This window comes from Thalia democratica, chromosome 4, assembly GCF_965202585.1.
Source record: "Thalia democratica chromosome 4, ktThaDemo2.hap1.1, whole genome shotgun sequence".
Classification (NCBI taxonomy): Eukaryota; Metazoa; Chordata; class Thaliacea; order Salpida; family Salpidae; genus Thalia; species Thalia democratica.
In genome coordinates this window covers 72308860-72375905 of record NC_139168.1, presented here as the reverse complement: position 1 = coordinate 72375905, position 67046 = coordinate 72308860, and the positions used below count along the sequence as shown (strand labels likewise).

At 24.6% G+C, this 67046-nt stretch overlaps 1 protein-coding gene across 1 annotated transcript; it reads right to left on the bottom strand.

Annotated features, from left to right (window-relative positions):
- Positions 1–6622: 6622 nt before the first annotated feature.
- LOC145833631 (agrin-like) lies at positions 6623–47373 on the bottom strand. The gene is made up of 43 exons (XM_082940778.1): positions 47109–47373; positions 46575–46703; positions 46101–46221; positions 39089–39124; positions 38300–38518; positions 37707–37787; positions 35938–36102; positions 34288–34468; positions 33860–33924; positions 33512–33600; positions 32831–32916; positions 30745–30923; positions 30141–30380; positions 29746–29818; positions 28812–28885; positions 28235–28305; positions 27760–27895; positions 26883–27030; positions 25415–25548; positions 23823–23996; positions 23380–23532; positions 22949–23082; positions 22516–22642; positions 22146–22243; positions 21190–21214; positions 20928–21052; positions 20426–20645; positions 18753–18776; positions 18250–18442; positions 16407–16515; positions 15205–15311; positions 12120–12236; positions 10577–10749; positions 10117–10269; positions 9729–9848; positions 9435–9540; positions 8729–8840; positions 8409–8504; positions 7991–8171; positions 7851–7920; positions 7332–7565; positions 7085–7191; positions 6623–6780 (listed from the first exon to the last, which is right to left on the bottom strand). The coding sequence occupies exons 1-43, from the start codon at positions 47340–47342 to the stop codon at positions 6623–6625; spliced, it is 5577 nt and encodes a 1858-aa protein (XP_082796904.1). The 5' UTR covers positions 47343–47373.
- Between the last annotated feature and the right edge of the window lie 19673 nt (positions 47374–67046).

The window sequence follows — 67046 nt, the reverse complement described above, 5'->3', positions numbered from 1 at the left end:
ATATACTAAGTTAATGTTTCTGTAAACTTTTTTTTAAATAAGGATTAAAACAAGTTTTGTTTTTAGACATGACGACAAAGGTTAGTGTAAAAAGTAATATTTGTTAATATAAATTTTCCACATTGTGCAAAACTAATATCTTAAGTCTACTTATGAAAAAGTATAAGTACTTTAAATAAGGTTTTCAGATAAATACTCCTCAACAAAGAATGCCAGTAGTATACTTTATAAATAAAACTATAAATACTTATTTAATTTATCTTAATCATTCAGCTCAGTTGACCATATAAACCCCTTGGATACAAATCAGAAATTTAATGGGTCTTAAACTCCAAAGGGGCCTAAGGAGGGGTCGTGAAAGATTCAAACGGGAGCCACAAGGTCATACTTTGTAACCTACACTAAATATTCCAGAGTTGATGATGAAGAGCAATCAAAAAGTCCTAAGCGTATTTAAGTTTTTTTTTTTTTTGAAATATTTTTAGAGGGTGACATAGCTCTTTTTAGTTTGTTCAAAGTGGACTTTATGAAAAAATTTTGGGAACCATGACAGGTCAGCAATTGCTACAATGCGTCATATAATAAGGAAAACTAAATTTTAAAGATACGCTTTTTGTTTGTAAAGTTAAAAGAATAGTTGCTACTTACAAAGTATCATTTTAACTAGCTTAATCATATAAATCACTTATTTGGCTGTAGTTTGAAAGCAATTATGGTTCAGAACTATGTAAGAGGTAGCAACACAAAGAACAAAAACTTAAAAATATCAAAGTTACAAAGTTTAAAACAAACAATCGTCAGTTAGATCTACTTGTAGCTAGAATTCAGTAGAGAGTGTGTTAATAATTGTCATAATTAAATAAAAGCCTTGTTGTAATTCCTAGAATTAAGTAAAAAATATAATCTTTTGTTACAAAAAATTTACTACATTATTAATTTATTTTCAATTTTTATGACAGATTGTAGTAATATAAGACTAATCAAACTAGGATAAAGCTTATAATAGTTTATAATTAGTTAAGTTTTAAAATGTTCATATTAATAAAAACCTACAGTTTAAGATTTATTTGAACTAATACTTGTATATATATATATGGTTATTGGTAGTAAAAAGATACAGAAAGATTAAAAGACCCTTTAAAAAAGCGATAAGTGAATTTTGCTAACAAGTAATGGTTTAAATTTTACAATTTTAAAATAAACTTATAGTACCTTGGCGGACTTAATAAACTGTTAATTATACTTTGTATTCAATTATTGTTTTTTAAAACAGTCGAAGTTTTTGTTTGACCAAATTAGTTATTTTAGTTTAAAAAAAAATGTTTTAATCATATGCTTCTAGTATAAGTATTTATAAAGCTTTCATTTATAAAAGCTAATAAAAAGCTTGGTAATAGTTTCAATAAACCAATACGAAGATAGTATTTTTAGTAAATAGTGATACGTTATTCAATAGAAAACTAACTAAAACACTGCATATACATTAAAAGTTTGAAACTACTTGAATAATTTTTTTTTATAATTTGGTGAAAACTAAAATAAATTTTTGATTAAAACATTTTAATTTAAAGAAATATAAACTATTGGCTTGAAAACTTTGCATTGTCTTATTAAATACTATAAAACTTTTTTAAATTTAAAACACAACACATTTTTTTACGAATAAACTTTATGTACTTAGATACTACTTGAATTAATTAACTGTTGAGTAGAAAAATGCATTTTAAAGTAGGTAATAAAAACGTTCTTTTTGCAAGTAACTTAGTTTTACTTCTGTAAACTCTATAAATAAACTAGTATGAATTTTTTTTTTAAACTGCAATAGATATCATAATCCTAGCTTTGAAATATTTAGAACAATAAATAAATTAACAAAGAAAAGTATATTTTTGTTTTATTTTTAAAGTGGTTTAGATGTTTTTAGTATCATTTTGTGTAAAATTAGTTGTATCAATTTTGATTCTAATTAAGATGATGCTTGAAAGTGCTATGTTATATTGTAAACTTTAACATTTTATATTTTAATATCCCAAACTTAACTATATATAGGAACACTCGATAAATAAAACAATACATACATCCGTTAACGTTATAGTTTTAATACAGTACCACAATTAGCACACTAATTTCTAAATATACATTTTTCATTATAGTTTGGTTTAGTCATGACATTAAGTTTTTTAATGATTTACTAAATAAAAGAGCTTTTTTCTAAAGTTCATGCAATATGCTGATACTTGACTATTTTCTATCAAAAAACAAAATAAATAGGTTTGCTAAAAAATGATGTTATTTTTTCTCACAGTCTAGAGCAAATGAACGAATTATTTAATGTTCTGTAAAGTTTTATTAAGAACTATAAAATTACGAGAGATTTTACTAATGTAATAAATTCTTAGTTTCATTTGACATATGAATTGTATTTTAAATTATGAGTTTTTCTAATAAACAACAGTTTTTAAGACATAGTGAGTGTAATTTTATAAACAAACTTTATATCTTTACTTAAATAAATTAAAATACAAACTAGATTTCAACCAAGGTTTTGCTTTTTTTCTTAAAATTAGTATAGAATGAAAAAACAAATCTAATCTAAACATTAAAAAGTCTACTATACTTTTTACCATATTAATTTATATTTTATTTCTATTTTAGATCAACATTTTTAATATGTTAATACCCTTTTTTTAATCAGCATATTTTATTCAAAACAGTTTAATGTTTTCTGTAATGATTAGTACTAAAATACATATCAATACGTGAGACTATCTTAAATGAAAACCTTTTTTACTTTTCTTGTTTGCTATGTTTTTATAATCTTCTACTTTACAATCAGACTCTTTCTTATGTAATACATTTCAAAAATTTTAAAACAATACGAATGACTTCCTAAAATCTTTCCTAAACAGTTATTTTATTTTGGTAAATAAATAATACTTGATTACCTAGATTGGTATGAAAATCGTAAACATCATATCTCTTCTGTATAAGACCAAGGATATTACTTAATAACCGAAATTTAGGTATTTGTATTCTAATGTGACAAAAAAATTGACAAATTTTATTTTGATACAAGATGATTTGTCATATCAAAAAAACTTTAATTTAGCAAAAAAAAAATATATAATCTAGAAACGCATAACGAAACAGTTACGCAAATATAAACAATCAATGCAAAAAAAAAAATATAAACTCTATATTGAAAAATAGGTATTCTTATATAACATGCAATTTTTAAAACAATTTGTGATAGTAAAATAAATATTTAAGTTAAGTAAAGGACTTTAGTTCAACTAGTTTTCTATGCCTACTAATTAGCATCATTTTTTTAACATTGTAAAAAGTTTTGTTTGTCAAACTGACTTTAAGTTTCCCAAGATAGATACTAATTGAGTAACTTTGATTAAAATTAAAGTTTAATTGAATTTAAAGAATTTATTTGTAAAAAAAAAATTCTATCTAACTTATTTGAATATATATTTTTTTTGTTTGGATTACAAACTTTAAAATCATACTTAAAGTTAATAATAGATTTTATAATAATGACTTTTCAGTTTTTTTGATTAACTCGATGAGTGAGAGTATTTATCGCACAGCCAGGTCCTTAAGCCAACTTAAATAATTACTTTTGCTTTCAGTTTTATGTTCAATAAACTTACTCTTTATACCTAAACTTTAACCAGTAATCACTTAACTATAGCTACAATATAATAAAAAACAACGACAAATACATCGCATTTTTATTAGTAGAAAATTTTTAAAACACACATATCAACTACTGTTGTTTTTAGCGAAGCTATAAAATATAATACTAACATGTATTAAAGCTAGAAAATGAGTAAGTAATATTGAGTTTAAATAAAAAATGTAAACTAAATACTGTTTAGATAAGAGTTTGGTAAAATTTTGATAAAACAAGACTTTTAAGCATAAATAAGTAAAAAGAAAACTTAAGATGGTAAAAGGATCATCTTTTACCATCTTAAGTTTTCAAATTTTTTACTTACGTTGATTTACTTTAGTTTTAACATACTTTATAAAATTATTAAAATTCAAGTTAAACTTTTCTGTAATATTAAACACCTTAAACAATTAAAGAACAACAAAAGTTTGAACAGTTTTGTCAATGCGTAAATTTTTAATTAAATGAACTAACATTTTCTAATTTTAAGGCTTTTCAAGTTGATGACGTTAAATAATGTATAGTAGACTACCGCTTAAGTACGCACTTTTTTTGGTACGCACCCCACCTTAAGTGCGCACTTATCCAGAATAACAAAAAAAGTTTCTAAATTTTTTATATATTTTTTCATACATTTATACTAAATTTAAATAAACAAATAACCTAAATAATTGCTTATGAAACTAAATACTTATGTAGTGGTTGCAGAAAAGTGAAAAGAGTAATGATATTTGAGCTGTAACTCTATAATCTAAATAATTCTTGATGACAAAGTTAAAAAACCTACAAATACAACATATTTAAGTCATAATCTAATTTAAATGTACACACATTGATGTTTTGAAAATGTTTGGTAAACACAATGTAATTTGGTACTTTCCCTCTAACAAAACAAAATATGGAAAATATGGCTTAATATTCTTTTTTATATCATTGACTGACATTGACTTTCTATATTAAATTTATGTATTAATTATAAGGAAACTTTTTATAGAAAAAATAAATCGTTTTAAAACCTATTTGAAAGTTTTGCAGATTAGAATTGTGTATTAAATGTTATTTAAAATTAAAAAAAAACGGGTTTACTTGGCTTATTTATTTGGTGGCTAGTTGTAAGAAGATAACAAACAACTAAATTTCATATCATACTATGTCGTCAAAAAGTACGCACTACCCGTGCTAAGTACGCACTTTTTGGTCGGGTTCAATTTGCGTACTTAAGCGGTAGAATACTGTAGTTAGGTAGTTTAGCTTTATTTAATTTTAATGTAATGTTATAATTCATTCAAAAATGAAGAAATTATATAAAGTTTTTTTTTAACTAGGTCATAACAAAAAAAAAAAAAACGAATTAAGCTTTAATTTTTTAGTGTATGTAAAAATTTTGGTATTATTAAAACAAAAAAAAATAAATATATTTGGCTTAAATTAGAATAACGAAATATGTTGCAAGGTGTCTATTGCGAAGTTTTAAGAAATACAATGCAGTGTCAGAAACTTACTGAATTAACGTTTGAAATATAAAATTAAGAGTGGCAATTTGATGTTTTTAGTTGTAATTTTCCGTATTAGTCGTTAATAGTTCTGTGTGAGTTGTCAAAACAACAATTCTTTTCTTCAAAATTTTATGCGACTGAAAAGACTGTTTGTTTAAAACTTGTTTTAGTTTTGAATAACATGAGAATTACAAACAAAATCACAGATATTTTTATTATTATGTTTTAAATTCCTGTTTGTCTCTTGTCAACTATGTTATTTATAAAAATAACTTAAATATTTTAAGCTGACGTTAAAGGTTTTATATCTGTTGTAAAGTTTTATTTTTGATATCTTTAAAATAAGTGTTTAACGTAAGAAAATTTAAAGAACGAGTAACGTTGAGTTGTTTTAATAAAAAATAAGTCTAGCTTTTTTAATGATTTTTTAAATAAATCTTTTTTATTGTATAAGAATGTTATATCATTTCAAAATTTTTATTTTTTATTTTTTGAAAATGGATAATTTTTTTAACAAAATGATAACTACATTAATTTGCATATCACTTATATAAAAGAAACACATTATAAAACTTTTTGTCGTTTAAGTTGCTTTTATTTAATTTGTATTAAATGTCATAATATGATTCACAATATAAATTTAGTTTTTATTACAAAATTATCATTGTTGAAAATTTCATTAAGTTTTAATAAAAGTGTAGAAAAAAAATGTTAACGATATCACTAAATGTCTTTAATTGAAAAAATAAACTTTGTATGAGCACTTTTTTGAAATTTTATGATGGTATGAAACACAAGATGTTCAAAATAATCATTTTTCATTATAAGTTATGTAATGTACAAAATATCATATTATTACTAAATTGGGTAGAAACTATTACAAAAAAACATCTCAAAAACATATAGCAAATCTTAAAAACAGTATGGTGAATAACTAAATTTAAAAAAGTAGACTCTAAACACAAAAATATTTAATGTCAAATATTAAAAAAAAATAAATAATTTTACAAAATATAGGCAACTGGGACTTAAATGTTTGTATAGTTGAAATAATATACAATAAAAAAAAAAAAAATCAGGCAAAAAGGCTTTGGTAACTTGTAAAAATTTAAAAATTTTTATGCTGTATCGTTATTACAGTGAAGTATCTTCAGTCGTAAACACAAACAAAATTAGGTAGCATTTAATTGAGGTACAATTTAAATTGAAAATTTAAAAAAGTAAAGTTTTCTGTTTTGAAATATAAAAAACGTAGGTTTTTGTTTTAAAATTGTATAAAAAGGTTATGAAGTACGGTCAAAGTGTAAAAATAAAACAAGATTAATAAATAATAAAATATGGCATAATATAAATTGGCAGTTTCAAAAGCTTTTTTTTTGTGAAAAACTGTTCAAACATTATTATTTAAAAGTGGAGCTTCATTATAAAATATTTAGTTTTATTTTCAGGAGTTGAAGTCATTGTTTTTGCAGAGATCATAACTGTTATTATTCTGAATGTCTTTCAATTCATTGAGTTTGACTTTTGTCAGACCAAGGACAAACTCACAGATGCATCCAACAAAGTTATTTGATATTGTAACCTGGTTTGAGTTCTCGCCACCTAAGTTAAAATTATATTTGTTTATGTTATATATAGAGTAATGACAGAGTATTTATTCTATTTACATTTTGTAACAAATTTTAGATTATGATGGGTAGAAGTTTCAACTTTTTTTTCATTTAACGTTTTTAATTTTTGTAACAAAAAACATTTTAAGTTTCTACTAAACAACTGAAAAGATAAAATTACTTAAAATTTACTATACCTAAATATACAGTAGTAAAAACTTTGTGAAGAATTAATTAAAAAATATTCGAAACGTTGTTTATCAGTTGTTTACTCAATATAACTAAATAAAACTTACCAATTATCAATTGGTTGTTAAACTTGATTTTTGAGTATTTTCCATTAAAATTTGACAAGTAAGTGGGTTGGTCGTCATTCAAACTTAATACAACAAGGTTATCCCATCTAAAAATAAGTTACTAATAATACAATTATTTTACTTTAACACTAAACAAAAATTCAATACACCAAAGCTTATAAGTTTATTTAAAAAAATCATTTTAATCAAACTTATTAAGTAGTGTTATTGTTTCACTTCTACTTACACTTTTATGTTTAAGTTGTTCCATTTTTCATTCAGTTTGACTGTGTTCCTTGATTTTATCAACTTGGTTTGGTTTTTATTTGTCATCTTAACATAAACTTGAATTTCTTCATTAACACCAATTGCAAGAGATGAATTGTGATCATTATCTAACGACATTTTTATTTTTGCCAAAACTCCTTGAAGCTCTTTTATTTTGAATTTTATTTTCAGTTGCTTGAATGCAAATGGTGAACTGTTGTTGTTGTTTTAGTTTTTTTGAAGTTTGTATACAATCAAGTTTTTGTTGTGTTTAAAATACTTTATGTTTTTAATAATAAAACTGAATGGTTAAAATTGAAATATAGTAACAAACATTGTATTTAGTTTTATTGACACTTACTTAAAAGCTTCACATTACAATTTTAATCAAAAGTCTGTAATACAGAATTGATAATAACACTCATTTTAGTATCTGAATCTACTTAGTTTTAGAAATTTTCATATATTTACAGTTTAAAAATTAAATTTAAACAAAAACCTTTCATCAAAATTAATGTTTTGCAATGCTGGTGAACTTCCGTCAAAATAAAATGCAGAACTGTTCATTTCTATAAAAGTTTTTAATTTATAAATCATGTTTCGTTTAAATTTACTATCAGTAAAAACTGTTTGATTTACCTTGATCGCAATTGACACCAGTGAAACCTTCTGGACACTCGCAATAAAACTCTTCGTGGTAACTGAAACACTTTGCTTGGTTCCTGCAGGTTCCTTGTTTGCACGGGGAGTTTTCATCAGACTTTATATTTGTCATCTTCATCAAGTTTGGTTGGAACATATTCATGTTGTTGATTGTCAACTGCGTTAAATATGATTATAATTAAAAGAAGATAACAGACCAAAAATTGTTAAATATAGTTTGCTTTGTTGTTGTTTGATCTATCATAAATATATGACATAAATAAGTTTATCAGACGTATAAAAAAGTAGAAACAGATTATTCAGTTATAGCTCTTATGATAACCTTAGTTTCAACTTTAAAGCTCGTTTAATATTGAACTTTTAATGAATACTAATTTACTACGATCAAACTAACTTTTTGAAAAGTTCCAATAAAGTTTGGAACGTTGCCTTGTGACGTAATATTTTTTACACTTCCGGCGTACAACGGAAAGTTTTTGTTCAGTTTTATCTGAAATATCAAAAGATAAGTTAGTAATTATAGATTAGTAGAACAACTTGAGGTTTCTAAACTTTAAAACTGTTTTGTCTTAAATACGTTGTTATTTTCGTTCGAAAATTGTTATACAAAAAGCTTTTACTTACACGTTGTTAGAATTTTTATTTGGTTATTGAATAAGTTTGATTACATAGCCAAGCTTAAACTAAATAAGTTATCACATGATAGTTAATAACCTTCTTATTAAATTTGTCAATCTGTTCATTGTTTAATAAAACAAAAGTTTCAGTTTGGCTTGTTACTATCTCTAAATCGTTCCAATAGTCAGTTTTTATTTTGTTTTGCGATCTGTTTTAAATAACTAATTTAAAAGTTAGAACATTCTTTTGCTAACAAGTATTTTTTAAGCTATTATTTAAGTGACGTTATTAAACATTAAACTTCAACATACATATCGTAACTTATGATTTATTTTTAATTTGTTCAGACTGCATTAAGTACACAATTTGTTAATTACAACAATTTTTTTTGTATAGATATAGGACATAATATTTATGATTAAAAATCGGAAATTAAAAACCTTTTTTAGTGATACAAAACAGGTTTTGTCTGTTTTTTGCTTACGTAACTTACTTCAATTAAACTTTGTACAAAAGGAATTTAAAAGACTTTAAGCGGTATGTGTGGTCAAGTAAATTACTGTAGAAAGCATTAATTCAAACTTTACTCATACAAAAATTCGAATATAATCACCAGTTTGTCTATATCTAAATGTTTGTAAAGCCTCTATGAAATGTTAATACTGAAGTTTATTGTTTTGTAGTAAAGTTTAACTAAACATATACGTACGTAGATCTCAAAAGATATACTTAAATATCGTTTCAAATAAATACGCGTTACTGTTAAATCAGATAAGCTCAAACTGTATACAAATTTTCTCACTTGTAAGTATAAATGTCTGTATTATCGCCAGTTTCTATATTTAAAGTTCCGTTTTCAATAAATATTTTTGTGGAAGAATCGTTGTTTCCGTTGAACAATATTAAACCTAAAAAATAAAGATAATCTTAATTATAACCTATATAAGTAGCTTTATAAATAAAAGGGTATGATGTAATATTATGGAAAAAAATTGCAATGCTCTTTTTTTAAGTTTTTCATATAACTGGTTAAAACTACTTGTATGTTATAATCAAAGTTCATGTATAAACAAAATGTTTTCGTGAATAGACTTACCATCACTTTTTAATGTTTTGAAGACGAAGCTTATAGTTGTAATCTCGTACAAATTTAATGTTTTAAGATTTATTTCAATAGACGATGTACCATTGAGCTTTGGCATAGTTCTTTGAGACTCTGTTCGAATGTTATCAGTTACTTTACAGATTAAAGTTTTATCTTTTTAAACTTAAAGTAAAACATATCTAAACTTATAACAAATTTACTTAATTACAAAGGTTTTGAGTAAAATACAGTTTTGTCTTTAAAAAATAGCTTAAGTAAAAACATATTCTTAAGCACCGTCTCAACTTTCAAAAAGAATATATTAATTACATTCATACATACCAAACTTTTACTAAATAAAACATATCAAGCCTGATATAAAGTGAATAAAAATTCAAACCTAATTTAAAACAGTCAATTTCGTCACCGTGGTCGTCCAAGCATAAACATTCAAACGTGGAGTTGTGTCTTTTGGATCTGCAAATTTTATCTGAAGAACAGGGACTCGACAGACATGGATTTGGAAGATTAGTAGATTCTTCACAATATTCACCTGGTATAACGATTTTGTTATTTCATACTTGGTTTAATTTTTAAATAAATATATTTTGATACTCACTGCTTGAAATGTATTTAAAGATTCTTAGTTGATGAGTATTAAGTTATTTTACTACTTTATATACAACTAAACAAGTCTAAGGTTTTAATTTAAAAAAAAAAAAGTTTTTAAATCCTTAATTAAATGTGTTTAAAAGATAAATTACAAAGCAATATGAATTTATCAAAACATTTTTTAAAAGTTTAAATATACCATCATTTTTTATGTAAATGTGTTAGCCACGAAAACTATTAAATCAAACCTGTATGACACTTGTCGCATTTGCAGTAACTACTGAACTTTTCACCGGTCAGATCTGAATCATTATTATCTTCACCGATCAGATCTGTGCCACTGTTTTCTTTCACATAACAGTCCGCTTCTTGATGGCATGGATTTGGATTGCATGGATGTTTCGAGCGGCAATCGCTTATTCTGTAATATGTGTCATATACTTAAGAAAAAATTCATCTACATTTTACTAATTTAAAGACAACTTTTTTTAAAAATAATTATGACGAGCTGGAACTAAAGTAGTTAGAGAAGTGTTTTAGCTTAAAAAATAAACTGATTACTAAAATGCAACGTTTCTAATTTATCAAAGTTTGTTGACAATTAAAGTTAAAAAGCAAAAACAATAGGTTGAACTTTAGATGCGACAAGAGTTAACATATTTTAAATGTTAAGGTGTTAAAATCAAAAAATAAAAACTTTAAATCAAAAAATTTTCAACAAATTAAAGTTTTCAACTATGATATTTTAGAAATTTTAATTTACGAGCAAAACAGTTTATAAACTTAAGTCTCTAGAGTTTAGCATTTGAGCAGTTTCTTAAGAAGTATTTTTAGTGTATAAAATTCTGTGAGAAGACACCATTTTTTGTTGTTTTGCTTGAAACATAAGTTATGTGTTTTGTACAATTACAGCTTTCAACTGTAAAAACGTGATGCAATTTTGTACTAAGTTGAGCTTAAACGTATTTAAAGATTGTTACTCTGAAAAATAACAACGTTGAACTTTTAAATCTATTTGAGTTAAGTATCTTTTCGTAAAACAAACACGTAATAGATTGAAAAATTTAGTGTTTAGAAAACAAAAATTTTTTCGTATGTTACCTCTATATTTTTAATTAACGATAAATCTAATAGATAACTAAAAAAGTAAATTTAACAAATAACAAAATTCAAATAAATGTTTTAAATATTGCTTTTATTAATAAAAAAAATGATTGGTTTTAATTTAGAATTTACTATACAAGGCATTTAAAGTGTTTGTTGAAAATTTTAAGAAAAATAAAAACAAAACAAATAAAAATTTTACTTACAAAAGATCTTTTAACATTTAAATACTTTAAGAACTTTAAGCATTAAAATCACTCTCGTACATAGTATTACAAAAGTTTGTAGAATCAACCTGCTCATTTTTGAGCTTGTGCTATGTTGAATTGTTGTTAAAAAAAGCATTTTAAATGTGTATATTAAAAAAACAAAACAAATAGTCTTTGCTTAATATTCTGTATTGTAATAACTTGATTTCACTCACACGAGCAGTAAAATTTTTATAATAGTTTGTAGACGCTAATTAAACAAAACAATCTGTGAACAACATCTGCATTTTATTATTTATTGTATCGACTTTCACTTACACTCAAAAATTATAAACTGTATATTGCGCTGATGAAATGCAAATATTCTCATAAAAAACTGTAAAAAATGTCTGCATTTTCGTAACTGGTATTAACTTGCATTTATGTTTAAACATTTTACAACAAAATATGGTGCTAATTTTAAATATTTCGAACCGACCTGTGGATAACATCTGCATTTTCGAAATTCGTCTTAACTTGCATCCTTCCTTTGTATATTGTGACGTCATCAATGCATCCCGTCAGCCCTTTGCAAACTCCCGTTATACTGGATAGTCTGGAAAAAAATATTAGTAAAGTACAAATATTGATTGATAAAAATTAGTTATGCTAGAAGGCCACAAAAAATATTGTGTAGCAAAACTATGTTTTAAAGTAATTTAAAATACTTGTAAGATATCAAAAACTGTTTTTTGACTTTTAAATAATTTTTGTTTAGTGAAACTTACTACAATTACAACTGCTATAAGTAAATAAATAGTTAGTTTTGTAAAACATGGATTAATTTAGTATTGAGAAACATAAACAGTATTTTAGAAACTTTAGTTTATTGTTATCATTTGGGTAATTCAAATCCCAAATAACGTATTAGAAAATATAATAGTCTAAAAGTAATTAAAATTTTAGTTTTATTAAACCCTTAAACTGAGCAATGCTTTAAATTTAAGTATAAAAAAATATATACAATTGTAAAAATATATAAAACGTTGTAAATCTCAATTCGTAGCTGAACTTTGCATAATATTTAAGTTACAGTGGTTTAAGTATACGGCCTAAAACTTCAAAATAAAATATTAAAGAATATTAAGATTATCTTTAAAGCATACTTCTTGGGTGGGCACTGGGTAAATGCAATTGAACAATCATTTAATTAAGATATAAAGCTTTTAATATAATACAGTAAAGCTTTCAGTCTTTTAAATGTATTGAAGTAAAAAACCAAATAAAATAAATTTTATGATAAACTACACGTACTAGATAGATTATGTAGATTTTTTATAACAAAAATGCAATTTGTTAAGCTTTTCATTTAACTTCAAACCGCATATGAAACCAAGTATAAAAAGAACACACGTAAAAGGTAGATGAAAGCAAAACATTCACTTTTAAAACGTTTGTGTGGCCTAAACAATAAACACTCAGTAAAGATTAGCTTTTATCAAATTTTTGCTTACACATCAAAGTAATACATACTTTATTATAACATTATTTAGTTTTACATATCTAAACAAGCTAAATCCTTTACAAAATCGGTGATTAATATTACAACGTCATGATACTAGGTTTTTAACAAATAAAAAAAACATTTATATAAAGTTTAAATATTAATTAGACACTTTTAGATTGAGAGTTTTATTCAACACGGTGTTTCATGCAAACGCAATGATCACGATTAAAAACTCTACAAAGTAAGATAGACAAAGCTATATATACTAAACAACACGAATCAACACTAACTATATTCTCATTACAACTGAGTAATTTTATTTAAATGAGCTTGCCAAATTGACAAAAAAATTCCAAAATGCTTAATGGCCAATTAAGAAAAAAACCTATTGGAAACGTACAAAATAGATGAATAAATAAATAAGTAACTAGAGAACACAAATACAACAACAATACAATAAAAATAAAATAAAAATAAAATAAAAATGCAGGCACGAATGTAATATACTTATAAACTTCCTTTTACTTAGTTGGCCATTAAGCATTTTGGAATCTTTTTGTCAGTTTTGCAAGCTCATTTAAATTAATTTACTCAGTTGTAATAAGAATATAATTAGTGTTGATTAGTATTGTTTAGTATATATAGCTTTGTCTATTTTACTTTATAGAGTTTTTAATCGTGATCATTGCGTTTGCATGAAACACCTTGTTGAATAAAACTCTTAGTCTAAAATTGTTTAATTAATGATTACTTGCTCGTTTTCAGTTGAGCTCTTTATTGGAACTATAACTCACTATAAAGTTAATACAATTATTTAGTTTAAAATCATGTTTATTACACTAAATAAACAATGGAAACTATTATGCTAGTTATAGCAAAAACATTTTTTGTATAATATAGAAAAACTAATTATTTTATTTTACTTATTATAGGTGGCCTAAACATTAAACAGTGAGTCAAGACTAATTACTACAATTGAAATTGATAAAAATTAACATCAAAGTTTTAATTTTTATGATTTAAATTTTTAAACTTAAACCAAAAATATCAAAAAAACTTTGTCATTTTTTAAATTTATAGGTTATAAAACAAACACTGCGAAAAGTATTGAAATCAGTCAATATTAGTTATTACAAAATAATATATACTCTGTAATGCTAAAGTTGCCTTTTTTCGTGATTGATAGTTCAAAACTTGCAGTAAAATTATCGAAGTAATTTGATGATTCATAGCTTGTAAAATAAAAACCGCCAAAATATCAAAAACATCTAAATGATGGATAACAATTACGTCATGATTTCAGATGAGCGAACAATAACCCTCCATTCAAGACAAAGTGAGAAAATGTCTTTTTTCTTTTTTTTATTTTCGTGTTCGTAAACTTATTTTCATGTCAGTTTCTATGTAGCAATTTTAAAAGCGCATGTTTTTTTTTGTGTTATATCTAGTTTTGTGTTATATCGGTTTTAATGAAAAATAGACATACAATAATTATATTTTGTTTTAGAATTAGGTATAAACGTGTTTGGGTGTTTTTAAGTACTTGACAGTTTTTTTGATAGTTAAAAAATGTGTATAGTAAGTTTACTTTTGTTTGTAAATATAAAGTTTATTACTGAATTTTTAAATGAATAAAAATAAATAGTCTGAGTTGTAGACGTTATATCAGTTGAGTTTTAAATTTTTTTCTTATAGCTTTGAAGCTTTTTTTTAACACTGATGACCAAAGTTTTTACGACAGTTTAAGAATATGTTCGTACATAAATAGAAAATAAAAAGTGTTACTTAAAAAACTAAAATGACATTAATAGTTAAATGCACTTTTTAGATTCTGCTACAAATATAAACTATATTTTAACTATACAATAACTATTCTGTACAATATTTACTGTTCTAACAAAATTATTTAAATCTAGTAACTAGCATTGCTTTAAAACAGTGCTATGTACATTTTTCATTAAAATTTATCAATTACTTTAATAGTTCTTATGTTTTAAAGTACAAATTTTATGCGCATTTGAATTGAATATTTTACGTATTTTACGAAAGAGATCATACATAAACAAAGAAAACTGACTCTTCTTCCAGTGATTTTTCGACTCCTCCCAGATAAAGTTTGCACTCCAAATACAACCCCATCACTCCGAATGGAAGAATACCTGTCTTCTTTGTTTCTTCGTCTACCTTTGAATGGTATTTATTTCTTAATTTAATCTTTGGTTAATTGGGATTAATAATTTATTTAAAAGTTTTAGTTAACTTATTAAAGCTGTCTTTTAATTTTGCTGTTTTTTTTTAAAGTATTTTAATATTTAAAATATCTTAAATTTTTTACTTTAAGGTTCTTAGTTAAACCTTAGAAGTAGTATATAAATAATCTTTATCTGTACTTTTTTATCATGTCTAATATTTTTTTAAATGACTCATAAATTCTAAAATTCTAAAATAGATTCTATTTGAATAAGATTTATTTAAGCACTGGCGAGGTCTTTGACCGAAACTTAGTTTGTAAAATAAATTTTGAAAGAAAAAACTTATAAATTCTAAAACTTAAAAACTTGTGTTAAACTTGTTTTTTAAAGGACTTAGAAAGTTTTTAAAATATTGTTAAACTAATTATATTTTAATTTGAAATATGTGTGTATAAAGTGTTAAAATTCTAAACATTGTTACTTTAATTGCTTTCAAAAGAGTATCCAATTTACTTGCTTTACATAACAAAACTGTTTTACATTTATTCATACTTATGAAGCGCATACAAGTATGGTTAACCGAAATATATAATTTAATTTCAAACTACAGTTAAGAACGATGAGCATTGTAAAACATTAAATATACCCTAAGTATACTTTTGTATCGAACAAATTTTGGTTACATCATACATAAATAACTTGTGAACTCTATATTAAATAACTGTAAAAAATATATTTTTAATGTTAAAAAATACCTAAAAAATGTTTCCTTGTAAAATAAATTGTTTATTTTTTCTTTTATTTCACTGAATATATTTTTGAAACTATTAATTTCTTAGTAGAAAAAATACTTAATATTTAGATAAAAACTACAAACAGACATAATCATATACACTTTTTTAAACGTTAGTTTTAAAAATTGAACAAAATATCTTTTAGTTTATAAATACAAAGCTTCTTTAGACATTTACTACCACTTCTTAAATTGTTTTCCTCAGTAAAATTTTCACAGCTTATTTATACTGTTGTAATAGTTTAGCCATATAACAGTTGTTTTCTTATTCTACAGAAATACAACAATGCTTACTTGCAGTAAAACATCTCTCCTGTTGAGAGTCGTGCAAACTATATGCCAGTTCCCATCAGATGCAAAAACATCGCTTCTCAAAATGATTTCTGTTGCTCCTATGACGTATCTGTTGGTTTATTGTTTAGACGTGTTTTAAGAAAATAAAAATATGATATATCGGAAACAACTATCTGTATATTATATAAGTATACAATAAACTATAAATTTTCATTACAATTACGACAAAATTAATTTTGTAAAACAAAATGTGAACAAAACCAAAACTATTTTGCCTGTTTGTTTGAAATTAAACAAATGTGTTGATCAACAATTCTGTTGTTAATATCTTTTATCACGTATCAACAAGTATTAAGCTGTTGTTATGTAACTAAAGTTTAAAGTTTAAGTTTTTGTGGAAGGACTGATAAGAGTTTGTTGATAGATAACTGATTAGATGTCTGGAATTAACTCTTCATAATTTGGTTTTAAAACAGTTCTATATTCTAAGGAAAGTTAAAGTTGTATAGTAGTATGTTTTTTCGCTTTTATTATTTTCCTAACATTGATTTTTTGTATACGATTACAACTTAGTAAAACTTAAAGTAACTAATATCAATAATCAAACACTATTGTTCATGTATAATAGAATATTTTTTCTATTTTACAAAAAAAAATGGTTTTATGTCTATAAAAAACGAAGTTCTTTTCAAATGAATATTATTTCTATTATGTTTTTTATGACATCATCAAAAACTATAGAACAACATATATACTGAAGTAAAGTATAATTTGATCTATTTAAAGCTTAAAAATAATTATTCAAAAGCAGTTGACATCAATAAATTTATTTTACACATTCTTTTGTATATGTGCGTCATAATGTACTTTTTAGGTTTACCTGTAGTAAGTATTTTTCATTAACAATGTTTAAGGTATTTTCGTCGGATATTTTAAACGCCTACACAGAAGCCTTTTGTCTAATGAAGTATTTTTACGTAGCAAACTAATATAAATATTACTATATCACATTGCCATATCTTAATCTTCTGCAAATATCAAAACTAGTTTTAGAATATTTTTCACAGAGAAACATTGTTTCATTCAGATTTTTAAAAGCTGATAAAAACGTTCCGATATTTGTTTTAGAGATAATATTAACACCTAGGATTATAATGACGTTGTTCAAAAATATTTCAAAGTGTTGCATTGTTTTGTGAAGATAAATAAAGTTGAAATGAAGGTTTATCGTATCTAACTTTATAGAATGAAAATAATTCAGCTTTACTAATAATAAAAAATGTCTTTGTAAAAAGTTATCAATAAAAATAGGTATTTTAGACAAAATTTTCTCTGTTAGCTTGCTTAAAGTACATTATTTTTTCAATTTTTATCTAATTATTTTTATGCTGACATATGATATAGTAATAAACATTTGTAACAACAAACAAATAAAAGTACCTAGTTTACGTTGTGTATAAAAAAGCTTTAGTTGTTTTACCGATATAGTTTTATTAGTTGTAATTTATCACAAACATTCTTAAATACCCAAGAAAAACTTAACTACTCAGTATATGTAGTGAATAAATACTTACAAATGTAATTTATTAGCTTTATTTTATGAAAAACCTATAAACAACCAAAGAAAAACTCAATTACTTAGTATCTGTAGTGAACAAATACTCATAAATGTAATTTATAAGTTGTAGCACAAACATGTAAACAACCCTCCCATTCTTAACAGGCAGTGTATTGAAAGATTAAGTATTAGAAAATGTCTAATTTATATTAAGAAATTATTAATTATTCAATAAAAATATCGAAAAAAAAAACAAAAAGTATTTATGTCAGAAACTAAACAAACCTGTAAACAACCCTCCCGTTTTCAACAGACAACGTGATTGATGATTCACCGTCGGTCAGGTGAAGCAGCCACCCGTTGAAGTCGAAAGTCTTGAAGCTGAACTTCAGCCGCATCTGCCGCGTCACGTGACTCACAAAACGAGAGAAGAGAATGTACGAGCTGCCGCTGAACGAGGGGATCGTCACAATTGAACCTGAAATTTTTTGTTGTTTTTTTTACAGACCGGCAAGCGTCATTAGAAATTATAAAGTGTTGTAAATTTTGTAAAATTGAGTTTTATGATACTTTAAAATATGGTAAACATATTGTTCAAACTTTTAATAAAAGGAATGCTTAGTTACTGGTATCAATAAATATATTAGTAGTCTCGAAAAAAAAAACTATAGTTCAGTTTTAGTTATATCACTTTTAGTAATTTACTTGATTTCACATAAAAAGTAAGTTAGCGTAAGTTAAATTATGGTTTGTAAAAATTTAAATTATAAGTTAAATAAAAAACTTACTTTCAGTGTATTCTGGTGTCCAACCTGTTAATAAAATATCTAGTTTTTAAAATGTAAACAGTGTTTTCATAAACGATGAGATAGACAGACATATAAGATAAATTATTTTAATTATTTGTGGATGTTTTATGAGAAAAGTTTAGGCAACAAGTTATAAGTTTAGTCTATTAAGTTTACATTTTAAGATTTAAAATAAAATTTAGCTCTTTAAAATGCTTGCAGTTTAAAATTTTACTAGGCAACATGCAATTAGTAAACAAGCAACTTGCCCTGCATGCAGTTAAGTAGCAACCAATTTGACGTTTTTGCGTTCTGCTATTTTTGATAGTGAACATTCGTGATAGTGTGAGCACTGCATGGCAAAGCTTTTTTGGTTGTGGCAATTTAGTATGTAGTAAATAGCAAAATTATTTTGCAAAATTACGTTTATATTGCTAATGCTACCTTAATTTTTTTTCTTGTAGCCAAGATTTGAAATTTATACATTTTATCGTTTAACTTGGTATATGTTTTAATAAAAGTATTAAGATTTAAAATAACGTCTGACACTGTTTTTACTTAAAACTTACACAACTTGAAGATTTGAAAATTTTATTATAGTTTTTATTATTTCTAACAACTAAAAATTAACAAATACTTTGTTAAAGTTTTATTTTTCTTTTGTTGAAAAAAAAAATCAAAAATAAATGTAATACATTTTATTAAGTGTAACAAAAACAAACAAAAAAAAACTGTAAGCGTAATTTTGTAAAACAAAAAAGTTAAACTAAAAATTTAAAATTTACATGAAATTTACAAAAAGAATTTTGTAGAACAAGCTAAAACAAAAGTATTTTTGAATATTGAAATTTAGCTGTTAAGTTAAAGAATACTCCTAACAGATAAAAAGTAAAAAGTGTAAGTTACTATCCAGCGCTATCAAAGCTTAACTAGAACAAAATGCAATTTTATAAACATTAAAAAAAGCCTTTTATTAAAAAAGCAAATCGGCCTGTAACCATGCAATAACATATAATAAAGTTAATTATAAACACGGTTTTTAATGTTTAGTATGTAATATAGTTTAAATCTATTTAAAAGTGAATACAAATTAAGCTCTAAAAGTTAAAATATGCTGAATGAAAACATAACTCAGTAAAAGTTCAGTAAAAGAGGCAGTTTTATTAATATTTGTAAAAAAAAAAACTGTCTAAAGTTCATTAATGACAAAGCTAAAACAAAGCATCAAAGAAAATACAAGCAGCGAAAAGTTTAATGATAAATTAAAAAAAAATATATTTTTTACAGAGTAAAACTATAGGTTTAGAGAAACAATACTTTATTAGTATATATTACTTTCAACACAATTTTTTTTAATATTTGGTCTTCTCTCAATTTACTCAATCTTTTCTAGGATAATTTTTGATCACTAAGAGAACTCACTGATAGAAGATATACAAAATTATTTTATGAATGATAAATGTGTAAATGTGTGTTTATTAACAGTCTAAAAAAGAAAAAAAGTACTTAAACCAAAATAATCTAAACTATTAACCTTATACAAAACAATATTTGGTCCTTCAGAAAATATCATAAAATAACGTTAGGAAAAAAAATTTAAGAAAACATAAAAAATTGAAAGGTTTCAAAGAACAAAAAAAATTATTACAAAACATCACTATCATTTCGGCTACCTTGCTCATAAAACTTGTAAACATCAGTCGTTCCTCCTTGCAGTAAAAAGTAATCTGTCAGATAATCCCCCATTTCGAGATAGCTTATATTCTGTACTAAGTTCACTTGGAAATTGATTGATATTTTCTTACCACCAGTGGGCGATCTACCGAACTCGTGTATTTCGACGGAGTAAATATTGTCTGACAAGTTGGCAGGTTGGTCCAGCTGGTCGTATATCTGCAACATCACTTTCATAAAGGTAAATTTCTAATTTTTAAATTAAGTTTATAAAATCTACAAGAACACATGATTTTATTTAATGTTAAATTTCGTTTAAAAAAGTTCCTTATTTTTTCAATAGATTCTGTTACAGATTTTCATTTTTAAAAAATCTTTTAATAAATCAAAAATGAGCAGTCAACAAAAATATTATATAAAACGACATCTAGTTGAGTATTTGTATCGACTCAAATCAAGTCATGTATGATTTCAAGGCACAGATAAATGAATTTTACTAACCCTTTTTTCAAAGTGCTCCTTGTATTTCTGGTGATTTTTTGAAGTTTTTATTTTCAGATCAATTTTGTAGTTCCATTTTTTTCTCACCGACAAAACAGCATTTCCCATTACTTTGAAGATAACGACTGAAAAATTTTGTCTATTTTAATAACTACATTATTTTAACAATGTATATAGATTGAAACAGCAACACATTTGAACTGAAGTTTTTTTTTTTAAATAAAGACTTAAAGATAAAGAGTTACATACAAAATCAACTTACTGTTTTCTGGAGCAGATGTAGTATCCTGAAAAAATATCTAATTAGACTTTAACATGAACAAACTTAATGTTATAAGATTATTCAAAGTCTAAAACTCAGGTAATATACTTAAATAAGCACTTTAAAAAATGATTTTAGATAATATTTAAAATAAAATCGACAATCAGAATAGTTTGGTATCAATTTTATATTTGTTAGTTCACTTTTTTATCATTATATCCAAAACTTACAGATAGAAAATTAAAAAAAAAAAATTATAATGCTTTAAAACTTCAATCGCAGTTAATTTAAAAGTTGTGAAAATCTAATTATTAATAGTAAAGATAAAACTATTGTTTATGTTTTATTGATTAAAGAAAAAAAGGAGTATTGATTTTTATCATTTGTATGAAGAAGCTAGTAACAAATCTAGCAGTATTGTACGATTTCTCTTATTTTAAAACAAAAAATATCCCTTGTATGAAAATTATTTAAGTGGTCCGAAAATCATCAATGCCTTAGCGTAAAAAAGCTGACAAAAATAATCATAAGAACATGATATCATAAGCTTAAACGTACTGAAAAAGCAGAACCTTCTTTGAGAAAAGATTATCAATGGTAAAGCTAAAACTATTGTTTATGTTTTATTAATTAAAATAAAAAAAAGAATATTGATTTTTGTAATTTGTATGAGAAAGCTAGTAACAAAATTAGTAGTACTGTACCATTTCTCTTATTTAAAAATTAAAAAAGCCTTTGTATGGAATTTTTCAAGTGGTCCGAAAATCATCAATGCCTTAGCGTAAAAAAGCTGACAAAAATAATCATAAGAACATGATATCATAAGCTTAAACGTACTGAAAAAGCAGAACCTTCTTTGAGAAAAGATTGAAAGTGATTTGAAAGTAATTTTTAAAGCTAACAAAAGTCATCACTAAACCTTTAACTTAATAATCGAAAAGTATTGAGAAACTGACCTCATTTTCAGCGGAACCTTCAAAATCTTCATCGTCTGTTGTACCGCCGTTGTTGTTATTTATGACGTCATTATCATCTGTTCCGCTTCCTTCTAGCTCTGTTGTTCAGAGAAAGTATGTTACTTTGTAAGTAGTTTTAAAATTCGTTCAGAAAACTTTGATTCCAACAAAGATTTTAAAGTTTTTTTAAATACCGTAAAAAGTAAATTTGTATGATCCTTAAAGGTTGAAAGAGAAATGCTGGAAACCCAACTATGACTTTAATCTTCTAACTAATAAATATCTGAGACAAAAAAAAACTAGATTAATATAAAAACCCATATAGTGTGATTTAATTTGATAATTTAAAACCTTGAAAGTTTTAAAATACCTTCACCGAAGTCACAATGTCCGTTTTTAAACACAGTGACTTCATTATGACCAATTGTAATGTGGGGGCAGGTGAGCGCTTTCATCATGCACTCGTTTTCATATGTTTTACCATCAGTGCCGCATACCTAATTAAAGAAAAGTTTAAATGTACAAAGATCTAAAACATAAGTTTATGTATATTTATATTTAAAATAAGTTATGAGTGTATTTCAGAAAAGTACGCGAGTAAAATATGCTTTTAGAACTAATAAGTAAGCTCTTTTTTACACTTAACTAAGTTGATCATAAATTTTAAGATATTTAAATAAAAATATTTGAAAAAAGTTTTTGTTAAGCTGTAAATATTTAGAGTAAACTAAGCTTTTAAAATTATAAATTGTGTTGATTTTGAAATTCAATACTTTAGTTTTAAAAAGTTAAAAACTACTTACTAAGTTTTTAAATTCATTTTTACAGTCTTCTACGGTAATACAAACACATTTAGCAACTAAGTCAAATTCATCTCCAACAACTTTGCATGTTTGATCTCCTCTTTGGCATACTACATCGCTGCATAAGTCTTTATCTAGAAAATAACTCAATATCAACCTCTAGTATTGAGATTGTCTCGTAAAAATCACCGCTAAGGTGTAGTAGAGAGTTTGTAAAACTCCTGGTAACTTTTACTTGATTAAACCACTAAAGTTTTATAGGTCGATTACAATTTTTAAAAAACTTATTTAAAGGTACAACATAAGTCCACTAAAGTTGCATACTTTAAATGTTGTAAACAAAATATCCACAACTTTCGGTATAACAACACTTGGTTTTAATAAACTATTTTCGATTTTTTAAAGTATTGTTTTATTTTCTAATATTAAACCTCCTTCATCAGTAGCGCATCCTTGATCAGTAACAACACTTCCGTCATTGCAAATATCACACTTCAACCCACTAACTCCCTCAATGCAGCTACATTCACCGTCAACTTGGTTGCAGTCTTGCCTCAATGAACCATGGCTGATGCAGTTGCATTCTATAATAAAAACGCATTTTAAAACATGTTATATCGGTTTTGTTAACCAAATCAACAGTTAGAAACCGCTGGTATTTTGTTCCAACTAACTATAAAAACAAAAAATTAAATATCTTAGTACTATTGTGTTTTAAATAAAAGCACTAATTTACATAGAAAAAACATCTTAAGTCAATCAAGTATTGTTAATGTTCCAAAACAAAAATTCTAGTACTTTTAAGCACTAATCAAAATATAATAAATTTATTTTTTGATTTTTTTTAGCTGAATAATTAATTATCAATACAAACTTTTGCATCCATCAGATTGCATAGCAACGACAGAAGTGAGGTCATAGTAACCAGGGAGGCACCTGTCACATCTAACACCCCCCACATTGGGTTTACATGGGCACTGCTTGGTAACTGGGTCGCATGAATGGTTGCTAAGCGTCGCTTTCCAGTTGCAATCACAATCTGAAGTTGCTGTATTGGAAAATTTTATTAAGAACAAAATTAAATATAGTGTTTAAAAATTGTTGAAAGTATAGGTAACATTAAAAAAAAATAAATAAACTTAGATGTAAATGTCTTTCAAATATTATATTTTTTATTAATTATGTTGTGGTTAAACTAAATGGTACATTTTTGTTAGAATGATATTAAAAAAAGTCGTTAATAGTTAAATGTTATTACATATTTCATTAAATTAAAATAAAGTACTTTTATTCTTTAAAACAGTATTTTTTTGTTTAGATAACTTTACGAACTTTATTTGGTAAATAGAAAAATTATTTGTGTACTTTAACTAATATTAATTTCTTTAAATATGCAACCTTAGCTTAAAAATAAACATCTTAAAGTGAAAAAACCTTATATATTAATAAACCATGAACTTAAAGATTTGTTTAAATACTTGTAAAAGTATGTATATAACTATTCAATACTAAACATAGAAACAAATTTGAAACTGTTATTTATAAAATGACATTTTAACTATTTTTTCATATGTGTAAATTTGCTACTTTTGACTGACCTTTTCCGAAAAAAAGTTAGATTTCAAAATTCATTGTCTAACTAAGTGTAGCAAATTCAATTGCTATTGTGTTTATAAGTCATTTACTTAACGCTTCCTATTTTAAACTTTCGAAAGCACTTATGAATTTCACGGCTTACTTTGGGTTAGTTTCAATTGTAAACAGTGCTGTACTTGATTTTAAACTTGAGAGCTTTGCGTTTGGACTTAAGTTTTGTAAAAAGTTTATTTTCTCTATAAAATTTTAAGTAAACTTGAACTTTAAAAGGTTTAAAAACTTTAATTCTAAGAGTACTTTAAATTTTAGTTACACAAATAATTTCAAATCTATTTTTATAGTTAAGGATATTTTTATGGTTTTTTAAAATTTTTTATTTGCTGTAAATATACAAGAATCTTTTGTATAAGAATGTCATAATTTAATTTAAAATACGAGAAGTTAAGCTTTAATTTTAAACGAGTTTATCAACTGCTTATATAAGCACAAATTTATTTTCTTTAATTTTCTCATCATTTAATTGCAACTTTTATTCAAGAAAACTACGTCACACAAGGTTTATATTTCGATCAAAGTTAAAAATAACAAAAATCCCTGACCATTTCTCTAAAATGTCTAGGATATTGCTAATATAACTTCAAAAGAACTAAATACTATAAGACCTATTTTTAATTCGAAGCAATTACTGGAGCAAACAAAAACACTTTAACAGAACTGACTTTATTATTTTTCTCTGAAAAAAAAAACCCAACAAAAAATATTTAAAAATTACAATGGTTTGAAAACATTTGTTGTTGTTCATTTTGTTTTAATTAACTTGAATTAGTTTTGTTGTCAATAAACTAAATTTATCTTATACACGTAACTAACCACTTTCTGTGTCATTTCTACATTCACCCTCGTAAGCTACAGTTATGTTGACATTTTTCTCGCACGAAGACTTGTCCAGGTGACACGTTGTCTTGTAAGTTGTGTTGTCACTGCCACAAACAATGTTTTCATCTCTGTTTGTAGTGTAGTTAGTATATTAAGTTAACTGTCATAGAGTGATATGAAGTTATATACTATTGTAATAGTTATATAAAGAAATGATACTAAGCTATTATACAAATTTTATCTGAAGAGTTTTTTCGTTAGAAGTTCCTTAGACCAAGTTTTTTAACCTTTTTTATCGTTCAATGTACAACATTTAGATATTTTATAGAAGTTACATGTTGTTTTTCAATTTGAGGAAGATTACTGAACATCATTTGGTACTAATAGTTTTACTTTCAAAACTATTTGATGTTTTATAATGAGCGTTAAACTTTGACAATCTTCTTATTCTTAAAAGTGCCTAGCAAAAGGTTTAGAGTAGTTCAAATTTTATGAAGCTATTTAGCATGTATAAATAGTTTAATCCCTATTTTCTTGTCAACCTGATCTAATCAGCAGTACTTATGCTTTTGTATAAATGTCATTAGCTATATTCAGACATGTATATAGCTAGTTTTTATAAGTATTATAATCCGTATTTTTAGTCATTTTGATTTAATCATCAGTACTTTTACTTTTGTATTAATGTTATTAACTTTATTCAGGCATGTATAATTGATTTCTACAAGTAAAAATCAGGCTTTAAAATGTTCGTGGTTTGAAAATACTTTAAATAAAAATTTTTATTAAACCACATTTTTATTTTGTAATAAGTTTGTAAAAGTTATCTCTCTTAAAAATGTATATAAAAACTTTCAGTTAAAAGCTGTTTAAGTTTAATCAATCATCACCAAGTAAGTTTCATCAGTGGGAAAAGTTAATTAAAAGTATTTGAAAAAGTAAAATAAAAATTTAACGCTAAATACTTGTGGTAAATAAACTAGCATTACATTATTTTTATATTACTATGCTCAAAGAACTTCCTGTTTTAAACTTTGATTTGATTTTAAACAGAACTTTGTGCAAATATTAAAAAAAGCTAGTAGTTTTTCATTATAAATGCTTGAGCGTTCGTTTTTTCTTTATAATATCTAGTTATTTTAGTAGTAACTATTTTTTTTTCATACTTTAATATTTTTTAATAATATATATTGCTATAGTTTTATAAATAAGTTTTAATATCTTTTAAAAGGAAGCATTCATAGAAAATCTACTAGTCCACTAGTGTTTTAAGATAAGTAACTAATGATTACAAGTTCCTAGAAAATACTAAAAGTTTCTTTTAAATTCAGCAGTTGTACATGTAGTTAAGAAAAATGTACCAATGAAACTAACTCTAATTGACATCCGTGATACAACATATACAGTTGATATTTTAAACTTTGTAATACTTTTAATCAAGATAAATTTAACTTGTTCTCACTCAAATTGACATCCGTGACCACAGAAACACTGATGCTCCCCATCAATCAGCTCGCAAATTCCAAACTGACAATTTTCGCATTTATCATCTTCATACTCATCAGGGTAATAATCTTCATCAGGATAGTCGTCTCCCGAGGCTGAAGACCCTGTTTTAATTGTTTATTACAATTCGAGTGTTAGTACCTTGTAAAAACTATCCTTACACTTATAATATATAACTTTTCGTATTTATACTTTTTATGATAGTCGTCACATGTGCCTGGTATGTCTGTTTAAACAAAATTCTATTAAATATTGCGGCACTTATTGATACCCTTTAAGCTATTTTACAAAAAGAAAACAGAAAATGAAAAGAGACAACAGTTTAAACATTGTATGAAAAACTTTAAAAACATAAGTTAAAGGTACATATTTTAGCTTTAAATGGAGCTAAAGCTAACTAAAAACTGTTATGAAATTTATAACACTAAATTGACCTAACCTAGTTGAATTAATTAAAACGTTTGGAAATTAAACTGTCAATTATAATGCATGTTAAATAAATGTCAACTAAATTAATTGTTTAACTACATAATGTTGTTAGTACGGTATAAAAAGCAATTGGCCCATGCTAGGTAAATTTATCATTTAAAAAGTAGCTTAATTGATGCATTTTATATTTACATGAATTCAAAAGCATTTATAGAACACTGAAAAAGTTTTAAAAATAAATAACACTATGATTAGATACAAATTTAAATAAAGTATAAACTATTATTTCAAAAAACTGACGTGTTCCTAAGGTTTTTTAAGATCGTAATATTTAAAAAAATATCTTACTATCAAACGTACATTTTAACATAGTTAATACCAGTTAAAAAAATTGTTAAACTGACCTGCAAAACATTCTTTCTCCGGATCAACTTCAATTTGGATACTGTTCTCACATGAGTATAGTTTCAATTGGCATTCACTAGAATACAGTTCACCGTCACTCCCGCACACTGGTTCAGCATCCGGGTCATCAGGACACTGAAAAAGTAGTAAGACTTTTTAAAGTTGAAAAATAATTAGATTGAAAAAACATTGTAAAAATTTATATTATATTGATTGAATAGTTCTTATGAAGACTTGTTATTTCATATTTTTATCTAGACTAGTTTAACAATTAAAATCATTTGGACAATTAAATATAAAACAGTATTTTTCAAAGTTAAACCATACGATATTTTAGTGCTAGAAAATAAATTAAATAAATTTTTTTAACTTTTCTTCCATAAGTAAAGTTTAATTTTCTAAATACTACAGTTTATGTTTATAACAAAAAAATATCAATTGAGATAAACATGCTACTTTATCAATTTTTTTTACCTCATTACATATGCAACTTCCATCAACACATACTCCATTAAACGGACATTCTAATCCTTGACAACCTTTTTCTGCTAACAATTAAACAATGAAAAAAAACCAGTAGAGTAACCAAAAAAACTAAAGTTCTTAAAGCTAAAGAAAAATACCGACAAAAACTAACGTTATTTAGTAAAGTTTTATAGATCAAATAAGTTTTTAAACTAAACTATTCATACTTGTTTAGGTTTATAACAGTAAAGTATAACTTTAAATTAATTTTTTAAAGTTATTTGCAAAACTTTGTATAAAACTACAGAGTATACGTAGACTTTATAAGTAGTTTTCAAGCGTTTAATAAATTTGTATTTCACTAGTTAAGTTAAAACAATTACAATAAAGTTTTACCCAGAAAATCGAATGGTGTATTTGTTGAGGATTAAAATAGTTTAAATATATTAAAATTTAAAACGCTTTTCACTAAAATACTTGAAGCTTATCTTACTAAAACCTTCACTCCGTAATAAGTCAAGTGTAGTATATTTAACGTTAAGTAGTTGAATATGTAAAGTATTTAGATAATAAAGTATAATCTTACCACAGCTGCTATTTGAAAGTATTTCAACATTTTTGTCGTTTTCACAGTTGTATCGTTCAAGTTGACATTTATTCCTGCAAATTTTACATGTTTAACTTATTTGGTATCATGATTTGTGTAAGTAATTTTCGTTGAAAAATCCTATAAGTTCGTATAGAGGAAGCTTAACTAAATATGTATGTTGTAAAATGTTTTGATTAAGATTAAATATATTAAGATAAAATATACACTTCCAACACTTTTTTCAACATAACACAAGTTCTAAAAACAAACCTTAAATTAACTTCGTCGAAGTTTAAACAGATTAAAACTATGATGTTCAAATAAACAAAATAAAACACTTAAAATGCAATAAACAATAAAAGTCTGAGTGACCTGTTTTTATTTAAAACTTAAGTTTTACTCTAACACTTTTAACTGTCACATTGAACTACAGCGCACGAGTTTAATTGAAATATATAAGGTTAAAGGTCGCAGCATAGTAAAAGCATAAATGCATTGAAATACTTAACTGCAATTTCAAAGTTATTTTGACAACTATGCTAATAAAGGTCGGTTTTATTAAACAGTTATGAAGTAAAAGCATTTCCTCGAAAGCTATAATTACTATTTGTCATTGTTCAACTAATTGATTATAAAACTTTTTTTCTTCAAATACCGGTACATTAAAGCAATTCAAAGTATATAATTTGATGCTTATTTACCAAAATTAGGTAAAACAATAGTTGAAAAAACTAATAAATGATGAAGTACATAACACATAGGAAATATAGCATTATCATAGTCTAGAAGTTTAGATTTGTAGTATTTCTTTAATCAAAAATTCATATATTGTTGTATACGCTTTGTTAACCATATACACTCTTTTTGAACAAAAATTTCCAAACTTTTATCATTCAAATCTAAGTAACTATTATTTAACTTAATGACAAACCTGTAAGTTTTAGTGTCGCTTCCACACACTGGACTATTTTCATCATTGCAGCTGAATTCGCATTTATTTGTTTCTGTGTTTGATTATAGTTTTTATTTAACTTTAGTAACAACTTAAGATAAATCTAATAGAAAAAAAAAATTAAACTTAAAAATGTTTTTTTTTGTTAAATAAACACCTTAAATAAAAAAATTTGGGTGCTTTACTTATCAACAAAATCTAGTTGAGCTAAACTTTACTATTAAACAACTAAAAAAAACGAAGTTATATTGTTTATGTTAAACTCATTCAACCCTTGTTTTTTAAGTGCATATATAAAACGCTATAGAGAACCTTAATCAAAGTAAATACCAATATTTACACTAACTAATAACCGATTTTTGTTCTTAACTTACCTTCAACATCGAAGCAGGGCTCTGCAAAAATAAACTTGTCATCAGAATTACATATTTCCCGCCTCAAATCGACTTTGTTGACGAAAGTGGCTTTTTCCAGTTTGGAGCATTTCGGGTCGTACTTGATCCTGTCAGGGTCCTGTATTGCGTCACAGGTACACGTGGGAATCATCTCCCCAAAGTCGGTTGTGAATATTTGGCACTTTGAGTGCTTCTCACACTGTATGTCGAGACATGTGTCTGTTGAAAATAGTAAAGTATTATTTGTCATTCATAAACTTAAAATTTAATAAAAAACTAAGCGTTTTATTAGAAATTATTTTGTTGAATATAGCTAAAGTAAAAACTTTAAGAAGTTTTAAAGTTTCATAAATTTTTTTATTATACTTAAATAATTTTGTCATTTTAAAAAAGTCTCTAAGCAATTTTTACAATCCGAATAGACTTTTTAGAACCGTTTGCTTTTCTGATAAAAGAAATAATTTAGGGCTACAAATCACCTTAAAAATGTTTACTTTTTAGTTTAATACTACATTTAAACTACTTATTTAAGCAAAAAAATCTATAGATGGAATCGTATTTAAAATAATAATAAAAATCTCACCATCAACGAAGAAGTTGTACAAGTTGGTTTCTATACCAACAAACTGTACATTCATCTTCCTAGCAACTGTAACCAGGGCCCCGTTGCTAGGGTCAAACAGTCGTTGGTAGGCCCACTTGTAGCTGTCTTCTGGTAACCAGGTTTCAGTGATCGGAACCATAGATGTCGTTACGGAAGCTCTGTAAAAAATAAATCGTTTAAAATGTAAAGTTCGATTTAAAAAGTATTAAATAAATATTCATAAAAAATGTATGGTGTAATCAGAAAAAAAGATCATGAAACTTATTATTAAATATAAATAAATATTAGTTTGACAATTTAAAAAATCTCAAAGTTGTTCACCGAACCCTGATTAATTTTAACTTGTGTGTGTTCCACTATTTAAAAACCATTCAAAAACAACAAATCACTATAACAAAGTTTGACTTAAAACATACATTGTGCACTCGAAATAATTTGTATATTTGTAAATTATCCAAAAAGAAATAAATAAACGGCGATAGGTTTATTGAACGATAAACGTAAATGTTAAGCATCAATTATGCATGTTTATTACACAATAATCTACCAACGCTAGCCAAGCGTGAACTGTTTATGTTGTTGAATGTCAGTTATCTGTGTTTATATAACAAATTTTTATATAAATATTTAAAGAAAAAGATCTTAAGTACTGGTTTTTCGTAAATCAATTTGTTTATTACTGGACTGTTTAAAATAAAAAAATATTTATAAATTAAACAGGTTGTGGAAATATGAAAATTTTTATTTTTATTTCGTCAGACTTTAAATTCATATCTCGTATAAAAATCAATACTAACTTAATCTTAAACATGAATTATGTATTTTTAGTTCATAACTACATTTAACGTTAGTAGTGCGTGAATATCAATTTAATTAAACATAAAAATCAACAAACTGTTTTTACTGGTCTGGTACTAACAGCGCGTGAGCAGCTTTTTTATTTTCATTCAATATATTCTAGCTGTGTTTACACGTCAAATTACATTGTAAAATAATATTAACCACGTTTTCCCATGAAATTAAGCATATTAGAAAGTTTATTGTAAATAAACACTAGTATAATAGTCCGTGAAATTAAATTAGTTTGACATTTATGTTACAAAACTTTAATCTACTTCAATATTTTGTTTTGTTAACAATCTTATGTTAAACTTGAAAACTTAGTTACTCAATTATTCTTAAGGTTAAAATGTTATCTACGATTAGTGCATTTGATAGTCATTTATTTTTGTTTAAGTGTCTTACTGATATTTTAATGTAATTTTATTCAAATTTATATTAGAATTTTACAACTAAATTCAATGAATTTTGTACTAGTAATATCATTTTTTTACTTGATTATGAGCCTGGCCTTTAACGAACGTACTTTAAAATAAAAAGGTTTAACTTCATTGAATTGATTAATATAAGGTTAGGTGGGTAGTTTTTTTCAAAAAGTATATTTTAAACTTTATCAAAAGTGATGTTTAAGTTCATAATAAAACCTATCTTGCTAATATAACGTACTAAATATATATTTTTAAACACTTTTTGAATGTAACAACAATACTTGATTGAATATTACAGCTGTGTTTTTGTGTAATAAATCATGTAGAACAATATAATTGCAATATAAAAGAAATAAATTACAACGTACATTATGTTTGGCTGACGTTGTTTATGTACAACATATATTCTTTCATGTACGCACATGGTTTTATATATTTTTAATTGATTGCTTTAAAAGTAGGTCAATTTTTAGTAGGCTATTTGGAAAGCATACATGTGTATTTTTTTAATGATTAAGGCTTTTAGCAATCTTTCGATAATAAATCTTAACAAATAAAATATTAAGTAATGCCAGTCTTTTTTACAGACGATTTAAATTTATTGAAAAAAAATTCAGTATTTTTTAAGTCATTTTTATATGTATTACAAAATTTGTTCAGTTGAATTCAATAAATACTAAGTTAGCTATGTTTTGGTGAAAAAGCCAATTTTTGAAAAATCTAACAAAATGCAACTTGATAGAAAAATTTCAAATTATAGCTTTCGGAACATAAACATAGTTCTAAAAAAAACTAACTTGAAGTGAAACACAGTTTTGTCCATTACATGTTCGATATGGAAATCTTTAATTGCTTCATCTTTTTTATTAGACATTATGAGTTCCTGAAATACATTATTCTATGTAACTCTATGTTAACTATTATCAAAAAATTGGAAAATTGCTTTTTGTTAGGCTATTACTTCATAAGAAAAAAAACATAAAACACTCAGTAAAATTATTAATAATTAAGTTATACGATACTCTAAGCTTTCTAGAAAACACTTAGTAATAAAAAAGCAGTAACATGAGAGCTTTTAATTTACAACTATTGTTAAACTAACAACCGAAAGCAATAAAACTGGTAATAAAAGGTCAAACTTTTAAAAGCCATGTAAAATAAACCATTGCCTATCAAACAAAAAACAGTAATAAAAGTTATAAAACTCTTGTCAAAGTTGACATTTTTAAAAAACGATAAGCTAAGAATGATTAATTATAAATTTCACAATAAGATATACATGATAACTTATTGTCAAGATTAAATCGATAGTAAAAATTAAAGATTAATTATAACTGTGTTAAAGTTTGTAATAAATAATTTGTACATTAAGCAAGTACTCAAAACACTCTAAGTTTGTTTTTTATTTCACTGTAATTGTCATGCAGTTATTATAACTTATTGTAATTTATCTTAAACAATTTACACTTAAAATTTACTTTGTTTGCTTGGTCGGAGAATATTTTAACGAAGTTTTCAAATTCTTCATCATCTTTTATTTTGAAGGTTCCATACAAAAATGTTGTCGCTGTATAAACAGTTTATAAAGTTAAAAGTTGTTTTAGCATTTATGATTTTAGCATGTGGTATTTCTAAAACGTTTATAAATTTAAAACCATTTTAAAAAAATCTTTTGCTACCATTATTTTTATACAAAATAAATCAGAACTATATGTATTTTATATTATTTGTCTGAAAAATTTGTTTAATGTTTTGTCTTAAACTCGTCAAATTAACTAGCTTTTGAAAAAGTTATTTTAATGTACATGTTTTTAAAGGTAACTAACATTTTGTAAGTTCGCAAGCTTTCTTGGATATTGCTTTTATTTCTGTACCGGTTTTACAAGCAACCCTGTGAAGTACATTAACTTAAATGTTTATCAATGGTATAAGTAAAAAGTTTAGTTTTTTAATGGCTAAACTTTAAAGTTAGATGGTTTTTCTTTTAAGAAGTTAACATAATGAGAAATTTCTCTTTAAGATAAGTAATACTTTGTCTGTACTTTTATTGTTTTCAAAAGCAATTTGTTATCAAACTTTAAAGAAACTTAAAAAAACAGTTTTATAAAAACCATATTAAACATATCTTTAACATCATTTAGTCTAGTTTGAACAATAAGTTGTAGAAAAAAAAATATTCTGGTATATGATTTAAACTATACAATAATTATAGGAAAAGTAAAATTTTAAAGAATTTACAACAAATATATCAAACTTTCGCATGGCGCATTCAGATTCATAATTTTTCCCGTCGCTTCCACAAACAATCGTGACGTCGTCACTTGGACACGTGATGTCGCTGCAACAAACTGGGGAATTCCGATCGTCGAAACTGCAAGCACCAGGGCAGGTTCTGACGAACTTATCTATTGTTGAGTTGTACTTCTCACAAGGATCTGTGTAAAAAATAGTTTTATTCATTAAATTGAAATGCTCAAAATAGACGTATACTTTTCAAGTCTACCTAAATTGTTATTACGATGTTACAAATTAATAAAGTCGATTATTAGCGTCATGTGTGACGCTTCACCGTTATACAATATTTAGATTTTAAGATTTGCTAAAAAAACACAGCAAAACAAATTATAAACTTGTAGTGTAGGATTTTCCCTTAATAAATTTAGTTTTTTTAAAGGCTTAATACTTGAAACATATGAGATTTTTGAACTATGATTTTGATTATGAAATTGATTGTTTTTATTTCAATAAGAAAATGCTTTTCATATGTGAAAAAAATTCGAAATAAGTAGTTTAATAATACAAATTTTTTGATCTGAACTATTTGAAATTCAAAAAACTAAAACACAAAAAAAGGAAATAAAATACTTTCCAGGAACCTTATCGATCAGACTTAAAATATTTTCTACCACCCAAAAGTTTCTTTTTAAAGTTAACAAGGCCTTTCAGTTTTCTCAAGATTACATAGACGGCTATTTACAAGTACTTTGAATTCCATAAATTTCTGTACTCACGTGAAAGCCTGAGGTTCATTATTACGTTGTTGTTTGAAACAAGTTTATATAGCTGAGTACTATTTGTACTTTTTTTTGATACTTTTATAAGTTTAAATAATTTTGTGATAACTCTTTATATAGGATCATAGTAAGTTTTACTGCTTTATTTTATAATTAGCTTCAGTAATATGCCGTAAAATTTATGTTTCACACTAAAAATATTTGATAAAAATAGAACTTTCCCATATTTAAATGTTTTATCTTCATAGTTTATGGCTTAAGAAAATTAATTTTAATTAAAAAGTTACAACTTCATTTGTGTTTCACGTTTTGCTTTTAGAAGTATTAAAATTGAGAATATGCAAAAAATATTTTTTTCAAGTTTTTTGACTAATAGCCTTCGAACTTAACTTAGTTACATAACTATAAACCAAATTTAATAAAACTAAAGTGTGTAAACCACGAATTTATAAGTTCAAACAAGAGAACCTTTAAAGGTTAAGTTCACGAATAAAATTAAATTAGATTAATAATTATACGAAATCTAAACTGTTTAAATTTGTTTTAAACTACAATGAAAACTTTGCAGTCAAACTTAAATCATGTTACACCATCTACTAACGTACTCACATATAATCACTTTTTGTTGCCAGATTAAAGTATTAAAGCTTAATTCTCAGTGTCTACTATGTTTGATTATTAAAATTGTTCAAAAAATTTTTGTATTATTAATTAACAATAAATACTAAAACAATAAAAATTCTAATTATAGGCAAAATAATGTACTTAAAATATTATTGCTAAGAACTAATCACTTTTGTCAATCAAAATTTTTGTTTTTATTTATCTACTTTGTATTTAAAAAAAGAAAAGAAAATACCTAAAATGTATTTATATCTTTAACAACCAACCACAAGCCGAGTTTCTGATGACGTCAACATTTGTTCCCGCCAAACAAGATTCACGCTCCAATGTACATTTGTTCTTGTAACTTCTACCGTCGCTTCCGCAAACCACAGCAATCTGTTCCTCTTCACAGCATCCGCACGGAGAGTCACATGTTTCAATAGAAGTACCTAAGCGTTAAAATTTCGTTTGCTTTTAAAGAAGTACCTAAGCGTTAAAATTTTGTTTGCTTGTAAAGAAGTACCTAAGCGTTAAAATATTCGTACTTTTGACTAGAAGTATATAAGCGGTAAAATGTTTACACAGAACTACATAAGCGTTATATTGCTAAATGTTTGTGAAGAATCAAGTAAGCGATATGATGTCTAGTCTAATTAAATTAAACTTTGTTATGGTAATTGCTTTTTTTGCAAAAAAAATTTCAAGTTTTTCATGTAGCTAAAACTATCTCGTAAAAGCGTTTAGCTATTTTTCTATTATATTAATGATCCTAACTATTTACTTGAACTTCATTGCATTTAATGTGTTATTAAAAAAATTATAAGCATTTATTACGACGTAAGGTGAAATAAGGTTATGTACATTTTAATTTAAATAAAAGTTTAAATTGCTTTCTAACAACAAATTTAGTAAAATTTGTTTTCAATATAAACTCAGTATATTTTTGTTTTTTTCGTTTTATGATTTTATATCAAGTAAAACTTTAATATGTAAGTGAGAAATTTAGGTCTTTAAAAAAAATAGCAACATAACCGTTTTAAAAATGTATAAATTTATGTTTTCTTAAATTTATTGCATTTCACGTTAATACTCGTAAAATGTGAACAAATATTTAAAACTAATAAGCCTGTATCTATTAAATGTTGAAAGTTAATTAGTTTCTTTAGAGGTTTAAAAAAAGTGAAAACATTATTCAAAGTTTTAAACAATTAATCTTAATTGAACTTATAATAGTTTAAGGTTAAGTTTAAAAATGTTTGCACAGAGTATGCTACAGTAAAACCACACAAATGAAATGTCAAAGTGTGGAATGTAATAAAACGAAACACCGCATTTATAGGTGATAGAAATATGTGTATTGTCATGCAAATTGTTACACACCGGTGTACGTTACATTGTGACGTAATAAACACTCTGCTAAGATTGCAGCAATTTTATTGTGACGTCAAAATGTTAGGCTTAGGTTGCAGCATTGTTAGTAACATAGAAGCAATGAGGTGTGAAAATATAGTTTATGAGTTTTACAGGTACCTTAAACACTTGTTAACAGATTTAAATGCAAAAGGTGTTGATCTTCTATTTAAAGGTGTTAAAAATGTTGTATGTGATAGACATTTGATAACAATATTGTTAATAATGGCTCCTGACGGCTAAATTAAAGCTAGCTATGCAAGTTATGTTGTGTTTTCTTTAGACTTATAAGACACATAAGCAAACTAAATCACTAATTAAAAATTAGTACTTGATGGCATGAACAGTTTTATTTTTAAAAGTGTTCAAGCATTTTTAAAGCTGCACTGTTGCTACTTTTTAAAGCTGTTGTAAGTTGTTACATTAGTCAAGTTAAAGAAGCGTTAACTTTTTAAATATTTGCTTTGATGCTAATGGAATTTTTTAATTTTTAACTAACAGTTAGTAAACTATTGTTGAGCTCAGAAAATTCTAAAAAGCTCCAATCAAAACATTTTAAGAATTAAGATATTTCCGTATGTAGATACTTTTCTGGAAACTACAAAGTAAAGTTATAACTATTTCTTTTTGCACTAAAACTTACTAGCACTGGTCGTAGTAGCTACAGTTGTAGCTTTTGATGACGTAATAAGGGTTGACAGAAGTGGGTATGTTGACAAATTTCCTGTGAATAAATTAAAACATGTGTGTATACAGCAAGCAAACACTCAAGCAAGCAGCAATTAATAATAAAAAACATTTGTGTTTGTATTAAGTATTATATGTGAAACTTGTGTAATCTAAAAACCTATCAAAAACTATAAAAGCATCTAAATTAAAGTTTAAACTTCAAGACTTAAAAAAGAAACACTTTATGTTAAACAATTTATCCAAAAAAATAAATATATTAAACATTTAGTAGTTGTCAAACACATAAACAGGTTAGCTTAAACTTCACAAAAAATAAAAAAGCATCAACGTTAAAATGCAGTGCATCGTTGGATAAGTTTAGGTATATAGTAGAATTAAAGATTTTATAAGAATTTACTATACAGTGTAAAACATGTTAAATTTTTAGTGGATTTTTTTTAACTTTTGTTTACTTAATCAGTGTGAAAATGATTACAACATAAAAAACTGGATAACTAATGAAAAATCACAAACGATTACACACATAACGAAATAATAACTACTTACTGCAAAAGTTTTCGTCAACTTGTTTTATTCTTATCTGTTTCAGGCACTGGGCTTGCTTCATGTGGCACTCTGAATCGTACTTCACTCCGTCGGAACCGCATAATGACGTCATAGTTTGTAACGTAGTATCACATGACGTAACGGGGCAGACGCAGGTAGGGATTTTGTTGGTTGCTAGACAACGCGACCCGTAACCGCATAGAACGTCCAAACACGGATCTGAAAAGAAGAAATTACTATAGCTTTAGTATTATGTACGAGAAAAGTTTTAATTTTTTAATCTAATATGTTTTAAGATGAACTTATAAAATAATAATTGGTTATTTCAGTTATTCACAATGATTAACTTTGGTAGCTTAGGTTTGTTTAATAGATTAATTATTTTCTTAAAAACAAAGTGTTTATTATAAGTTTTAGGTTTATTAAAGCTTTAAAATATATTAACGATTTAGTTTTAAAACATCGAAACAGTAAATAGATAAAGCCTAACAATTAATAAAAATATTATTTTAAAGTAATTTATTTTAAGTTTAGTATGTGCTTTACTGCTTACACTGTTATAAATCATTTATGTTTGATAATAAACAGACTTCTAGGTCAAACGCTTGAAACTTTTTAGTTATAGATTAAGTATGGGATAATAAAGCAGTATAGTCAAAAAATACAATAAATCAAAAATAATTACTTGTTTTGTTTATTAATAAATACTTTAGTATCTACTTTTTTTCGTAAACGATATTTTCACTTTGAATAGCGATGTTTAAAAACTTTTTTTTAAATTTGACTAACCTACAGGCTTCTTAGGTCTTTCCTTCACATCTTTGCCTAAAACATTTATAGCTTATTGAAATTAATTAGATGGTTCTATTTTTTTAATCTTATTCTCATCATTAATACTAACATTGTTGTACTATAATGAAAAACTTCCTAGGTATAAGTTTGATAAAAATATATTATTTAGATCTCTGTTAAACATTAAAAATCTCCTAAAAAAACTAATTTATGTTTAGATGTATTATATGATTTTATTATTTATAAATTTGTTCACTATACAAAAGTTCTGATTTTTAATATACTAAACGTATCATCAAGTTAACTATCTTACAAAAAAACAACAATGAGTAAGCTTAAAGTAAAATTAAAGTGTTAATATCAAGTTGACGTTATTAAGTTTAGTCAAAAATTTTTTTGACAACATCTAATTTGTCTTGCAAATTTAAAATTTTTAACTGCATTGAAAACAAATTAGAAATTAAGTTATTTTTCCAGTTATATTGCAAAAAACTCACTCCTAAACATTTAGTTTAAAAAATTACATAAGCTTTTTTTAAGAAACAGTATAAGAAACAACGGAAAGTTAATAACAAACCGCTTTGGTTAACAATTTTTAAATTAAATTATTGCAACAATTTTGTATAACCGCTTTTTATGTAAAAATTAAATCGATTGAAATTAGTGGCTTGTTGCGGGCAAAACTTTGATTTTTAAACATAAACATCCGATTTAGTGGTAAGCCGTATTTTAATAACAACTTAAATAAAACAATTGATTGAAGATATAAAAACAAAATATTGTTGTTTAGGGCGTGACCATGATTAATTTGATATTTTAAATGATTAAATTGAGTAATTCAATAATGCTTTTACGAATGTTTTTGATATGATTGTTTTTTACTAGGTCTCAACGGAATTCCAATATTTGTACAATGAACAGATAAAAGAATTATTTTAAGTTGAAATCAGTTAAGCATTTGTCACATGAAACTTCGAGAATTTTTGTAAAAGAAAAATCACTATTTTACAAAAAAAAGCTTTTTAAAATAAGCAAGTTATATTTTAGGAAAAGCATTGTTGTTTTTATATATTTGTTAACCAATAAAAACCACAAACTTTAACAACAAAAACAGCTTTTTGTAGTTGATTATTTGAAAAAATCTTTTAGAATATAATTATTCAATAAACTCCTTACTATTAAAAACATAATTATTTTATTTAATGTTCATAGAAAGTAACTTCACAAAAAAAATTGCAATAAAAGAAAGCTTGAAGTTTCAAAGCTTTTGCTTAAAAAATTTATTGCACTACCATTAAATTTACTATTTATCAGCAAAAACTTAAAAGTTTTCTAGTATTGCAAATTGTTCTAAGAGAAAATGCTTTTCTTTGAAGTATAATAATTAACTACTACAAAGTGATTTAGTTTTTTTTAAAATTTACATTATGTCTGGTAATATTATGCTGTTTACACGCAATATAGTGATAAAACAGCGATTTAGTAAAAAGTTTGCAGTAAAATGATGTAATAAAAGCCCTTTTTGTAGTACTCCAGTACAAATGCATACAAGTATTTGATTATGTATCGAGTAAGCTTTTTCTTATCAGTTTTTTGCGATAAAATTTGCTTAAGTTAGTTTTCGTTTTAAAATGAACAGTAGAAGTTAAATTTTATTCGAAAAAAGAAATTTTTAATACAAAAGCTAATAGTTTTTTTGTTGAATTGTTTTTCACAAAGCTTACTCAAGCTAGAATCATAAAGAAAAGTTGTCAAAAACTTTATAGTTTAGTCAGACTTAGTTTAACATTAAGTATAAAAAAATAAACCAACTGTCGAACCTATGTATTTTACGTGCTAATTTAATAAAAACATGTGAATTTTCACACTGCTTAATTGCATTTAAGCTTCACATAATTACCGTGCTACTCAGTTTAATTTAATTAGTCCCGCCTTTTATTAATGTACATTACAGACCGGTGCTTTTAAGAGCTAAATTAGTTGAGAGTAATTTTTACTTCTAAGTTTGTGAAAAATATAGAAGTTCAAGTTAAAAACACTAGTTCAAAACATAATAAAAAAAAAGGTCTTATCAATAGTAATAAAGTTTATTTATTTATTGTAATATATCCAAACATTGTTCAGTGAAGTATATATTCGTAAAAAAATAAGTTATTTAGAGTTACACAGTCATAAGTATTTGAAGTCACAAAATCTATTTAAACTGTATACTTGGATTTTTTGTTACAACGCCTGTATGTTTCGCCCTGGTACATTGCAGTATATGCGTTCTCTCAAACATAATATTTAAAATATTTCATGAAAGACTCAAAGGAATATTTTGGCACGCGTCTTAGAAGATTAGTCACAACTTTAAATGACATAAATGACCACACTTCAAACATAAATTTCACCAGAGTGCTTCTGTATAACCACTTAATAGAAAACTGCCTTCAAAGCAATTCAGTTAATATTAATTAAAATAAACGTATTTAAAACTTAATCTTTATCTTACGCATTTATTTCTTTTTAATATTTAAACATTTTATCAAAAGTTTGAACTAAAATTACTTTATACATGCTAATAAAATACTTTTTATAAGACTTTATAACTATTTTGACATTTTTTATGTTTCAGATAAAAACTAATAACTAAATTTATTTTAATAATGATTTCTAATTGTAACTAATTACAATTTAAACTTCAATTAATAGTCATTTTAAAGATGATATAGTGTTTTAAAAATTTTAATCTGTTTAAATAGTAATAAAAATCATTTAGATTTTAGAATCAAAATTTTGTTAATAAATTTATTAATGGTGATGTAAAGTACAGATAGAAGTGCAATTTAGAGTAAAAATTTAAATTATTTTTAAATAACTAAAATAATTCACCAATTTTTAATTTTTCATAAACATACATTTGTTAAATTAATTTATATAAAACTCCTCAAATATAAAACACATATGTAATATATTAAGTTTACCCTACTTATTAAACACACATAATACGTAATTATTTGAGGTATAAACTTTTTGAAGATCATATTTTTTTCTGTTACAAAACTTTTACACTGTTAATTAATAAATTTTAAACTTATTTTAGAATAACCTTTTAGCTTATATTAGCATATACTAGCACACATATAAGAACAGTCAAGTAAATACGATAATCAGCAAATACCGTATTTAACAAAATTTTCTAAGTTGTATATTCATTTAACATAAAAGCCATTATTAAAATTTTTGTTTAAACTTTGGTATTTCAATTTTAAGTTCGTAGTCAATTAGGATAGTTTTAATTTGAAAAACCTTGTAAAGTAGCTTAGTTGTTTTTAAAATAAAAGGAAGTTTTTAAGTATAAGTTAGTTTAGTCTATAATTGAAGGGGATTTGTCAGACAAATTGGTTAAAGCTTTTATCTTCAAAACGGTTTGTCATTCTTATTGGAACATTAAACATAATTGACATGTTTACTTACATTTCAAACGGCTAATAATTTGATTCGTAAACGATAATGTTTGTAAACTATGGAGGTCAGAATTTAATGTTACTTACATTCCGAAGCACTTAACAAAGCAACAACGATTAATTAACTTTGAAAAGTTAAGCTTTTTTTTAACCAAAATTATTTATACCTAAATAAGATTTTTTTTTGTTTTTATACATTTAGCAAACATATTGAATGTTATATTCTTAGGAAACTATTGTTAAAAACTGATTTGTATCGTTAACTTGGAGGCCTGAAATTTATTTTTACTTTTATTTAGAAGGTTAAGGAAAAAGTATTAGGTCACTTGAAAAGTTTAAGGTTTCATTTTAATTAAAATATTTAAGTTTAAATAAAAGTATAGCTTGTAAAAATTTTTTACACGTTAAAACTTATTTTTTACAGGAACTTTTTTAAGGACTTTATCTTAACACATATAAACTTAATAATTCATATCTAGTAAGCGTAAAATTCTTTAGGATATATACAAAATAATATACCTATTTATAAATCCATTTTATAAATATTCACTACAGTTATCTTAAAATTTGGGATATAAAAGGAAATAGGATTTATACAATAACTTAATGATAATCCAATATGCTTAAGTCTAATAAACAAATTTCAACTATAAAACCACAAGTTGTACAGGAAAAATAAATTTGTTGTCATAATGTTTTTTTTTTATTTCTCAGGTAAAAGTGTTTCACAAATGATTTGTTTCGAAAAACAATTACTCCTTATGTTTTAGTAGAATATTAAAGTTTTGAGTTCAGGACATCATATACAAACTTGTTAAATTCTTAAGTTTTAAGCACAAAAAATACAAGTGAAAAATGTTCTTGTTGGAATTTTTATTATGGTCGATATTCAGTAAATAAATTAATTTAATGCACGGGCTTATAGTAATACTTTACACAATATTTCCTTTTAAGCTTTTTAACACAATGCGAAAAAACATAATAATTCAAGTTGATAACAGGTTAGGTCCATATAACACAGCTGTTGAAACGAAACTTAAGTATTCTAAATATTTTGAAAGTCTATTGTTCAAACTTTAATACAATTTAAATTTTGCATCTTTTAACACGTTTTTGTCTTCAAACCTATTCTTTACTAAATTTAAATAGTCTTTGTCATACAGTAGCTTAAGACATGCTATGTGATTGATGAATGTTACATTTATCTTATATGTACTTAATTGTTGTTACAATTTTTTATACCAAGGCATTCAAACTAAAAGTTATAACTAACATATGTCGGCTTATAAAAAAAATAGTTTTATGTACTATTTGAATTTAATACTTTAGCTAGTTTGAATGTCATGTACGTTTTCAAACGTATTATATAAAATTAAAGCCTACTGCCCATTATATTTACTTTGTAGTTTTAATTTTTATAATATTTTTGAAATATTTAGTAATAACATAATTATATAGAATTATATTATAGAATATTATAGTTATAGAATATCATTTGAACCACATTTAGCTATACTGTAAACTTAATCACAAAGATAATTTACCTTTTTATAAGGTTATTAGTCAAAGTCTTTATAAAATTACAATCAGAGTTTTAACATTACTTAAAGATTCAAGTTTAATATTAAATGCATAAATATCATAAACTTATTGTTTAAGTTTAACTAACTAATAATCATAGTTAAAATATTTAAGATTTTCCGAAAAGGCGATTCAAGCAAGTAAAACAGTTTAAAAATTGAAATTAATCAAATAAAATTTTAAAAAGCACCGTTTCATAAGTAGTTTATGAATTTACAGTTATTCTAGTGTATAACAATTTTTTAATTGATTTTACTAAACCCTATTGTCCAACTAACATTTATGTGCTTTAACTAACTTAAATTTATTAAACAAATAAAGACGCTTATTAAGAAATAAGCATTTCAAGCAAAGTTTAAGCTTGTCATTCAGATAGAATAGCGTTCAAAAGAGATAATCTTTACCAAATAACTTGAGTAAGTACGTCTGTCAAAACATACTTAAAACTAAGTTCTCTTGATTTATTATTTTAATAGGAAATCTACTTGACATGGATTTATTTTAATAAGCTTATACAGAAAAGTTTTTAAAAAGCTAAATGACAAGAGAACTAAATAACTAAAACTGAATTTCAACTAATTAAAAATGTTTTAAGCTAGTTTTTTTATCATATTAGCTTTATTTTAAGGTTGGTCTGTATTAACAGAAAGTATCTAAGTATTTTTTTACCATCGAATGAATAACTAAGGAAATTAAAATTAAGTTGGTAAAACTTTAAAACTAAAAGATGTTAAGTTGGCAAAGATAAAAAAATCTCATTCATTGTGCTAGATACATAACAAAAAACAAAAACTTTACTTTTTCAAAATTACTTTTAAGGTTTTAGAGAAAACTAATTTTATAGATACCTTATATAACAAGCTAAACCAGCTTTGTTCAACTAAAAATGTTATCTAAACTGCCTAGCTTCTAGAACTAATTTGCAATTAGAAGTTTAGCGGTTGAACTTGTCAAAAAAAGACAGTTATTATTTTTTTTTACTAAGTGTGTGGTCTTACATAATTAAATGCAAATGATAAATAACTTATTTATTTCAGCTTATTAACACTTTGCGATAATTTATTAGGTAAATACATTTTATTTTTAGTAGTTAATTGTAGTGTATAACAAACAGGGTTTCATATTTAAGGTTATTAACTGTTTTGATTTTTACTTTGTAAAAGACGGAGTCTTAAATATTTTAAATAATATTATCAGTCATTTGTTTTAAACAAAAACTTTAACAGTAATTAAAAACCGTAAGGCAAACAAAATACTCCAATTATCTTTTATAAAGCATTTTTTATAAATTATAAAATAAAGGTAATAAATTCAGTATGCTGACGTCACGCAAATTTTTTTCAAAAAAAAAAAGACAATCTGCACAATGTAGCAGAAAGTATCAAAGATGTCACCAACAATTTTATCATGAAATTATGTCAAACTCCAAACAATACAGAAAACAGTAACAACTTTAAATTGACGCCTGCTAACAAGATTGTTCATCGTTTTCTTATTTGCAGCAACACAACATGTTATTAGGTAAAGTTGGCGCGAAAATCTTGCTTTGTGACGTCACTAACACCGGAAACCAGCAGACAACAAGGACACGCGTGCGTGACAAAATGAAAACATTAGATTGTTATCATTTGTATCATAATATGTATTTTCAAGTTCAAGCCAAATAAGTTCAAAAAAGCTCAGCCGGAAATTGTGAACAAGTTATGATGAGATTATAATAATATTAAAAAAATATTTTTTAAATATAGATTATAATATTGTAAGAAATTATACTTTTTCGCCTCTTAAGGGTATGGATAAATAATAATATATTATATTATATATAATGGATATATTATATAATATGTTATGTATTCTAAAAGTTACCAATTCTTACATGGATATTTATTTAACTAAAAGTTAAGTTGCTATTATTACCGGTAATTAAATTAAATAGTTATTTCTTAATTTGTTTTAAAATACATATCAAATAAATAAACCTGCAACTAAGTTGTCAACATCTTGTATATTTTCAATTGTAATGTGCACTGGTGATTGAGTCAAAACTAGTTTGTTGTTGAATATTTTCATAAAAAATAATTTAGTGTCTCCTTTTGTCACCTGTTAGTTTATTGTAGTTACAATTATGTTAAAAATTTTGGAGTGTGATAATGCCTATTTGTTTAATAAAACAATGAATAATGTTCAATAAGCTTTTTGGTTTAACTACTATTGTAGTAAAAACTAAAAAGAAAAATATTTTTACGAATAACGGATACAATAAAATGTTTATTTGTAACCTTTGAGATTAAGCTTAGATCTCAAAAGATATCACTGTTGAAATAATTTTAAATTTAATATCTTCGAGAAAGTAATCTGTTTTACTTTATTGTAACAAATTTAATTGTTAAAATAAACTACTTTGTACCTTAATAATTTAATTACATTAGGAAGATTTTTTTTTCTGAACTAACATTTGAGTTGCAAAATTTTTTGCTTCCAAAACCGTCAACTTCTACACTTATTGTCGGAAGAAACACCAATTCTTCCTCATACGTTGTAATGTTTTGAAGTCTGTCCTCCCCTTTTAACACCCGCCATACCTTAATTAGTAACGTCAATCAAAATATTTCATAAAAAATAATGAAAAAAGCAGCTGTCTAAATTAACTTATATACACTTTATATTTTAGCATTTGTATAGCTAACCACAGTTTCAGTTAATTATCAATAATTCATATCTTGTGAACTATCTATGTGTTATCTCGTGTTATGATATTTTGTACTAAGCGATTTCCTAAGTAGTTATGTAACAAATTGTATAGTGTTGATAATAAAGATTGAACCTACACTTTTATACATAATAGTTTTAGTAGTTACATAAGTTTAAAAATATAACTTAGTTACCATAGAAAGCAATAAAAACTATAAAATTGTACATTAAAGTAACTTTGAGATTTCAAAGATTCTTAATACATGCAAAAATAAAACTTAATAGATTCTACAAACCTGTAAATTACACGAATATGGTTTAGCCCTTAACTCCTTACAGTTTTTAACAGTTGCTGACAGTATCACTTGACCTTCTGAGACTTTTTCATGAAGAGCCGTCTCTTTACAATTATTTGTTTCTAGTTTGAACATTACAGCTCGTTTTGAATAGGACTTTGCAAAAGTTGAAATTATTTGTGACGTAAGAAAAATAGTCAATAATGTATAAATTTTACTGATTGGTTTCGTCATATTTTTGTTTTTGTGTTAAGAGCTAATGAATTTTTTCTCCAATATTATGTGTATGTTCGGTTTTTTATTTAATTTACAGTTTGTTCATTATTAATCTGGTAATCAGTTACAATAACCTTTTGTTAGACAGTATAATTTTTACTTTAACTAAAACTAAATTTTACTATGTATACCAAGCAAAAATTCAAAATATACTTATGTATAAACTGATAATACTGTTTAACTTATAGAATAGTTAAACTTTAACTGGATATTACTATCGAAAAAGAGCACACATTTAAAAACCATAAAATGCTCAATTTAACAGTTAAAAGTAAAGTTTGGTTAAAAAGAATTTAAAAGTGTTAACGAAATCTGAGAGCTTAACTAAGCTATCAGCTATTGAACTAGGAATTTAAACTTCGCTAATTGAAAAGGTTGCGCAAGTGGAATTCTAACAATTACACTTTGATTAATTCTAGACAAACAACTTTGAATTCGGATAATAAATCTCAAGTCTATGTAGTTAAATATGGTTTAAAATCAAGTAACCATTTTAAATATTTTTTTAATTGATTACTAGACTGTAATTTTTTTGTTTAAATCTAGGACAACAATTTGTGAATAAAAAAATATTTACAAGTAATAATAACATTAGTTAAAAAAATTAAGCATAATAGTCTTTATAATATATTTTTGAAATGAAAAAATACTTTTTTTAACAAAATATGTTTTGTTTACATTTTTTAGAAAATAGACAATGTAGAATATCTTTCTCTAACAATATTATTAAAGCTGAACTAGTTTAAGCAAATCGAAACTTAAGTATTATTTATGTTTAATTACAAAAGCTAAATCAAAAAACTTCATTAAAGACATTCATCATTTTTATTTTAGGTTAAACAGGAACTTAATAGTTTATAACAAAAATAAAAGCTACAATTTTTTTAAATACAAAATAAATACAACCTCTTTTTTTCTCTTTGATATTATCGAAGTTTGTTTATGATAAAAAAGCAAGTTTAAAACGTAAACAAAATTTTACAAAAATAGGATACGAATAAGTTTACTTAACAAAAACCGCGTCTATTACCTCTAGGGCGGCTTACTCAAACATAAACATAAACACGCTTTTTATGAATGAAAAGTTATCATAATTACCAGTTAGAGTAATTAACTTTCTTATTAAAAAAAACTGAAACATTGTTTGTAATTAAAAAATGTTGGCTTAATCATTTAGTAATGTTTTTTAAGTATACACTGTCAGTTCTTTAAGTTATATAAACATGAAATTTTTAGCTGTTTTTAAGCTCAAATTAAATTAAATTAGTTATTTTATTGATATTGTTTGTAACTAAAAAACTCAAACTACCTCTATTAACATGTAACAATATAATAGCTTAAAGTTAACAAAAACTTTTTTCTGTAAAATTGTTTTAAATAAACTTCTGAAAAAACTGATACTATAGTAATAAAACTGTAACTTTTTAAACTTGCAAAAAAAAACAAAACAATGTACAACTATATAATAAAGAGTTAATAGAACATTTATTAAAAAAAAATATAATCTAAAAGTAGTTTTAAAAAGGTATAAAAGTTCTCGAAATAAACTTCTGGAAAAACTAAGCCTTAGTACAAGAGCTGAAACAAAACGGATAAATAACAAAGTAAGAAACGAAATAATAAATTCTAAAATAAACTTCTGAAAATACTAAAACCACAACGTAAGGGCTGAAACTTAAACTTACACCTGAGCAACGAAACATTGTAATGAAGCGAAATCCTCTCTACCGCCACCAATCGACCAAATTACAACCTTCTTCTCTCACAATCCGTTCCTCTCTCGTATTTCGGCGCGTTTTAAATCGGCGGTGAAAGCCGATCTTGCAATAAAGTTGTTGTAAAAAAACTAAAATACAGGATAAATAAAACAGTTTTGTTGATAAAATAAGTATCAAATCGTTTTGTTCATGTTTGAGTAAACTATCGGAAAGGTGATAAAACAGGTTTTTAAACAATTTTTTACAAAGTTTTTGCATTAACTTATTTTAACTAAAACTTAAATTGCATCTGATAACTGAAAAGCACTGAAGAATGAAGGTAAACCGTCGATTTATTGTAAAACTTACATAGAATTTAATGCTTAAATTAAAAAACTTAATATATACATCAGATTAGGAAAAAATTCTCTAAACACTTTGTTCTTTTACTTGATCATTTAAACGTCTTAACAGGGGATGTCACAGCTCAAACTTGTTTGTTTTACCCTCAACGACTCTTTTGTCACTTTCAAAACTTTCTCAATTAAGCAAAGTGTGTTTCAATTTCTCAACAACTTGACCATCTGTTTACATTAATCTACAAACAACTTTTTTAGGTTGTGACAATCATAACGTTTTAAATTATACTTTCATTTTAGCATAATGCTTATGCCAATTTTTCAACTAAATTTGAGCAATATGAACTTTAAATACTGTTTGTTTTATCCTTAACAACTTTTTTATCGGTTTTTAAACCTTCTTAATTAAACAAATCGTATACTATTACTTTTGTTTTTTATTAGCATTACATCTGTTTGCATTAAGTTTTGTATAAAAGACTGATGTTTTATTGTCGTTATTAACTTTGACATACATAAGCCGTTTATTTAAGATAAACTTCATATTTTGTTGTTACTATCTTTATAAAACAAAGTATAACTTAAATGTTCTTAATACAACTTAAAATTATGTTAAATTGACAATTAATACTTTCAAATTTTTTTTTTCTAAACAACTAAAAATTATATGAAAACTAGTTGCTTGACTATTTCATTTTTAGAAGAACTTAACTACAGTTACCTGACCCATAATTACGTAAAATGACCTGAAAAAACAACCTTTACGGTGAAAGAGAATATGATTTTTTTAATCTTAGGTTTTAAAACGTTATCAAAGCAAGCTAAAATATGAGTCTATGTACAGTAAATACATGACAAAGTAGAGATTTTATTTTTAAAACAAAACTTATTTGAAAAAAAAACTTATGCAAAATTAGAAAATTTCATTGATTTGCTGAGTAATATGAGAAATAATTGACAAAACGTTTGTCTTTCTTTTTGAAAAACAAGTTTTAAATTTTAAACAAAACTATAGAATTTAAATTTTTGTACTTTACTTTAAAACAGATTAAAGCTACGAAGACTTGAGATATAATTTCTGAATACAAAGTTGTTTGTTTAAATTTAATTAGTTTGTAAATAGTTCCAACTTTTATTTGTTTTGTTACAATAGTAAAATTTAATAGCGTTGTAAAGCGCTTTGATTTTAAAACTAACTAATTATCTATAAATGTTTATACTTTTTATTATCATATGTACTTTAAACATAACATATTTATATGTAGGGATTTTTGATTTATTTGAATTTCAAGAATTTGCTTAAAAGATAAACTATTAAATAGTTTAAAGTATTTTTATCTAAAACACCTATAACTTTATTTGAAGTTAACAAACACATTGAAATTGAAGTTTACATTAAATTTATAAAAGAGTGTATTTTAATTTTTTAGAGTATTATTTAACGTTAATATTAACTTCATTTAATTAGCTTTTGTAGCAACTACTTTTTAAAACAGTAGATCTTGATAGAATAGTTTTATTACTCTACAAAAATTCTAGACACTATACAAACTTCCAGAACTTATAAGTTGGGTTAATAACAAGTTCAGCAAATTAAAATAAATTTTAAGATAAACCCTTTTAACTTTATACACCTGTTCTGTTCGTTAAAGCACAAAATTAGAATGACAATCGTGAAATTATATTTTAATAAAACTTATGTTTACAGTACAAAAACCAGATGTTTTAAAACGTTAGTATAGATTATATCTTAAAGTTGTTCAATTTTCTATTCATAAAATATAATAACTTGATAAATATTATATAGAGCTCTAGGATTATAACCTAAAATCTTTTTTTTTTTTCACGAACAAATCGTTTGTTAGACTAAATTTCCACGTATGTACAATGTTCAGTACATTTGCAAGTATAAAATTTTATTTTAGAGTTAAAACTGTTCAAATTGTCATAATTTTCATAAGTTTCAATTGTCATAATTTAAAACTCACTTTTTGTTGATTGTTTATAAAAAAGTTGATGTGACCATTAAAAGGTTATAAAAAAAGAATTAAACTAATATTTAACAAAGTTTTTGACTGTTATTGTTATATAAATACATACACATATATTTACAGGTAACAGTATCAAAAAAAGAAGGCCAAATGATTCTATGGAACAAATATGGTTTTAACTGAACACATTACGTTTTTTTTGTGTAATCTCTAATATTTAAAAAGTATCATTGTCTAAACAAACTTATGATGCATATACTTTAAATATTCTGATACGTTTTGTTTTATTTATTTATACATCTTATGAATAACATATTAAAATACCAGTTTAATTTCCAACAGATTCTAAAGTGCGAGATACACTTTTATGTATTTTTTTAACCTCTATATGTAGTGTTAAATCATTATTGAGCTAAAATAATGTTAGTTTACTTTATTATTGTGCAACTAACGGTAAAAAATATAATAGTTCAATGTTCATATTCGTTGATTGAACTCAAGGTGCATTTTTATTATTTATTGAAACGTATCAATTATTTTAACTTTTGTTTTTCTTGCTTCGAAAAAACAGTAATGATTTAATTTAATTATCAATTACGATATTCCCATATGACGTTGTTCCCACGTAGAACTAAAATAATACAATTTAGCTATAACTAACTATTTATTAAAGCAGTAATATAAATATTTTTTCGGCTATTAAGTTTTAAGTTATTATTAACGTAAGGCTGAAAATATACTAAAAGTAACTTTCCTTATTATTTTTTTAAAACTTTTTTTTCTATAAGTTTATATCTAACTTAAAACGGGAATTTACAGGAAATTTTAAATTTATTATTACTTCCGATTATATGAACTGTTGCGAACTTTTTATCTGCAACTTTCTTTCATCTCTTGTCACGCATTTCTTCTTGGGTTTCCGGTTTCACGCTTGTGTGACGTCATAATGAAACAGTTTTTGGCGCCAAACTTGTCGTGGCAACAACAAGTTAAAGTGTTGCAGGGTTGTAATTAATGAACAAATTTGTAAGGCCGTACCAATTTTGAAAGAAAAATTTAAACAGTCTTTAAAATATTTTGCTTTTGTCAAGTCTAGCTGCTTGTAAATTGCTGCTTCAATGTCTAATTTGCCACCTTAATTTATAATTATAAGTGTTTTTTTGAATTTTAAAGATTTGTTTTCTTTAGGGTTTTAAGTCAGTGTCAGTTGCTACTTATTTACTATTTACAGTTACTACTAAATTGCTGTATCTAAAAGGTTAATTAACAAATTAAAAAACTTTGTATAGTAAGCAACGGAACTTTATACATAAATTTGTTAGTAACTAGGCTCTACTAAAAGGTTTCCAATACTCTTTTTCATAAACGCCCCTTTTGCAAAAATTAAAACAACATTAATCTCCCTCATATAATAACCTAATTATCTACTTACCTGTTCGCCACCTTGATTATTAGCGCGCCCTGACAGCCATCTGCTCTACTGACTTAATTCTTTTTTTATGTTTTTAATTTTCAACTAGGGATTTTATTAAAAAACATCTTTACTTGATAAAATATATTTATTTGAAAAATACTGATTAATTTCAAAAAAATAAGGAGGACCACACACATAGCTAAAAATAATTAATAAATGTCTTTTTTAAAAAATTTTAACCACATAATCTGTGTTTTTTAATTAAGTTTATTACCCACAAAGTACATAAATATAATACAATTTATTAAAAAATGTTACTAATTATTGACAGAAAAATTTCTTAAAACATTTAATGTGCTGATTTCGTGTTTGACGCTGAAAGTTCTAAATTAGTTTTTAGATACCAAAAATATTATAGTTTAAACTAATACATTCATTTACTTCTACTGCTAGTAAATTTTATGAAGAGTTTTGTTATAAAGCTTTTATGATGAATTTATGTCAAGTATTTCCTCTGAGAAAAATAAATCAAGCGATTACTTAAAAATAAATTTTGACAGATTACTTATGCAGGCTATTTAATAAAGGATCATCTTTTTATTACAAATCTATGTGAATGACAAGCTTAAATTTTGTTTGAAAATGGTATAAATACCTTGTATTTAGAGTTGAACGAAATCGCATGTTTGTTATAAGTTAATCAAAAAAAAGTTTCCAAAAAACATTAACAAATTTAATCGGTTGTTCTGAAACCTCCAACAAACAAATTATTACAAATAAAAAGAAGTGAATACTAAACAAGCTCCATGTGTTTAACATTTCATTATTTTTATAAATTCAGTTCTATAAGAATAACTATAGTCTAAAATGCAAACAGTGATATCGGAAATATTTTAGAACCTTACGAATGCATCAAACAACTAACGTTTATTAATTTAAAATGATCAATACAAAATAATCTTACGGCAAGCTGGCAAAATTCTGTTTTGAACTTAATCAAACGGCGATAAAAGATAAGTAAACAGCAACTAAAATCTTTAGGTGGTGCTTAGATTTTAGTTTAAATAATAAAAATGGCGAAGGTAAATGTAATGCTATTCGCATTTTATAGGAAAGCTTATAAGAAAAAAGTTCTAAAAACTAACTTTAATATATCCTGTTTATTACAAGTTGCAGTTTATTTACATTCACGATAGTTTAACAATAAATGCATTTTTACTATATTTTAATCACTTTTGTCTTTATGATTAGTAACATTTCCTGAGTATTAAATATAAACAGATATAATAAGTTCTTGCACAGTTTTTGATATCATTAAGTATTTTTACTGTTTTAATTTTGTATAAATAAAATACTAACGAGATTGAACATAAACAAACAATTAGTAAAAATATGAAGTGCGAAGATACTTTAAAAATTATCATAACAAGTTCAATTATGTTTTAAAAAATACTTACTCATAACTTTAGCTACTTTAATAAAAATTGCTGGAAAATTATTTGTTAATAAATAATCAGTGATAACAAGCCTTAATAACAACAGTGCAAGAAATAAAGTTGTAAATTGAAAGGGTAAAGTAAATAGTAAATACACCTTTTAAAAATGTTTTAATTGAAATATGCAAGTGCAATATGTAATAGCTATGAACTTAAGCACTTCTATCCTAGCTTGAATAAAAGTTTGTGGTTTTGTGACAACTTGTTTACTGACTTGAAGCTTCTTAGCTTACCAGAACGTTTTTGTGTGAACTGTATTTCTGTATACAAGACTTTTAAGAATAATCTGGTAAACTATGTTTAGAATTATTTGTAAAAAAGTATTTACCGATTAAATAGCGATTTAAGTTTAATGCAAAACTACAGTTTCACAATGTAAGACTACAAGTGATAATCGGTTACAATACACTTGTAAAACTGGTTTTGTTACCACTGTGAAACTGTAGTTTTGCATTTAACTTAATTTACTAGTAAATCGTTTATCTTAAGCTGTAAAATTTTTATAAATTGAGCAAATTTTGTTAGGTTAATTTAAAATGGTTTTGAATTTAAAACAGTATCATTAAATTTGATAGCGTTTATTAAGCTTTATAAACCGCTCTTGAAAAAATCTAAGTTTGAGGGTATGGCATGTTTTAGTTTAATATGTTCATAAAGAAAGTAAAATCATTCAAACTTATTTAATTGTATTTTTTTTAACACGTTAAAAAGAGAACTTTGAATTACAGATCTCTATAACTTTCAACATTATGTTTATCAAGTGTGCTATCAGCTATTTTATAAGTGTGCTATTTAAGTTGTAAGCGAGTAATTAAGTTGTAAATAATGTTTTTTTAAGAATTTCAAAAAATGTATGAATTTTTTATTTGTCAGATAAATTCACTTTAGTTACAAAGCAAATTAGTTTTTAACTCACAACTATCGTTTAAGTAACAAAAAAAAAAAATACCAAAATAAATTATCAGTTATTTTCGACTAACAGATACCTGAAACATAAAAGCACTTCTTTCGTAATACATATCTAATTACATTATTTAATTCAATTTTGGTAGATAAGCTACTTAATTACAAAGTTATAAATATAAAATATTAAGAAACTAAAGTACTTTAGAACTGTTAGTACGCAACAAACCTTTATTCTATTATAATTTGTTCGACTTGCTAGGATAAAAAAGTTCATACGATTTCTTAAAAGGGTTGTTTAAGAGCACTGCTGATAACCGTTTTTGCTTAAGTGACCGTCTTTAAATGTGTTTTTATATGGGTTAAAGCTAATAAACTTTAAAAAGCTGTTTATGCGTATGACAAGTATTTTACTCATAATTATGATAAATTAATTTCCTTCAAATAAAACGTAGTTATTGGTTTAAAAGTTTAATTGAGTACTAAAATTAAAAAATCTTTAAAGTTTAAACTCAGTTGGTTTTACTTTCATTGACCTTATCATGACGTATTGTGTACATGATTGCACTAAAACTTAATAAAAAAATATTAAATACAAAAAACAAAATTTTAGCCAAAAGAGTATATATTTTATTTTATACAAACTTTTAAGAAAATTTTTAGAATTAACTAATATTGAATAACAAGTTTTGTTTAAGTACATACAAAAACAAGTATTTTTTGAAGGCAAGTATTTTATTTAGTAGCTGTATGTAAGCACTTAAGTGACTTTTATTTTTAAAATGTGGTCATTTATATCATTCAAAGTTGTGACTTATCTCTAAGCAGCGTGGTAAAATATTCCTATGAGAATTTGTATGAAATATTATGAATATTTTAATTTTTTTGCATATTCTGCTACGTATTATATTGAAAGTGTACATGCGTTGTATTGTACTTGTATAAAAAAATAAATTAAGAGTGTTCAGGTGTTAAGTTAAACATGGTTATTTTCAAATTTTAAAAACTTTGTACAAGAAGCATTTGAATTTTTTAAAATTCAAAATAGTAAACATGCTCCAACAAAATGTTTACTGCTTTAATTGTTAATTTAATTTTGCTCAAGTACATTTCTGTTCACAAAACAAAATGTTATTTTTTAAGCTAACTCAGTAGTTTTTGTAATTACAATTAAGGGTTTGTTTTATAATTCACTTTCTTATCTCAAAAAAGTAAAGCTTATCGAAGTTGATAAATTACAAATTTTAGTACAGTAGCTTTTTGTTACACTGTTACATTTTCGTTACTTAAGTAATATTTCTTAACAATGCAATATAATAAAAAAATTGCAGATAAAATAAATGTTGAATCATTTAGTTCTACTGTCATTTAATTTACTCAAACTTTTGTTTTAAAGCTTTTTTAGACAATTTCATGTCAGATTTATTTCCCCTTTAAAATAATAAATCAAGAGAATTTAGTTTTAAGTATGTTTTGACAAACGTACTTACTCAAGTTACTTAATAAAGATTATCTCTTTTGAATGCTATTCTATCTGAATGACAAGCTTAAACTTTGCTTGAAATGCTTATTTTCTAATAAGCGTCTTATTTTTTTCATAATCTTTATTTAGTAAATATGTTTCAGTGTTAATTAAATAAAAAGTACAAATTTTACAGTTTTAAAACTAAATGTATTAACTGTTTTTATTTTATTTTTGTATATAATTAGTTTTGATTGTTCTAATATTCTTTTTTTTTTTACTATAACGCAGCCTAATTTGCTTAAACCACATAATTATTTGTTTTGAGTTTGTGTTGTTAATTGTTTAAAACTAAACGTTTGTATATGATAAGAATGTTTTTAAACTTCCGTTGTTAAGTACTATATTAACTATTTTTTGTTAATAATATTATAGATTAATAGCAAAATCATGCTGAGATTAGATTTAAACTATTTATATTAAAAATACATAGTATGTCTTATACAATAATATTAAGCATTAAAAAGTATAAATTAAAATATTAATAAGCAGAATAAAAACAATATTCATCCATCAAATAATACAATTCAATTAGCTGCTTAAAAACAGGACATTTAAGTTTCGGTAAAAAATGTGTTTGTAGACAAAAATGTGGTAAAATATACAAAAGTTTGAAATATCATTAAGTTGATATAAAATACTGTACAAAGCATTCTAGTTTCCTTTTAACAGACATATGTTATGTATATCTAACCAGTTATAAACTTTTATTATAATACTTTTTCGATTAGTATAAGCAAGTTTAAAAGAAAAAACTGCGTAAAAGTTTTGATATATACCCATGTGTAAGTCTAATTTGTTTACCGACACTCAGAAATACACAAAAAAATATTTCTTAATATGCATTTGTTTAAGTAGAGATTGTTATACACATTTTGATTTTACAATAAGATTTTAAATTTTGACAAGATTATAATGGTGTCATAAATTCCAAACCCTTATTAGTTCACTGAAACATAAATATTAATTATTAAATGAAATAAAACGTTTATGAGTCACTTTTAATTAAGAAAAAGTAATTATATAATAATAACATTTATGTTTATATTTTATTACACGTACTTTTATAATGAAATTGTTTTAGTTTTAAGCTTCTTAGTTTATTATTGAGTTGTTATTTTTGTGTTAATAAGAATTTCTTTGCTATCGCAAACATATATAATTTCTAGTAAAAATTTTTAAATACGGATTTAAAGGTTGGAAGTATAGTAGATGTATTAGTTTTTATATTTGAAAATTTTTATGTTCTTACTAGATATTAAATAACTTGTTAATCTAAAGTCCTCAAAACAGTTGATAAAAAAAAATTCAGTATTTAAAAAAAATGTTCACAAGATAGTTTTTTGTTTGGATATCAATAAATTATGTAAGATGAAACTTTTAAGCTTTAATGTTATCTAATTTTTTTTCCTGTGTTTTATGAAACACAAGTAACTTCAATTACTAAAGTTTTTTGAATTACATACTTTACTATTTATGAAGCATGTTATTAGGTACTTAAAGTGTAAGTAAATACTTTAATTATGTTAACTTTTCTAATATCGATGACAAACCTTTTGAAGATAAATATTTAAATTATTTGTTTGTTACTTTGAATTCACTTGCAGTTAAAGTTAATTGTAATTTAAAACCACATTTTAAATTCTATTTTTTTTATTTAAAAAAAATATCTTACAAGTTATTTAAAGCTGCAACTATGCTATTCTAACTAAATAATAAAACTAGATTTTAGTTTTAATACCAAAGTTTAAACAATAAGTTTCATATTGACTCTGATAGCAAATGCTTTATTTTATAAAATGTTAAAAATTAGTTTTATTTTACTTTTACTTAAGTGACTATTTTTAAATGTATTTTAGTAGGCTTTATGTTAATAGGTGCTAAAGAATTGTTATGAAAAAAGTTTGACATATATTAATGAACAGTTTAAGAGATATAAAAAAAACAGTGTTTGATTATCTTAAAGTTTATAAAAATTTAATAAAGTCATGTCTAATTTTAGTTTACAAGTTCAACTGAATACTGCATTATAAAAAAGTAATTTGCAGACAAATTCAAGTTCAAGTAATTTTACTGTTTTATTAGTTAGTTTTATTGTTTCTTATTTGATAAATAAATTATATCTTTAATATGTAAATACATTAAGTAAATTCGAACAAAGTATAAACAATTTGCTAAGCATTTTAGGATTGCAGTTTTTGTAAAACAAATTTAATATATTATCTTAAGTAATATTTTTTTGTTCAATGTTTAATTTTTATAATAAATGTATGTGTTTGATAAAATTTACTAAATACTAAATTACTTGGAGTATTTTTGGTAAAAATGCAATGTTTAGATAAAAAATGGTTCTATTTTGAAATCACATCACGTTGAATAGTTTAAGTACAGAACAACTTTTCTGAATAATAAATAAAACCAGATAAGTAAATATATGTTTTTAGATACAACTTATCTTAGTTGAGGTTTTTAAGTTGACTATTAATAGAATAATCTATACAGTGTACTTATAAGAAAATATACTTTAAAAAATTAATTTAGCACTTACTGTAAAACAGAACTACTAAAACTATTAAATAAAATCATGAATGTTGTAACAAACATTTTAAAATCATTTAACTAAGTTATTTTGAAGAAAAACTTGATAGAATTTTTAAATATTAAATAAAAAACAAATAGTTATAATAAAAACAAAGCTTAAACTAATTTAATCTTGTTAGTCTACATTAAAATGTTTTAAAGGCAACCTACAATTTATTAAGTGGTTCTATAGAACCGCTTGGGTAACATTTATTTTTAAAATATGGCATTTATGTCTTTCAAAGTTGTGAATAATATCTTAAGCAGCATAAAATATTACTTGTCTCAAATACTTTGGATTTTTCTTTTGTTTGCAAGTACTGCAATGTACTAGATCGAAATTAAGTAGAGCCTTTGGTAAAAAATGATGAAAGTATACAGTATAAAATTTTTATAAATTAAATACTTTTCACAGTCTTAGATGTAAAAACCAGATTCAATGATTTAAGCTGTAGAAACACCAATCTGTAACGTACCTGTAATAAAAGGCGGGACTAATTAAATTATACTGAGTAGCTCAGTAATTATGTTAGACTTAAATGCAACTAACGAGTGCGTATGTGTGAAAATTCACATGTTTTTATGAAATTAGCACGTAAAATACATAGATTCAGCAGTTAATTTATGTTTTTATGTTCCATGTTGAATTTTGCCTGTTTGCTACTTCAAAATATTACAGGTTAAATGCAGACAAGTGTTTTATTAATATATATATTTCTATAATTATTTCAGCCTCATTTAGCTTTTATGAAAATAATTCTGTTTAAATATTAGTTTATGTAGTATTTACTACATTAATTTTTTTTATTGAAACTTCACTTTTACTGTTCATTTATAATATGCACAAAAAAAATTAACACAGACAAAACCAATTGCGAAAAATAGGTAGGAAATAAGCTTACAAGTTACACAGCAAATACTAGTATGTACTCTAAAGTGGACTACTTAAATAAAAATTGTTATTAATTCGTTTTTACAGAATCACTGTTTTATTACTATATTGCGTGTAAACAACATAATATTACTAGAAATTTATATGAACTTTTTAGTAGTTAATTATTATATTTTAAAGAAGTATATTTTCTCTTACTACAAATTACAATGTTAGAAAACATAAAAATGTTTTCTGAAAAATAAAGTAAGTTTAGACTGTAGTATACTAACTAGTTTAAAGCAAGAGCAGAAAACACAAAAAGTATTTTTTTAAATACTGTTTTTTCATGTTGTAAAATAAATTTTTAGGAACATGAGGTCTGATAAAATCTTTTTTTTTTGATAACAAAAAAATCTGAAAAAGCAAATTGTCAAATATTTCATCTTAATGTTTAATCATAGCAAATTGTTTTTGATATTAAAATGTGCGGTTGTTAACATAAATAAATATATGAAAGTTCTAAACTATATTTGGTATTTCTATTACAAAAATATTAAAATAACTTTCCCAAATTACTCTAGAGGTATATTATATAATAATTATTGATTTGATTTTAACTTAAGACTATTATGTTTCTCAGTTCTTTTTGAAATCAGCATTAGAATGTTATTGAAACTTTACAAATAAAAATAAAAGAAAATAAACCAAAAACATCCGTAAAATATTATAAAGTTACCGATTATATCTAGTAAAAAAAAAGCTTACTTATCATAGTGACACCCTTTTTTAAAACTGTTTTGTTTTATATCTTCAATCAGTTATTTTATTCTAAACTATTATCATAATGCGGTTTGCCAACCGCATTATGATATTTAAATTGGTTTAACAACAAGTATTTAAATAAAAGTTAATATGTAAAATATACAACAAGTATAAAATTTAGTTATGTTGCAGTCAGAAAAACACAAAAACAAAATATTACGTTTTAACAGGTTGATGCTTTATAAGTATGGTTAACATAAACTTAAAATAATCAATAACTAATTTGAAAAGCTTTGATAGCTTAAATTCTAATATGTTTCATTATTTATAAGTTTTTTAAATAAATTTTGAAAAAATGTTTATATTTTTAAGAAAAAAAAAAAAAGATATAGCAACTTACATTTAAAGTATACTAAAAATATATAGAAATCATTAAACTATAATTTGTTTGTTCGTAATTATTTATTTTTAAAATGATAAACTAAACAATATATATTTTTTTTATATAGGCGAGCGTTGATTAAGAATATATTTAGAAATTAAATGTATTCCAATTTCGCCTATGGAAAAAGTCGATTGTTCTGAGAAATTTTGCTTTTTTCTTATCATTAAGTAATAAAATTACATGGCTAATAATACAAAAAAAACAATGTTAGGTAATACTATAATAAATATAAATCATTGTTCAAGTTAACTTTGTACCTGTGGGAAAATAGAAGTAAAAACTGATAAAATATTACAAACGTTTTAAGATAACAACAAAAACTTATCACATTTAGACAAGAAAGCAATAACATAAAGATAAATCTGTATTATAAAAACTCGTACAAAATACGACAGTAAGGCACCTAAAAACCCGAAGCTATCATCTTAAAGTTTGTGAAAAAATCATGGAATTTAAAATCAGTTTAGTGTAACTTGTAAATTAAAGTTATGTAACCTTGAAAGAATTGAAATGCCTGTTTAACTTAGGGAAGAATATACTTCGGTGGCAGAAACAGACTTAAGCTAGGTTGAAAAGAGTTTTATAGTTCATTAAAGTCCTTATTTATATGTTATTAAATTTGATTGCATAGTAAGTTTCAGTAGTTCATCATTTTACAAGTTTTTTATTTTTATTATGGCTATTTTATTAGATTAGAGACTATTACTTGTATATAAGAACAATTACAAACTTTTTGATATAAATTATTGTTATATAGACTTAATTTATAATTGTTTCTAAATATTTTTATACAGTTATAACTATTTATTTACCATGTAGAATTTCAATCGTTTTTTTAAGTTTGTAATTAATCACCTTTACTTCAAAGATATAATGAAGTCTTAGTTTAACAATAGTATTTTCAACCTTATTGGGCCTTGTTGATTGATATGTGATACATAAAATTTTGCAAGTCATAAATTTATTGCTTTTGATGTTTACTTTTACAACTGTTGTAAAATTAGGCTTTGTAATATTTTTTTTGTTTGAACTTTGGTATTTAATTTTGAACGTTAAAATTATTAATTTAAAATATATATTCTAGACAACAAAGTATCACATATATATGTTTTATAATTAATCATTCTAAACATTTTTCTAATATTTTCGTTTAACAGTATTTTCACAACTTTTAATACTGTATTTTGTTTTATATAAAATAGCTTAATTTAAACTATTTTTGAAGCTATAACCTTTTAACTTAAGTTTTATTGCTTTTGAGATTTTGTTGTACGACTAACACTTTAAAAATTTAAATAATTACTTATTATTTAGTAAAACTACCTTTAGATAGTTTCGGATATACAAAATATAAATAATAAGTTAGTATTCTTATTTATTTAAGAAATATAATTTGATTAAAAACAGATGTTCCTTTTTTTATAACTTGTGGTTTTATACTTCAAATTTGTTTATTGGATTTAAGCATATTGGATTACCATTGAGTTGTGTATAAGTCCTATTTCCTTTTCTATCCCAAATTTCAAGATTAAATAATATTAAACTTCTGAAAATACTAAAACCACAACGTAAGGGCTGAAACTTAAACTTACACCTGAGCAACGAAACATTGGAATGAAGCGAAATCCTCTCTGCCGCCACCAATCGACCGAATTACAACTTACTTCTCTCACAATCCGTTCCTCTCTCGTATTTCGGCGCGTTTTAAATCGGCGGTGAAAGCCGATCTTGCAATAAAGTTGTTGTAAAAAAACTAAATTACAGGATGAATAAAACAGTTTTGTTGATAATATAAGTATCAAATCGTTTTGTTCATGTTTGAGTAAACTATCCGGAAGATAATGAAACAGATTTTTTTTTAATTTATACCAGTTTTTTGCGTTAACTTTTTTTAAGTGAAATTTAAATTGCATCTTGTAATTGAAAAGCACCGAAAAATGTTGATAAACCGTCAGCTTTTTGTAAAACTTAAATAGAATTTAAAGCTTAAAACATTAAAAAAACTTAATATATTCATTAGATTAGGAAAAATTCTCAAAAACTTCGTTCTTTTACTTATTAAAACGTAAAACAGGGGATGTCACAGCTAAAATTTGTTTGTTTTATCCTCAACGACTCTTTTGTCACTTTAAAACTTTCTCAATTAAACAAAACGTGTTTTATTACTTTTCTCAACAATTCATCCGTATACATAAACCTACAAACAACTTTTTTAAGTTTTGAAAATCATAACGTTTTAAATTATACTTTTATTTTAGCATAATGCTTATGCTACTTTTATATCTAAATTTGAGCAGTATGAACTTTAAATATTGTTTGTTTTATCCTTAACAGCTTTTTTATCGGTTTTTAAACCTTCTTAATTAAACAAATCGTATACTATTACTTTTGTTTTTTATTAGCATTACATTTGTTTGCATTAAGTTTTTTATAAAAGACTGATGTTTTATTGTCGTTCTTAACTTTGACATACATAAACCTTTTTCATAAGATGATTTTATATGTTTTGTTATTACTAAAATTTTAGTCAATAAAAGTATACCTTAAATGTTTATAACACAACTTTAAATTTTGTTAAATAGACAGTTGATAGAAAAAAACAGTATGATTTTTTCAAACAACTGAAAACTATATGAAAACCAGTTGCTTGATTTATTAACTTGCGAAAATTTACATTTGCAAAAGAACAAACTTTCTTAATCTTAGGTTTTGATGGTGAAATTTAATTGTTTATCTGAAAAAGTGAAGTTTTCGAAACAAGCTAAAATATGAGGCTGTATATAGGAAATACACGACAAAATAAAGATACAGAATTAAAATAAAATTTGTTTCAAAAAAACTGTAATAATTTTATTGGTTTGCTTACTAATATGAAAAAGTTTGACAAAACTAGTGTTTTTTCTTACGAAAAACAGGCTTTAGTTTTAAACAATGCTACAGAGGTTGAACGTTTGTACTTTACTTTAACACATATTAAAGCTACGAAGACTTGATTAAACTTCTGAGTACAAAGTTTTTTTTTCTAGAATTAATCATTTTGTAGTCATTGAAATTCCTACCTTGTTTTTGTATTATTGCAATAGTATTTTTTTTTTAATTTAATCGCTTTGCAAAGCGTTTTGATTTTAAAACTAACTTAATATCTTTAAACATCAATACTTTTTAAGACCATTTATACTTCAAATAAACCATACTACTGTGTAGGGATTTTGACCTATTTGAACTCTAGAATAATGCTTTAAAAATATACAGTTTAAATAGTTAAAAGTATTTTTATTTAAAACACCTATAACCTTATTTCTAATAAATAAATAGATTAAAGTTAGAGTTTCCATTAAGTTTTTAAAAAAGTCTAGTTCATTGAAAAAGTAAATTGAACTGTTTATAGAACTATTTAATTTAATAAGCTTTTAAAGCAACTAGATTATAAAACAGTAAATCTTTATAGAATAGTTTTATTATTATACAAATAACACTAAATACAAACTTCTCTGAATTTATAAATTAAGTTTAATAACAAATCAAGGATATTAAATGTATTAAAATAAACTCTTTTAACTTTAACCACCTGTTCTGTTATTTAAAGCACAAAATTAGAATGACAATCGTGAAATTATAATTTAATAAAACTTATGTTTTCAGTACAAAAACCAGATGTCTAAATACGTTAGTATAGGTTATATCTTTAAGATTTTAATTTTATTTTCATAAGACTTAATTTTTTTAATAAATATTAAATAAAGCTCTAGGGTTAAAACCCAAAAACTACTTAGTTTTCAAAAAGAAAGCGTTTGTTAAATTAAACTACCATGTACACTGTACAGTAAATTTGCTAGTACAAAATTATTATTTAGAACTAAAACTGTTCAAATTGAAAGTTTAAAATTCACTTTTTGTTGATTCTTTAGAAAAAGTGAATAAGACCATAAAAATGTCGTAAAATAAATATCAAACAAACTTTCAAAAACGTTTTTGACTGATATTTAAAATAAATAATTACACGAATTGTTTATAGTCAACAACATTAAATAAAGAAGGCCAATTGATTCTATGAAGCAAATATAGCATATGGATTTAGCTGAAAACAATACGTTTTTTTTTTCTGTTTTTTTTTTTTAGATACTCAAAAAGTATCTTTGTATAAACAAATTTATGGTGTATACTGTATATATGAGTATTCTGATACGTTTTATTTTCTTTGTTTATACAATTTTTAAATACCTTATTGAAATACCAGTTTGCTTTTTAACAGATTCTAAAAAAACACTTTAAAATATTTTTTTAACTTATAAACGTAGTGTTTAATCATTATTGAGCTAATTTGATGTTAGTTTACTTTATTGTTGTGGAACTAACGGTTTAATAATGTAATAATTCAGTATTCATATATCTTGATTAAACTCAAGGTGCATATTTATTGTTTATTAAAACGTATTATTTAATTTAATTTTTGTTTTTCTTCCTTTAAAAAAAACATTAACAAATTTAATTTAAACTTATACTTATCAATTACGATATTCCCATTTGGCGTTTTTTCATACATAGAATTAAGTTAATACAGTTTGGCTACAATTAACTATTTATTAAAACATTGCTTTAAGTATACGTTTCGGCTAACAACTTTCAGTTTATTATTAACATGAAGCTAAAACTATACTTAAGGTAACTTTCCTTATTTATTTTTTGATAGCTCATTTTCTATAAGGTTTAGTTTATAACTTAACTTAAAACGGAAAACTACAGGAAAAAATTTATTAAAACTTATTTACTACTTCCGATTATATAAACTGTTATGAACTTTTTATCTACAATTTTCTTTCATCTCTTGTCACGCGTTTCTTGTTAGGTTTCCGGTTTGACGTTCGTGTGACGTCACAATGAAAAAGTTTTTGGCGCCAAATTTGTCATGGTAATAACAAGTTAAGGTGTTGCATAGTTGTAATTAATGAACAAATTTGTAAGGCCGTTTCAATTTTGAAAGAAAAGGTTAAACAGTCTTTAAAATATTTTGCTTTTGTCAAGTCTAGCTGCTTGTAAATTGCTTTAAAGTCTCATTTGCCACGTTAATTTAAAACTGTAAGTGATTTTTTTAAACTTTCAAAGAATTGTTTTCTTCGAGGCTTCAAGTCAGTGTCAGTGGCTACTTATTCAAATTGTTGTACTAAAATGTTACTTAACAAATTTGAAAACTTTGTTAAGTAAGCAACCAAATTTTATACATAAATTAGTGAGTAACTCGGCTCTACTGGAAAATTTCCTATGCTCTTTTTCATAAATGCACCTTTTGCAAAAATTAAAATGTTAATCTTCCTATTAATTATAAACTGACTATTTACTAGCTTATCACCACCTTAATTATTAACGCGCCCTGACATCAATAGTTGCCATCAAAGGGACGACACTGCTCACTTAGGAACTACCTGCTCTACTTACTTAAAATTAAATGTTTTTCCATGTTTTTAAATTTCAACTAGGGTTTTGTTAAATAAAAGTCTTTAATTGATAAAGTATAATTATTTAAAAAATACTGATACATTTCAATAAAAAATAAGGAGGACCACACACATAGATAAAACAAATTAATAAATGTCTTTTTTGAAAAATGTTAACCACACAATC

Coding starts and splice junctions, on each gene's coding strand:
- LOC145833631 (XM_082940778.1), bottom strand. CDS start 47,342: ATGACGAAACCAATCAGTAAAATTTATACATTATTGACTATTTTTCTT. Junction 7,566..7,850: donor AACATTAATTTTGATGAAAG/GTTTTTGTTTAA, acceptor CAACAACAACAG/TTCACCATTTGCATTCAAGC. Junction 6,781..7,084: donor TAACAACCAATTGATAATTG/GTAAGTTTTATT, acceptor ATTTTAACTTAG/GTGGCGAGAACTCAAACCAG.